At 40.7% G+C, this 72089-nt stretch overlaps 1 protein-coding gene and 1 pseudogene across 1 annotated transcript; both read left to right on the plus strand.

Moving 5' to 3' along the window:
* Positions 1 to 9912: 9912 nt before the first annotated feature.
* LOC140529943 (gem-associated protein 4-like) lies at positions 9913 to 13480 on the plus strand. The gene is given in 2 exon segments (XM_072648995.1): positions 9913 to 11278; positions 11281 to 13480. Coding segments are annotated over 2 exon segments (3183 nt in total). The 5' UTR covers positions 9913 to 10153; the 3' UTR covers positions 13339 to 13480.
* Positions 13481 to 20741: 7261 nt separating this feature from the next.
* On the plus strand, positions 20742 to 51035 carry LOC140523221 (guanylate-binding protein 3-like; annotated as a pseudogene).
* The last annotated feature ends 21054 nt before the right edge of the window (positions 51036 to 72089 follow it).

Raw genomic sequence — 72089 nt, forward strand, 5'->3', positions numbered from 1 at the left:
CATTTTCTTTTGTTTTATGTTTTTGTTTCTTATATGATTTCTCCCATTCATTTTAATTCTTCTATGCAACATGACTATAGTGAAAATGTATTTAATAGGAATGTATATATAGAACCTATATAAAATTGTATGCCATTTCAGGGAGTGATAGGGGAGAGAGGAAGGAGGGAGAGGAAAAAATAATCTAAGTTATATGGTAGTGATTGTAGAACACTGAAAATAAATAAAATTAATAAAAAAAAGAAAAGGGACAAGGGGGAAACCTGCATAACACATGTTTGATTGGTATTGATTCATCCAAACAGGTTTCTCTGGCATTAACTACCTATTCAGAAGTCTGACACTGGCCCCTGGCTTTGTGTTCTGGAGACACTGCAACTCATGCCTCTTATGACAATGAGAAGTGCTGACGTTGACAGGCCCATTCCACAGGTGTCATACCTCAGAAGACAGAACAAGACAATCGTAAAGGAAAATGGATGAAACCATGATATGGGAAACCTGGCTTCTGGCTCTATCCCTATTTCTCCTAGTTGTGTGAACCAGGCTAAATGCTTTAACCTCTGTGAGTCACAGTTTTCTCATCAGCAAAAGTAGAACTGAAATGATATGTGCGTACAGGCAGGTGATGGGACCACATGATTTCTTGGGGTTTCCTATAGATATGGAAGAGATAATTTTCAGCCTAGTAGAGAGGAAACCACAATGGAACTGGATTGTAAGCATGTAGATCCTGGTCTTCTGTCACCTAAACAATCTTAGCGGTAGGGGTGTTTGTTTTTACTGGGAGAAGAATCTATAAAGTTTGAAAAGGACCCTGCATCTACATCAACTAGGAATTATACTGCTCAGGAACAGGTCAGTGTGAGTTCCCGGACTACTCTGGGTACCCTTTAGTTATCAGCCTGAAGAAAGACACAGAGGGTGCACAACACATCCACTTTACCCTCAGTGGTGGAGGTACCTCTCTGAGGATGGCCCTGCTTCTTCCCAGGTGGAACCTGAGGCATGGGCAACAGGGTTGACCCTTGCTTTGGATCCCCTTGGGCTCCGTGGGTTTACTGTTGCTCAGCAGGCTGCTAGGAGAATTCTGGGAAGATTTCCAGGACTTAGTTCCTACCAAAGATTGGATTGTACAAGGGAAAATTGCTAGTTGAGCAAGAGTTGTTGGGGTCGTTCAGTCAATTGTTCCTGTCCAATTCTTCTTGACTCTACAGACTGGTTGTCCATAGGGTTTTGTTGGCAAACTGGAGTGGTTGACTACTTCCTTCTCCAGTGGATTATCTATTGTCAGACAGTGCTAACTACCACCACAACAAGATAGTGACACATTAGACAAAGAGTAAAAAGCAGAATTAGGCAAATGGAAGAGGAGGTCTAAAAGCTCACTCAAGAAAATAATATCTTAAAAATTGGAATGGACCAAAAGGAAGCTAGTGACTTTATGAGAAATCAGGAGATTATAAAACAAAACCAAAAGAATGAAAATAATAGAAGATGATGGGAAATATCTCCTTGGAAAAAAAAAACTGACCTGGAAAACAGATCCAGGAGAGATAATGTAAAACTTCTTGGACTACCTGAAAGCCATGATCAAAAAAAAAGAACATAAATGTTACCTTTCAAGAAATTATCAAGGAAAACTGTCCTGATATTCTACTACTATAGGGTAAAATTGAAATGGAAAGTATCCACTGATCACCTCCTGAAAGAGATCTTAGGAATATTGTAGCCAAATTCTAAGGTTCTCAGGTCAAGCAGATGATATTTGAAGCAGCCAACATGAAACAATTCATGTATTGTGGAAACACAATCAGGATAACATAAGACCTAGCAACTTCTACATTAAGGTATCTGAGGGCTTGGAATATGATATTCTAGAGGTCAATGAAGCTAGGATTAAAATAAGAATCACCTATCCAGCAAAACTGAGTGCAATTTTAAGGGGGTGGGGGGAGGGAAAGGCCATTCAACGAATTAGAGGACTTTCAAACATTCTTTAGGAAAAGACTAGAGCTGAATAGAAATTTTGACTTTCAAATACAAGAATCAAAAGAAGCATGGAATGTAGACAGGAAAGAGCAATCATAAGGGACTCACTGAAGTTGAACTGTTTATATTCCTACACAGAAAGATAATATTTGTAACTCATGAGACTTTAGTCAGTATTGAGGTAGTTGTAAGGAACATATATGTGTATGTACATGTGCATGTGTGTGTAGGAGTGTGTGTATGTATGTGTGTGTATATATGTGCATATATATGTGTGTTTATTCATATACACAAAGAGAGAGAGAGTGCACTGGGTGAATTGAACATGAAGACATGAAAACTAAAAATAAAATTAAGGGTTGAGAGAGGAATATATTGGGAGGAGAAAGGGAAAGATAAAATAGGGCAAATTATCTCATAAAAGAGCCAAGTAAAAGCTTTTTACAATGGAGGGGGAGATGGCAGAGGTGAGAGGGAATGAGTGAACTTAACTCTCATTGGGTTTGCCTTAAGGAAGGAATAACATACATACACTCAATTAGGCAAGAAAATCTGTCTTACAGTACAAGAAAATAGGGATGAAGGGAACAAGAGGGAGGAAATGATAGAAGGGAGGACAAAGGGGAGGAGGGGATAATCAGAAGCAAACATTTTCAGGAGGGAAAAGGTCAAAGGAAAGAACAGAATAAAAGAGGGAGTGGGATAGGATGGAGGATAATATAGTTCGTCTTTCTTGACTGGTATGGAAGTGTTTTGCATGAATACACCTGTATAACCTATATGGAATTGCTTCCTTTCTCAATGGGGGCAGTGGGAAGGCAGGAAGGAAGAGGAGTTGGAACTGAAGTTTAAAAATGAATGTTAAAAATTGTTTCTACATGCAACCAGCAAATAAGACACACAAGGCAATGGTGTATAGAAATCAATCTTACCCCACATGAAAATTGAGGGGAAAGGGATGTGTGATAGAAGGGGGGGCAGATTGGGGTAAGGGGTAATTAGAGTGCATGCCATCTTGGAGTAGGGGAGGGGGGAGATGGGGAGAAAATTTGGAACTCAAAATTTTGTGGAAGTGAATGTTGAAAACTAAAAATAAATTAATTAATAGGGAAAGAATTTCATTTAAGCCACACCACAACCCAGTGAAGTAGACTGTTGTGCCCATTGCATGTGGCAGTGGACATTGGGGCAGGAGATCCAAAAAATCAGAACAGTATAAGAAACTTCCATTGATCTGCACAAGCTGGAGTCTTCTTGTAGCCTTACTGGAAGCTGCCTGTTCATTTAAGGGAATGAACTTAGAAGGCCTTCCCTTCTCTGAAATCTATTTTATTTAATTTTGCTTGAGACTCTTCTGTGTGTCAAGATCCTCCCTAACATTCTCAAAGTTGCTCACCCCTCACTAAGAAGAACTAGCACCAGACGCTAATAAAAAAAACTATCTCAAAATATGTGCCCCACACACTGTTCCATATTACCCCTCCCTCAAATAAACTCATGGCCATGGGTACTGTGAACCTAGACCAACATAAGGCTAAGGGACATGATTATTATACCGGGGGGGAGTCTTAAAGCTTGGGAATATTTTTCATATGTGACAGCCCTAGGGATCAATAATGAAATGAAAGGACATCTGGTCAAGGCAGCTCAGTAGTACAGTAGATAGAGTGTAGAGACAGAAATCAGAAAACATGTGTTTAAACCCTGGAAACTGCCCCAGTTTCCTCATCTGTAAGAACCATGAGGCAATATCTGTAAAGTACTTTTTAACTCTTAAGACACTACAGAAAGGTAATTATTATCATTGCAATTACTATTATCAACATTATCTGCCACTGACAGTTCTGCCTTCCTAAAAACAGAATTCCTCAGGCACAGAGAATCCTCTCTTCTGTTGTTACTAATAACTGATTCACCTAGGCACTCTCAGTTGAGGATTATGTGAATTCTACTTGAATTCTACTTCTCAATTTCTGTCTAAGGGTTTCTTCTGCATTTGCAGGTGACCATGGCATCACCAGTGCCCATAGAAGCCCCCATATGTCTGGCAGAAAATAGGAATGGAGAGCTGATGGTAAACTAACAAGCCCTGTGGATTCTGACCTCCATTACCAAGTCAGTGGTGGTTGTAGTTGTTGTTGGTCTATACCATACTGGAAAATCCTACCTGATGAACAAGCTGGCTGGAAAGAACAAAAGAAAGTGGAGTTCTGACCTCCAGTAATCTGATTTTGGGGCATAATATGACAAAGGTGTAGAGCTGCTATGAGGAGTGTCTAAGATTAATGAAGGTTTAAAAGTTGGCCCTGGTTCACAGTTGCCTTCCAGTTGGTCAACAAGCATTTATTAAGTCCCTGCTATATGCTAGAAACTCTGCTAGGTGCTGAGAAGACAAAGAAAGGAAAATTCAGGCCCTGTTCTCAAGGAGCTCAAAGTCTAAAGGGGGAAAAACATGGAAATAATTGTGCAAATGAGATCTATACAAGATACACTGGAGATAATCATTAGAGGGAAGGCACTAGCATTAAAGGGAGTCAGCAAAGTTTCTCACTTAAATTTAATTGAGAATTGAAGGAAAACAGGGAAGCCAAAAGGCAGAGGTGAGGAGATATAATGCTAATGAGAAAGATTTTCCCCATCCATTAATGAAACTTCCCATTACAGAAAGCTAGTGTAGGGGAGGCCCACACCTTTTGTTAATTTTCTAATGAGGCCCTGGTTCTCAAGGTTTGTGATTCCCTCTTGCTCTGAAAAATGTGTAAGCATTCTGAGGTGAGGTTTTACTTTGGGATTTATTTTTTGGAAGAAGGTTCAATTGCCCCATGAGACTCTGGGAAGCCTCTAAGCATCCCCGCTGTTTTGAAAACCCAGATGTTGGTGCTTCTCTCTCTGGTAACTATGTATGTATGGTCAGGCAGTTGCATCTGTCTGCTGATCTGGGATGTATGTATTGCTTATATCAGACAGTTGGAAGAGCTGTCTGTTGATTAGTATTTTGTATTTTCTCTGAAGTTCAGGGTGCTGACATTTTTCCCTGAACTAAGTGAATGATGTATGTGTTTGATTAAAGTGATGGTTGACCCCTTGAAAGTTGCTTTCCTTTTAGAAAAGCAGATCTAAGAACCTGTAGAGTCGTTATGCATGTCAGGGTGCTTGCTGTTACAGGAAGGAGAGCATGCCAAGCAGGAGAGACTGAGTCAGGTGAAGGAGTGTCCACCAAAGGCTTAGATCTTATACTATAACACTTGTGAATTAAATTACCCCACATCAAATATCTGTGACATAAGGAATCAATCCTCTTGCATGCAAAATGTGTACATTTCTTTAAACTGAAGTTTCCTGTTCCTTGTTGCTGCCTCTTGGTAGCCTGTCTCCTAGTGACTGTCTATCTTAGCTACTGTTAGCCCTTAGTCTGTTCAGGATTATCACCTCTGCTGTGCATTATCTTGTTCTGAGAATGTGGTTGTCAGTTACTCCTGTGATTATTCAGAGCAGCCAGATCACAGGAGTGAAACATTTTCATCATACTTTTTGTTCTCATAGGTTCATCAACCAATGATGAGCTGAAGGAATCATAGAGGACATGCAATTCAACCTCTCTCTTTTCTAACAGTTGAGGAAAGCAAGACCCAGAGGGCTGTTGTTTGTTTCTCATCCTTCGTTTTTGAAGAGGACCAGTGAGAGGATGTGGTGAATTCTTCACTTGGGAATGAATTGGACTTAAGTGAGACAGAACTGTATAAAATCATCAGGCCCACGCTCTCTTCCTGAGTCATCCGTGTTCCATGGGGAAACAAGATGCAGGATGGCTGGCAATGACCAGGGGTGCAAGTCTTTGGTACTGCTGACTTTGATGTCAGCTGTAAGAACACAACGGCATCAGCTTCAGCAACGAATATTTTCAACTTACATACTTCATCAACCTAGGTAACGAAAAGATAATCATTACTAGGCTCTCCCCGGGCTAACCTTCTAGAAGCCTGCACAACCCCCCATACCCCCAGAGAGAAATTATGGCAGAGTCACAGCAGCCTGCTCTCTCCTTCCTGGATTTCTCTCTGGGAATCTGACAAAGTTGCCTGCTGTCAGGAAGCTCTCATAGAGTCCCAGATGCATTGTTTTCTTTCTAGAAAACTCTCCCAGTGCCTCACCCCTCTCTAAAATGTCTCATGATGTGTTTAAACACTTCTCAGGAGTGCCTCCACATAGCAACTATACATTCCCATACTAGCAGCTTTTGTTACTGTTCATACCTAAGATGCCTGGGCATGCTTGATGCTCACATTCAAATCTAACAAATAATTGTACAAGGCTCATTTAGGTTCACCTCTGTTTTTCTACAGGCAAAGATCAGGGTAAACTTGGTCATCCAATGAAAAAATGTAGGTTTACAGAAAATGTAGATTGAAAAAAACAATAATATGTAAAATGCCACAAATAATGGTAATAAAATAAATTCCAGTGACCTAATACCTACCAAGAATTAAAGGACGGAAAAAAAATAGTGGAAGGAAAGATGATTTTTCTCCAGGACAAAATCTGATCATAGGAAGTATTAAAAGTTCCCCTCCAAATCTGAAACATATGCCTACATCTTCATCATGTCTAACATTGATATATGGTTGCAAAGCATTTTAGGTAGATTATCTCATTCAGTCCTCACAACATCCCTGTGAGCAAAGGGTTCTTGTTATCCCCATTGTACAGATGAAGAAACTGAGGCTGAGGGAGCCTATATGACCGGCCCTGGGTCACACAATAAGTTGCCACCTGACTGTACACAGGGATAATATTAAATGGCACAAACCTCTGCACACAGTAGTTGCTCAATCAATATTCTTGATGCCTTCTAGAAGATGAGATGTTGTCTAAAAGACTCAATATTCTCAGTTACCTTTAAATAAAATTTAAAACAGAGAAAGAAAATTGGAAAATGTTACTTCCTCACAATTCAGTTTTAAAAAATAATTTAGACAATCTTCAGAATTTTGATGATAGAGAGTCAATAGGAGCCCAGAAGGGTGCCTGAGTGTCTGAAGCAGGATTTGAACTCAGGTCTTCCTGTTTCCAAGCTGAGGACTCTAGATAATCATTAGGTAACATAGCTATTTCAAAAATTATACAAATAAGTAACTGGAATAGAGTAAAAGATTTAGAACTATAGATATATATATATATATGTATATATGTATATATATATCAGAGGCATAATAATTATTGCTATGACAACAGCTAGCATTTACATAGCACTTTAAGGCTTAAAAAATGTAGAACATGTAGAAAAAGTTACTTGCCCAGGGTCACAAAGCCAGGTAACACTGAAATGAAATCAATTCCACACTCCAAGGCCAGCACTCTCACTCACTGTGCTACCCAAGTGCCTTTAGGATTAATATGTCCACTACATAAGGGGCAACAATGGAAAGAACACTGGGTTTAGACACAGAGGACCTGAATCCAAGTCTAGGCTCTGCCATCAGCTCTCTCTGAGACTTTAGCAGAATCACCTAACACTGTTTCTTTAACTTCTAACTGACAGAGGTGGTCAAGATGACCTCTGAGGTGTCTGAATGACTATATGATGAAACTATATGAAATGGGAGGAAAACGATGGGAAAAGAATGTTGCTCCACAAAATCTATTGAGAGAACTGGATGATTTGGTGATGGAGACAAGTCAGAACCTGTTCTATATATTACAACTATTTCCAAATGGATCGGTGATTTAAATACATTTTCAAGTGACACCATAAAAGAATTCATAGAAAACAGAAATTTATATGTTTCACAACTGTGCGTCGGGAAAAATTCTTAATCAACCATGTCTTAAAGGAAACTATAAGGTCATATGACAAACCAGAAAGAAGAGTGGATATTATCTCTGATATCCACAACCTCTGAAACTGCTCCAGAACAGAAACTATGGATCAAATGTAAAGCAACTTCCATTTTATTTATGTTCTAGGACCAAAAATCAGATAAGTTCAGAGAAAGGTTGATACAAATAAAACAAAAGAAAAATCCATGAACTAATACCTACTCTGAGTTCCCTTAGGCTCCCCTCCACCATGGCCCACTTGGGTGCCAACAGTGAGGCTGCATTAACTGACCTCAGGAACCTACAAAGGGTTTCACCAGAAAATACAGCCCCACATTCATTTCCCCTTCCCTCCATCCAGTGCCATGGAGATTCTGGCTCCACGTTTGTACAGGCTTTGAGAGGCAGCCAATACTAAGGAGCATTCTAGGCTAAAGAAGCTTTCTGGTCCCTTGCACACAGTCAGGCAGACAAACAAACAGAGAAGTATTCACTTTGAAGTGGACAAGAGCCAATAAGAACTTTTCTGTATTTTCTCTTTCAAAGCAGTTTCCTTATCTTCTGTACAGTCTCTCCTCCTTGTTTAAAAATCTTAGGTCAGAAGGAAGGAGAAGGTAGATAAGAACCAAGTTTAGCCCTGGAGAAGGATGGGGAAGGCAGGGAGAAGAGAGCTTGGATACGTGGGGAATGATTCAGATGCTGTCAGATTTGGTCCTTCCAAAAGTCAGTTTTGTGAAACTGCTTTTATTCCTTCTTTTTTAAGGATTTTCCAAGAAGTGTTGCCTCACCCTCCCAGAACAAGACCAGATGGATCTGTCCCTCAGGATTCTAGGTTCCCTCAGCCATTCTGATGCCACCACTGGCTAGCACTCCAGTTCCATCTAGTGCATTTTAAAAATTGCCTTTGACAAAGGGACATTCATATAAAAGATAAGGCAAAAATTAAAATACAAACATTTTCCACCCAGCCCCAACATTTCAGAGCCACAATCGTCCCTCTACCACCTTGATCTTTGAAGAGTTGGCTCAGACTTCACACCCTTTCTACATAGCATTGGGGCTACCAAGTTCACACCCAAATATGGCATGGCTACAAGGTGAGCCCTGGTCTCAGTTACTGCTGGGCTGTGTCCTGGAGACCACTCCTCATTCCAAGGGCTCTCAAAGCTGGACAAGCTAACTCCACACCCCAAGATGAACTATGTGTATATATACCTGGATACCCTAGTGGCTCAGTCTTCTGCCCTTTTGAAATTCACATCATAAGCTACAATCTCTTACGCCTGAGACAAAAGCATACATGTAAAAGGAAAGAACCATGGCCTACATTCATGGGCCACAGTAGGTTTATTGGCTAGATTTCTTTCTTCTCAGTCTTTTTCTTTTTTGGCTTTCTTTCTCTGTCTCTCTTTCTCTCTTCTCTTTCTTATCTTTCCTTATACCCAGTGCACTTTGAAGCCCACAGATTGAACAACAATGTGTCCCTGTTCAATCTCCACTCAATGGAAACAATCATGAGTCCCTGCCCAACCTCCACTCAATGGCTGTTTTTGGACCCTCCTGGCTTAGAGTGAATGCCAGTAGTAAGTATTTCCCTTTCAAGCAACAACCCTGAGGTTCCTGAGTCTCTTGGCCTCCCACCTTGATTCATTCATTTACTTTTTTTACTTTTTGATTGAAAGTTTCCATAACATATCTACTTCTTAAAAAAGGCCTATTCTCTGACAAGGCAACACCTTACTCTAAGGGAGTACCTGAAGGCCTTATGCTACAAGGTCAAAGTCTCCCATTGCATCCTGGGTTGTCTCAAGTCGTCCTGATAAATATCTGGTCACTGGATCCAGATGATTCAAGAGGGGAATGTGGGTCTGGTGACCTTGAGAAGCCCTCCCTCACTCAAAATAAAATCAAGTGCAATTCATGCCATCATTTCTCTAATGCCGTGGTCCTCTTAGAAAAAGAAAGATGGGGGCGCTGTGGGGACGGGGAGGGGAAGGGGAGGGGAGGGGAGGGGGGAGAGGGAGAGGAAGGGGGAGGGGAGCCCCTCTAGGCCGCAGTGGGTCTCGTTGGTCGGAGCAGGCGGGGGCAGGCGGGGGAGGGGAAGGGGAGGGGAGGTGGGGGAGCGGACGCGGCCGCAGCCGGGAGGACCGGAGGCTGAGCTGGGACTGCGGGCCGGCGGGCCGCGCGCGCGGGATAGCTGCACCGCCCATTGTGCGCTGGCGCCCGCGCCACAATCCTCGGGAGCGGGCCTCGGGCGGGCGCAGCGCGGGCCCGCGGGGGGGCGGGGAGCGGGTAGCCCCGCAGGGCAGCGCTGCCCCCGGAGATCGGAGCCGCCGCCACCGCCATGGACCTAGGACCCTTGAATATCTGTGAAGAAACAACCATTCTTCATGGGGGATTCCTGCTGGCTGAGCAGCTGTTCAGCCCTAAGGCTCTGGCAGAACTCAAGAAGTCTGACTGGAAGCAAGTTGGACAGCCCATCATTGAAGCCTTGCGAGAGATCTCCTCTGCAATTGCCCATTCTCATCCCCAGGCTTGGACCAAGAAAGCTTTGATCATCATCTGGGCCAAGGTCCTCCAGCCCTGCCCCATCACACCTTCAGACACAGATGCTAGGTGGCAAGAAGACATCTTCTTTTCAGTGGGGAACATGATCCCTGCCATCAACCATGCCGTTCTTTTTGAGTTGCTCAAGTCCCTCGAGGCATCGGGGCTGTTCATCCAGCTCTTGATGGCCCTGCCTTCCAACATCTGTCGTTCAGAACTGGAACGTTTTGTGGAGCATGTGGCCAGTGACACATCCCTACAGGACGTCACCTTCTTTTTGGATGTCTGGTGGGAAATGATGAAGCACAAAGTGGACCCAAAGGACCCCCTGCTCACCCAGTTTCGGACAATGGCACACAAGTACCTGTCATCTTCAGATGAGTTCTCTCATCCCCCAAAGAGGTTCAAGGCTGACCCAGACGCCTGCCCGATCATGTCTTTGTTGGAGGTACTGCTGGATGGCCTCAAGCAGATCCAGAACAACATCACAGCCCCCAGCCTGAAGTGCTGTGCTGTGGCTAACCTGGCTGACATGCTGACTGTCTTTGCCTTGGTGGAGGAGGACCCGCAGGAGCTGTCAATTACTGTGTACTTGGACAAGCTTGCAACTGTCATCTCCCTGTGGAATTCAGATGCCCAGAACCCTTACCACCAGCAGGGCCTGGCCGAGAAGGTGAAGGAGGCTGAGCGGGACGTGAGCCTGACCTCGCTGGCCAAACTGCCCAATGAGACACTCTTCATCGGCTTTGGGTACCTGCACAGCTTGCTGCAGCAGTGGGGGGAGGAGCTGCAGGCCATGCTCAACAGTGGCCAGAGGCTGAGCTATGGGAGTTATCGCCTGTGCGACAGCCTAACCTCCCTCAACCAGAACCTGAAAGGTTACCTGGACACCAGGGATCTTTCCAAGGATGAGGGGCAAATGGGGTCTCGGAGCTGGCAGAGTGCGTTAAGAACTTCCTGAGGAAGACTGACACACCTCTGAAGGGCAAGAGCTCAGAGGACATCACTGCCTCCATCGCCATGGCCATCATTGGGCAGAAGATGGACCGGCACATGGAGATGTGCTACATCTTTGCCTCTGAGAAGAAGTGGGCTTTCTCAGCTGAGTGGCTAGACTGCCTCATGAATAACAAAGCACTTTTCCGGGAGCCAGGCTTAGTACTGAAGCTGCTGGAGACAGTCACGACAATCAGTACATCAGGCCAAGAGGTCCCTGAAGCACAGGCAGAAGAAGTCACTAACTTGATTCTGGACTGTTACTCCGACCTCTCTTTGCTCGATAAAAACAAAGTGCTCTCAGGCATCTTGAGCTCTTGGGGATGGAAGGGCCTCTCTGAGAAGCTGGGCACTTACATGGAGGGTTTCCAGGAGGACCTGAACATGACTTTCAACCAGATCACCCAGAGTGCCTCTGAGCAAGGCCTTGCCAAAGCCATTGCATCCGTGGCCAGGCTGATCGTGCTCCACCCAGAGGCCACGGTGAAGAAGATGTGCAGCCTCGCCATGGTCAATCTTGGAGCTCACAAGTTCCTGGCTCAGATCTTGAGTGCCTTCCCTGCCCTCAGGTTCACTGAGGAAGAGCAAAATCCAAGCTCAGCCACCTCTCTGCTGGTGGCATGTCTCAAAGAAACCGTCTGGGGAAAGCTCTCATCAGCCAAGGAGGAGAAGCAGTTTTTGGAGTTTCTTGGCTACCTGATGAATCCCCCAGAGCAAGAGACCAGCACCATTCCCTTGACCCCTCTTCTGGCACCTGAGGAGGTAATTAAAGTGTTTGTCCTACCATACTTGATGCTGCATTTGGAAGAGGTGGACCTCTGTCTCAAGATCTTTGTTCAGGCTTTGGAAGCAAAGCCATGTTCTGATGGCTCCTGGCTTCTCTCCTGTTCCCCATTCCCCCTCCTCTTCACTCTGTGCCAGCTGCTGGACAGTTACACCAAGTACTGGCAGCACCCCAAGGCAAAGCGACACCTCTCATTGGACTCTAAAGATGTGGTGATTGGCATCCTTGAGCAACTCTGTGAGATGGTGCTGCCCAAGGAAGAGAACCCCAGTTCAGAGAACTGGACCAAGTCCTTGTCCTGGCTCCACCGGAAGACAGAGCAGCTTGACTGGACTGTGGGCCTGCGGCTGCGAACTGTCTTTAAGGGTCATTTTAAGTGTGAAGTGCCAGCCACACTCTTTGAAATCTGCAAGCTTTCTGAGGATGATTGGACCTCACAGAATCACCCAGCCTATGGGCCTGGCACAGGCCTTTTGGCCTGGATGGAGTGCTGCTGTATCTCTGTTGACACTTGTGAGCACATGCTCTCCCTCCTGGCTGTGGATACAGGCAACCCTGAGGAGGTCAGCTTCTTCAGCAAGGGCTTCCTCGTGGCCTTGGTGCAAGTCTTGCCTTGGTGCAGCCCCAATGAGTGGAAATGCCTGCACCAGCTGACCAAGAGTCTTTTACAAAAACAGCTGTTGCATGTCCCATACAGTCTTGAGTACGTCCAGTTCGTTCCACTGCTCAACCTGAAACCCTTTGCCCAAGAGCTGCAGCTTTCTGTGCTCTTCTTGAGAGGCTTCCAGTTCCTTTGCAGCCCTAGCTGTTCCAATTGGCTTCCTGCTGAAGGCTGGAGCCACGTGGTCAAGCATATTTGCAGCAGCCTGACCGATCTCCTTGACTCCATCAAGGTCCAATCCCTGTGCCCATGGGCCCAAGGACAGGAGAAAGACTTGACACAAGAAACCTTGTTTGTTTATACTCAACTCTTCTGTCACATCCTCCACATCATGGCCATGCTTCCTGAGGAGGTCTGTGAGCCCCTCTATGTTCTAGCCCTGGAGATCCTCTCTCAGTATGAAGTCCTGAGCAAGAGTGACACATCCACAAACGCCTTGCTCCGGAAGGCAAATGAGCAGCACTTCCTCAGATCCATTGCCGAAAACGTTGGCCCGAGGGAACAGCGGAAAACTTTGCTACAGAAGATCAACAACTTTTGATGACCCACACCAGGAAATGCTGGTCTTCATAGAAGTGAGGCAGATTCAGGGCTAGACGGGAATGCGAAAGCTTCCTTTCATAATCATAAGAAATAGGAGAGGCAAGAGACACCAAGGGTACAGTATGTAAAGAAGAAGAAAATACTTTCTTGGGCATTTGTAATAGTTATAATAAAATTTACCTTTTCTTTTGAAAAAAAAAAAAAAAAGAAAAAGAAAGATGAACACAACCTGTGAGTAGACTTTGCTGTCTGAATCGCGACCCAGCTATAACTCAGCTTGTGTTCTTTCTCACCTTCTCCCTCTCCCTGTCCCTGTCCTCTCCATAAGAATGTAAATTTTGATGGTCAGAACCTGCCCATTTAACTTGAGGTTCATTGACTAGATGTCTCCCTTCTCAATCTTTTTTCTTTTTTGTCTTTCTTTCTGTCTCTCTTTCTCTCCTTCTTTCTTTCTGGTATTTCCTTAAACCCAGCACACCCTGAAGATGATAGATTGAACAATATTGGGTCTTACACAATCTCCACTTAATGACTGCTTTTTGGACCTTCCTGGCTTAGAGGGAATGTTAATAGTAACTTTCTCTTTGATAGAACAACCCTGATGGTCCTCTCAGCTTTTTTCTTTCTTTATTCTTTCCTATTCAAAGGGTCCATCCCCTGACTACTTCCTATAGAGGACTATTCACTGAGTCAGCATCACCACATTCTAAGTGAGTACCTGAAAAAGGCTTGGCCTAAAAGGTCAAGGTCTCTCATTGAATCCTGGGCCCTTTCCAGTCATTCTGATGAATATCTAGTTACTAGCTCCAGAAGACTTACGAGAAGAAACTGAGACTGGTGATCCTGAACAGCCCTTCCTCCCTCAAAACAACTTCAAGTACAAGTCATTTCATCATTTCTCTGATGTCATGGTCCTCTTCCAGAACAAAAGATGAACACAACATATTGTTGTTCCAGGAGCTGGGCCTGAAACTTTCTCCTGATAGCATTATCTCTCTCCTCTTAAGGGATCACATAAAGAGAAAAGAAACCCCACCCCCACCACACACCCAAATAGAACCTGTTCTAGTAGATTGCTTCCTTGCATTCTGAAGGCTCTCCAGAGCCTTTCTTCTCTGAGCAGACAGGGCAGATGGGCATGGGTGAGATTCTCTTGAATCCAGGGAAGAAGGAAACAAGGAAGAGATGACCACACAAGAGGTGCCCTCCAGAACTGTAGCCCATTTTGGCAGGGCCAGTGTGGGATTTGTCTTCTTTGACTCTATATGTTTGTTACAAGAGTTGAAAGAGTTTTGTTTTTCTTTTTTTTCCCCATGGGAAGGAAGAAAAGAAGAAAGGAAATAAGCATTTATTAAGAGCCTACTATGTGCCAGGCACTGTGCTAGGCACTTTACAAATATTATCTCATTTAATCCTCCCTACAATCCTGGAAATTAGATACTACTGTTACCCAATTTTACAGATGAAAAAAACTGAGGCAAGCAGTCACTGGTCACCAATGTTTCTTTAAAATGAATTCCCAGTAAGGAAAATGTACTCATATTCATAGAATGCAAAAACTTTCAAAAGGTAAATAAAAAGAATGTGAATACTTTTGCTATATTTTATATCTATGTTCCTCAGCTCCTGGGCCCTGAGGATCTGCAGATCTTCCTAAGTCCAAAGATTAAAAGATAAACAGAAAAATTTTGTTGAGGAAGGAAGGACATACTGAAACTGAAAGTAAACCAAGTCATTTACTGAGCAAACCAGTAACTATACATTCAATCAGAATTGGTTGCAAGAAATGCATTGGGAAATGGCACACTATTTAACAGGGCAAGTGAGTTTTCCTGGATTTATACAGTTTTTAAAATTACTTTATTTTTAGTTCACAACATGCAGTTGCATAAACTTTTGAATTCCAAAATTTCAGCTCGTCCCTCCCCTCTCCCCAAGACTGCATGCAATCTGATATAGGATCTATATACACATTCACGATACACATATTTTCACATTAGTCATATTGCAAAGAAGAATTATAACCAGTGGAATGAACCACAAGAAAGAAGAAACAAAACAAAAAGAGAGAGCAAATAGTGTGCTTCGATCTGCATCCAGACTCCGGAATTCTTTCTCTGGATGTGAATAGCTTTTTCCATCATGAGCCTTTTGTATTTGTCTTAGAATCTTCCATTGCTTAGAATAGCCAAGTATATCAAAGTTAGTCATTGCACAATGTAGCTATAACTGTGCATAATGTTATCCTGGTTCAGCTCCCCTCACTCAGCATCAGTTCATATAAGTCTTTCCAGGTTTTCTAAAATCTGCCTGTCCATCCCTTCTTACAGTACATCATATTCCATTACATTCATTTACCACAACTTGTTCAGCCATTCCCCAGTTGATGGGCATTCCCCCAATTTCCAATTTTTGCCCACCACAAAAAAGCTGCTATAGATATTTATGTACATGTGGGTCCTTTTCCCACTTTTTTGATCATATTTTTTAAGAACTAACCACTCCCTAATCCCACCCTGAATCACCTAGTTAGCATATTTGGCACATGTTTTACTAGAGAATATCCTATATAAACTTTACCTGTACCCGTCTAAGGTTGCAGGTTTCTTAAGAACTCTTGCCCACCGAAAAGCATAGTGAATCTTTACCACTTTGATCTCAAGAATGCTTGAGTCCATGAATTCTTCTCCAGGTGGCCCATGCTGGGGCCTCCAGCCTTGGAGTACCTAGACTCCTATCTCTACAGCCCTCATCAGAACAAATATGCATAATGAAACACACATTTGGGGATATGGGCAATGAAAACTTCTTTTGCTTGATGGGACATTTGTTTCCTTTTGTCAGTTGGTGGAAAGGGAAGGGAAAGAAAATAAATTCTTGTCAACTGAAAAAAAAGGAGTTGAAATAAAGTATGAGCCAAATAATTCAGAGTCATAGGAAATACAGAAAACACTGTCACTGACTTCTCTTAAAGATTGGCTTGTGGATTTGAAGAGGTGGAGACTGTTTACTCCCAAATGTTTGGGTGTTTATTTTGATAAGAGCACCAAAGTTCTAAACAGAGAGGCAAGAGGCTGTTATCCTAGACCATAGGGAAAAGCACAAGTAAAGAGGGAGTGATCTTGTGACTGCTATACAATGCCTCAGTACGTGGAAATGCATACTATGCCTGGAGAGGCATCAGGTGGTCAAAGATAGAGAGCCAGCCTTAGACTCAGGAAGGCCTGTATTGAAGACCTTCATCAACACCTGCTAGTTACATGACATGGGCAGATCATATAGGCTCTCAGTGGCCCCAGGAGATCAAACAAATAATTTTTTGAGATAACACACCACCTCCAACATGGCCACTGATCTCTGACTGCCAGCCCCAATCTGCCTAATTGAGAACAATAAGGAGCAATTGACAGTGAAGCAAGAAACAATGCCAGTGCTTGCTACAATTCTCCAGCCTGTGGTAGTGGTGGTGACTGTGGGCCTCTGCTGTCCTGGCAAGTCCTAGCTGATGAACAAACTGGCAGGGCAAGAGTCAGGTAAGTGCATTAGAAAAGGCCAAGACACAATCCTTCTACATGCCGTGAACATTATCCATTAACATGGGGCCTGTACTTTAGAGGTGGTGATGGTGATGAGGAGGAGGATAATAACACAAAACTAGCCTTTCTATAGCTATATGGCTACTTCAAAGTTTGTGAAGCACTTACCACATGTTATCTCATTGGGGATTCTCAAAATAACTCTGGGAGGTAGGTAATATTATCCCCATTTTACCGGTGAGGAAGTTGAGGCAGAGAGTGGTGAGGTGTCTTTCAAAAGTGTCTGAAATGGGATTTGAACTCTAGTTTTCCTGGACTTGAAAAGCAAGGCTTCATTTTCAGCTTTCCTTCCACGCCTCAGAGTGTTGTGGGGGAACAAAGCACAGTTTCCCTCCTTGCTGACACCTCTACCTCAGTTGTTTCCCTAGAAGACTCCTCTTACCCTATAGCAGGAGCATAGAGTCATAGAACTGAATGGGACTGCAAAGGTCACCTGGCCCTAACTCATAACTAAAAAATAGTTCTTTCTCTAAAATAAGCCAGGATCATAGAATTTTAGAATTCGAAGGAATGTCAGCAGCATCTAGTCCTCTCTGCATCCGAAGAGGAATCCCTATACAACCTAACCAACAAATAACCATCAGGCTTCTCAGCTGAGAGGGCAAGAACTAGGAACAGTGAGTAGAAGCACCAGGGGAAAGACTGTCTATTTCCTACAAGGAAAGACTCTCACAATTAGAGCCATCTTTAAGTGAAAAAAGACTAACTCTAAAAGGAAAAGGTTCACGGCAAAAGCATATATATGTATATATGCGCCCAGGCACCATGCTACACACTTTTCAATCATTATCTTTTTTGATCCTCAGCACCATTCTTGGAGGTAGGAATCATTATTATGCCATTTTTACAGCGGAAGAAACTGAGGCACACATGGATTAACTGACTTGCCCAGGGTTACACAACTAGTAAATATCTGAAGTTATATTTGAACTGAGGTCATCCTGACTCAAGGCACAACCAGAAACGTCAATCAAGGACATTGAAAAACCACAGAGTTGACTTCAGCAGCCCTCTTCAACTATAAACGTCAAAAAAAGGGGAATTGGAGTAGATATAGAATAACTACTGTATTCCACGAAAAAGAGGTTTTCACCTGGAATGACTGAACTTTTTCAATAAATAACTAGATAGGTAGATGTCAATACAGTCAGTTTCCTTTCTAACCCTATGTATTTTATTTGATGCCTTTCAACATATTATACTGAGAAGGGATTCCAAGGTTTCACTCGATTCCTTCACCAACAGCACCCAAAATATTAACAGAAGAACTTCTGCTATAAAGAGCCAGAGAAGAAACAAATACAGAATAATTAAATATGAATCCATAAGAGAGGAACACTACACAAGATAGAAAACCTCAAAAAATAACATAGATCTTAAATATTGGGATACTGCCCTGGCCCTCACCCAACCCATACCACAAGCAGTGTGTAGGTAGCACAAGCAGTCTCGAAGGTATTACTTCCAGACCTGGCTATGGCTATTCTTATCTGGATCTCTCATGGCAGTAATGTACCCGGAATCTAATACTAGCTATGAACTAAAGCCTGATGCTATCAGATGTGGTCCTTCTATTAATCAGTTTTGTGGAACTGCTTTTTTCCCTTCTTTTTCAAGGTTTTCCAAAAAGACTAGCCTCACCCTCCCAGAACAAAGCCAGCTGAATCTCCCCCTTAGGATTCTAGGGGTTCCCTCAGCCATTCTGATATGGTCCCTCCACTGCTAGACACCACTGACTAGCATTCCATTTCCATATAGCCCATATTATAAACTGACTTGAGAAAGGGACATTCATATCAAAGATAAGGCAGAAGCTGAAATGTAAATATTTCCCATGCACCCCCAATATTTCAGGGTCACAATCACCCTTCTACCACCTCCATCTCCGAAGAATGTGCTGACATTTCACACTCTTTTTATACAGCATTGGGCCTACCAAGTTCAAGCCCAAATATAGCATGACTACAAGGTGAGCCCTGGTCTCAGCTACTGGTGGGCTGTGTCCTGATGACCACTCCTCACTCCAAGGGCTCTCAAAACTGGACAAGTTGGCTCCAAAACCCACAGGGGACGATATATACCTAGATATTCTGGTGGTACAGTATCCTGCCCTTTTGAAATTCACAACATCATAAGATACAATCTCTTATACTTGAGCCAAAAGCAAAGAACCATGGCCTACGTTCATGGGTTACATGTTGATCTCCACTGGGATGGCCCTGAGTCTTTCTCCTGATAACATTATTTCTCTCCTCTTTAAGGAATCACCACCCAGCAGAAAGAAACCCCATCCCTACCACACATCCAAATAGAACCTGTTCTGGTAGATTACTTCCTTGCCTTCTGAGGGCTCCCCAGAGCCTTCCTTCTCTCAGCAGACAGGGGAGCTGGAAATGGCTGAGATTATCTTGAATGCAGGGAAGAAGGAAACAAGGAAGGGATGACCACACAAGAGGTGCCCTTCAGAGCTGTAGCCCAGTTTGGCAGAGCCAATGTGGGATTTTGTCTTCTTTGACTCTATAGGTCTGTTACGTAAGTTTTGTTTTTCTTTTTTTTCCCCATGGGAAGGAAGAAAAGAAGAAAGGAAATAAGCATTTATTAAGGGCCTACTATGTGCCAGGCATTGTGCCAAGTACTTTACAAATATTATCTCATTTCATTCTCATTACAACCCTGGAAGGTAGATGTTACTGTTGCACCCACTTTACAGATGAAAAAAACTGAGGCAAGCAGAGGAGAAGTGACTTGGACAGGGTCTCAAAGCTACTAAGTATATCGGGCCAGGTTTGAACTCAGTCCTTCTACCAATGTAGGCCTACAATTGTTCTGCAATTTATAATTTTTGAGAGACCCATCAGTCATTGGTAGATTAAGTGATTTTCCTAGGGTCACAAATTCAGGTTGTGTCAGGCACAGTATTCAATCTATGTCATCTTGACTCCCAAACAAATTCTCTCTCTGCTCTTCCACGATGCTAATGATTAAAGACAGTGCAATGCCACAGTCAAATCAAAGTGCTCCTTAGTGTCCACAAATTCAGTGCAAGAGCAGGAGTCAGGAAACAGTAATTGAAGCAGTAATGAGAAATTTCAGGGTGGGGTGGGGGAAGGGAAAGATGGACAGAAACCATCCTAAAGTCACTCAGGCATGACTAAGAAGGGACTGGAACCATAGATTAATAAAAACACCATTTATCTCAAAGTATTTGTGCCAAACAGTTCCCAATATTATCCCTCCTTTACATCAATGCACAGCCATGGCAACTATGAACCTGGACCAATATGATGCAAAGAGATATGATTATTATACGAGGCAGGAACCTGCAAGGAGGGATTTTCAAATATTGGGAATGTTTTCCCTAGGTGACAGCCCTAGGAATCAAGAATGAACTGACAGAACATCTGATCAAGATGACTCAGTGGTGCAGTGGATAGAGAGTTGGGCCAGGAGTCAGGAAATTTGGGTTTATACCCTGGAAACTGCCCCAGTTTCCTCATCTGTAACAATGGGTACAGTAATTGTACATAGCTTTCAGACTTATCACAAGGCAATATTTATAAAGTGCTTCTTAACATTTAAGACACTACACAAAGGAAATTATCATCATTGCCATTACTATTATCAACATTATCTGCCACTGGCATTTCTGTGTTCCTAAAAATAGAATTTCTCAAGCACAAAGCATCTTCCCTTCTTCTATTACTAATATCTGACTCACTGAGGCAATCTCAGTTGAGGATTCTGTGAATTCTGCTTCTCAATTTCTGTCTAAGGGGCTCCTCTTCATTTGCAGGTGACCGTGGCATCAGCAGTGCCCATGGAGGCCCCCATATATCTGGAAGAAAACAGTAATGGAGAGCTGATGGTAAACCAGCAAGCCCTACAGATTCTTACTTCCATTACCAAACCAGTGGTGGTGGTAGTAATAGTTGGCCTGTGCCATACTGGCAAAGCATACCTGAAGAACAAACTGGCAGGAAAGAACAAAAGTAAGTGCAGTTCTGGACCCCTGGAATCTAAATTTCAGGGAAATTGTGCCAAAGGATTAGAGTTACTACAAGAAATGTCTAGGACTTAATGAAGGTTTAAAAGTTGGCTTCTGGTTTACTGTTGCCTTCCAGTTGGTCAACAAGCATTTATTAAGTGCCTACTGTATGCTAGAAAGTGCTGAGGAGACAAAGAAAGGAAAATTCAGTCCATACTGTCAAGAACCACACAGTCTCAAGGGGGAGAGAACATGCGAGTAACTGTGCAAATGAGATCTATACAAGATATATTGGAGATAATCATTAGAGGAAAGGCACTAGCACTAAAAGGAGCTAGAAAAGTTTCTCACTTAAGTTCAACTGAGAATTGAAGGAATACAGAGAAGTCAAAAGGCAGAGGGGAGGAGGGGAGCAATCCAGGCAGGAGAGACTGAGTCAGGTGATGGAGTGTTCATCAAAGACTTAGATCATAGGCTGTAATACTTGTGAATTAAATTACCCCACAACAAACATCTGCATGAAATAAAGACCCCAATGTTGTAGTGTTAAAAGTGTTTGCATTTCTTTAAAAATGGAAACATGTCCTGTCCCTGGTTGCTGTCCCTTGGCTGCTTGTCTCCTAATGGCTGTCTATCTTACCTGCTGCTAGCCTGAGTCTGCTCAGGGTTATCACCGCTACATTAAGTTAGTCTGAGAATGCAGTTGTCAGTTACTTCTGTGATTAATCAGAGCAGCCAAATCACAGGATCGAAACATTTTCATCAAACTGATGGTTCTCATGGGATCAAGACAGAGCTGGAAGGGACATAGAGGACATCTAATTCAACCCCCACGTTTTATCATTGAGGAAACTGAGCCCCAGAGAGGACTACTTATTTGTCTAGTGTCACACAGATAGTAAACAAGAGAGGCAAGATTTGAACCCAGGTCAGGGCTCCAGTCAGGGCTTTCTGCACTGTACCACATTGTTTGTGGCTTATGTTCTGAAATGTATTTAGAACTTAGTTTGTTGCATATTCAAACTGAGCCCTGGAGAGTGTCAACATGTTTACCTTTAGAATCTTCCCCCCTCCCCTTTCTTCCACTAATGAAGGAATGAATTTATTAAGCACTACAAGCCATCTACTGCTTTAAGTACTGACAATACCATTATGAAATCAAGATAGCTCCTATTCTCAAGAAACTCATTATAGTGAGGAGATAATACACAGAAGGATTCAGCTTGAAGTCATGGAAAGACCCGCTGATACTAGGGGTTCAGCAGGAAACCAGAGAGTAACATATCTCCTCCATTGTCTCTTCTCTTGATTAAAACCACACTTGCAAAGGATTGTTTTGGGGGTCCTGACTTGCTGCTGTGGCTACTGAACAAATAGAGGCCTGAGTTAATGTCCCCCTGGACGACAGCTGCCTGAAATGGGCTGGATTCAGGACTGCCAGTCAGGGTGAAGGGGATACTGTTTTCAGGCCTCTGAGACTTACCTGTTGCCAAAAGGTGAAGCCAATAAGTCATCTTACTGATGTTGGTCAGCTGGTGGTGGTGGCAGAGACAGATTCCCCTGTCTCAAAGGTACTGTTCCCTAGGGCAATGATTGTAGTGGCCAGGCTAGAAGCAAGGCAGATGATCAGGGTTAGAGGTTAAAGGGGCTCCTCTTCTTACGGGTTTTGGAAGAAGGGATCTGAGCTATCTCTTCAAGGTCTGAGGGGAGGGGATGATCAAGATGGGGGCAATCATTTGATCCTCCTGCTGTATGTTGATTTTAGCTCAGAATGCCTAACAAATTCATTGAGGCTGAATTTCCAGTCCTATGAGGGCCAGTTGGTCAGCAGTTTTGTTCATAGCAGGAAGGATGGAGGGCCTCTTCTCCATAGTCTGAGAGTTGCATTCCTAGATTTTGTATTTGTGGGCCTGTCTGCCAGGAGAGGTAATGGTCTGAGGCACACTGCTGTTCATACGCCTCCTGGGCTTGGCAGTTGGTTAGCAATGGTGGTGGTGGTTACTAGGACTAAAGGTCCCTTCATTTCATCCTGACACAGGACAAAGTCCCAGAGTTCCAGGAACTTCCATATAAATTAAGACATATATGGGTAGCCCTTGATCCAGGGAGACAATTCTGAGTCTAAACGGACTGGTTTTGAACTCTGCAAAAGCTTATTAATCATTCTCCTTGACTTTGGTTGAATGACTCCTTACTTTTATGTGTTTTTATATTTTGCCTCATAATTTTCTCCAAGACATGGGAGCTGTCAACAGTTGTGAATATATAACCTTCTGGCCACTATTAATTCTTTTATGATGCAAGTTTTTAAAATGTTTAAATCATTGATGTATTTGGAAACATGTCATCTATAATAAGCTGTAATATGTCTCCATTTCTTGCTGAATCAGTATCCCTCTCTGGTGAGACTCTATTTCTACCAAGGCTCCCCATGAAAAGAAAAAGCACTCAGGACTACTGGGTGATCAAGTAGGACTCCCTATTGAGGGAGCCCCATCAGACTATCACAACACATCAAGTCAAGCTGCCTTTCTTTAGCACTAAATATCTTCAGTTCAAAAAAGGCCTCAATTTACCGCTTCATCAACCTAGGTACCAAGAAGATAATCATTACCAGAGTCCTCCCAGGCTAACCTTCTATAAGCCTCCACAAACCACTCCCCAAATACAAATGCATAGCCCTAGGAAATTATGGCAGGGTGTCATCAGTCACATCAGCCTGCTTTCACCTTCCTGAATTTCTCTCTTGGAATCTGATAAAGATCCCTGTTGTCAGAAAACTTTCATAGAGCCCCAGATGCATTGTTTTCTTTCCAGAACACTCTGTCTGTGCCTCACATCCTTCATGGTGTCTGTAAAGACCTTTCAGGGATACTTCCACTTAGCAACTAAGCATTCCCACCCCAGCATCCTCTGTCAGGATTCAAACAGTAGCTGAGTACCTCTCGTGCTCACTCTGAAGTCTAACCAATAACTGTACAAGGCTCCAAGTAGGCTCAGCCTGGCTTTGCTACAGGCAAAGGTCAGGGGAAACTTGGCCACCCAATGAAATAAAAAATGGAGACCTCAAATAATAACAATATTTGAAATCAATACAAATGATGGTAATAAGATAAATACTAACAAACCAACACCTACTAAAAATTAAATGACTGAAAACAGCAAAAAGAAAGGAAAGAGGAAAACCTTTAGAGTGATAAAGGAGTCAAGGAGAAGTACTTTCTTTCTGCAGACTCGTGGTTTATGTGAATTCTGGACAGTCCCTCAAAGTGGATAGAATGCTGGATCTAGAGTCAAACCTAAGTTCACTTGTAGACGCAGACACCGACTGACACAGCGTGATACTGGACAGGTCGTTGATCTTGGTTTCTCATTTTCCTCAACTGTAAAAAGTGTGTAACAAGAGCATGTATTCTGTAGGGTTGTTGTCAAAAATCAAATGAGGTTTTTGTGAATTCCTTAGCACGGTCCATGGTACACTGTGGCATTTATAAATGCCTGTTTCCTTTGCTTCCATCTCCCCATTAGAGAAAGATACTGTTAGTTCAGGCAAGGACAGTTTTTTGATAACAATTTACTAAATCAGAGTCAAAGTGAAGCTGGCTTGATTGTAGAAAATCACTTCATTGCAATGTGTCTATGTGCTTGTATGTGTGTGTGCATGTGTGTGCGTGTGCGTGTGTGTGCATGTGTATATTGTGTGTATGTGTGTGTGTGTGTGACTGACCTGCTGTTCCTTCAGAGTAGACACTTTCCCTTGTCATGTAGATCAGCTCTTTCCCTGTCACTTCAGGTCTTAGAAAGTTTGCTGAGGGCTGCATGAGGGAGGGGTATGCAGAGATTCAGTGACTTCCCAGGTTTCGACAGTTGTCCTGTGTCCTTCCTTGTTCTCTACCAACACTCCCATGATGCTTTCCTCTCAGCTGCTTTTCCTTCCCTAAGCTCAGGTTTCTGGAGCTGGTCTTTTTGCAGCCTTGGGTGTGTTTGATCATGTTAAGAAAGTGATTTCTCCAGGCCACCTCATCCACCTTGTTTGCTACCTTTACTATAAATCTTACCCCATAAGTCTAATCTCACAGTGCTCTTGGTGAACTGAATGCATGCATTCCTCTGTTCCAAGCTGCTGATGTTGAATGATGAGGGACTGGGAATCAGAAAGACCTGAGTGTGAAAGCTGCCTAAGCTGCTCACTGACTATGTGAGCCAGGCCTCCCTCATTTACCTCCCTCAATCTCAGTTGCCTCCTCTGTGAAATAGAGATAAAAGAAACACCTACTTCACAGCATTACTGTGAAGACAGAAAGAGCGAACACAAACAAAATGTGCTAGATAAATGCTAACTTTAATCCTTGTTCCTATTCTTTCCCCAGAGAAGAGCTTCCCATCCTCTCCCTTTAGGACCAAGGAGTTTGGCTGTTGCAGCCTCTGGGCTTCCTGCTTCCACCGGGCCCTCATGTCTCACCCTTCCCTTGCAGGCTTCTCGCTTGGCTCTGTGTGGAATGGCTTAGGTCCCTACTTAAATCACTTACTCAGAGGCCTCTCAAAGTGATGACAGAAAGTTTATTTATTCAATTCTCGAGAAGCGGGACAATCCTGTACCAGTTCACCTGGAGTAGGAAAGCCGAAGACAAAGAAAAGGCAGTGATTTATATAGACCCTTAAGCAAGTCCCTCCTCCCCCACTGACCATTATCCTCATTAGCTGAGAATATGATCTTACATTCTAGACATGAAATCTAACCAGTCCCTTTTGAAATGAAGACATCGAGGAATTATGTAAGTTTTATCCAATCATTGAGACCCTAATACACTACACAGTTTTATATCCTTATATGGAACTATTCTATTCTAAAAATATTGTAATCTTGAGCCTCTAGGTCTTACCTCACCCCTGGGAGAAGAAATACAATCTGAGAAGTCTTCACTAAACCTATTCCACTCAATCCTTCCTCTTATTTGTTAACCTGAAGACTTCTCAGGGATATTTCAACCAAAGTTCTGTAACATGATCTCCTCATCCCAATCAGGATCATTCCTGTCTTTTGTCTCCACAGGTGCCCATCCTTCCTTCTTTAGTATTATCAACCGAATGGCTCCTTCGGTCCTCTCCTCTACTCTAGCAAGTTTTAGAGAAGTTTAGAGAATTTCTAACTATTTTAGTAATAAGTGAAATCAAACAAGGTAAACAAATAGGAAGTAATATGATACCACTAATTGCTATGAGGCCAAACCACAGTAATCTCTTCTACTAGCTCCCTTCAAACCAGGACCACCAAGACTTATTGAAAAGGGAGTTCCAAGTCTGTACAGGAACGTGGGCAACTTTCCTGATATTCTTGGTGATCTCTTTCACTATCCTTCCATTATCATCAATTTTTAAGCAACATGTAGATAAATTGAGTTTCCCACAAACTCCCCCTTCTTCTGCAAGTAAATAATCTAAGATCAATCTCTTCATACAGAGATTCAAAGGGAAAGGTAAATTAATGAACTGTCCATTTAGAGGTTCCATCTCATACAGCAGTCTGGGGAGAAGTATCATCTTATGCAGTTTTCTGATCTGGATGCTCCTTTGAACAGTCTTCAGCACAGTGTCTCAGCATCTTCTTCTCTTTATCTTCTTGTAGAAATCCAGATGTCCACTCTCCTACAAAACTGAACTTAATACCATATTAGATTACCATTCCTATCACTCTTACAAAAATCAAAATTGAAACTTTGACAAATAGTCATTTTTTAAAAAAAAAAGTAAATTCACATTAAAATGCGGCTTCATTTCACAGTAATTCATTATTCATTCCCTCATTAGGAAGACGAAATTTCACTACGAAGTCAATACCAGGCTCCAGTACTTACATAAATACAATAAATAATCATTTTTAACACAGTGCATATCACATCATAAAACAATTCCAACTTCTGATCATATGATGCTTCTTTTAAAGCATTTACAATATAGTCCACAAACCATTTTTTTTTTGTTTCCAACATTGACCAACTAAGACAAAATAATAACTATGCATGCTAGCCTCACAAGCTCTTGACCTAATCATCTCCACACTATTACTAAGAATTAAAGGACCCTAACTTATTGTTGTTCATCTAAAGTCCTAAACCTGTTAGCTTAATTTTAGACTTAACCTCAGATGTTCCCCTACAGATGACCTATCATTCAGCAGATCTGGTATTATTACTTACAAAACTTCTGATTTTAGGAATTTGCCATTAAGTGTAGGGACATTGCAGGGAAACAACATCTCCCTTACTTCATGTCAATTCCAGGCAGGAGTAGATTGTCAATGGGCATTAAGCCAGGCTGAAAGTCTACCAGGTGTCAGTGGGGAAATTGAGTCAGGAGAATCCTACCTCAACCCAGGCTGAACAGCCACTCTCCTGACCTTCCCATGAGATCACCTTTTTATAGTTCATACCAGCATCTCACAGGCTTACTGGCATCATGGATCAGTGGCTCAGACGGCCTCTCTTGCTATCCACACCTGGAGTTAGACTCAGAAGAACAGTCAGTTAATAGTCCCACAAAAATCTTAAAATAGCAAGCTCCAATAATCAGTTTCAGACATGACTAATTTCACATTGGCCAAGGAACACCTTTTGAAGCAAGTCTTAAGCAGCTTACATGTCTTCCTATAAATATTCTAGTTCCTGATTGAATAACACTCCTAAGTCATTGCTCTAGCAGATTTATATCTGTTTCCCAAACTACTTTATGCCTTTCTAACCCTGCTCAATCTAAAAGAATGAGCTACACATGTGGTAAGTTCAAACACTAACTTGAATTTTTATGTTCATATAATCAATTCAAATCAAAACAATCATTTAACTTTCAATGCCAAATATTACCAGAGACTACCTACCTCTAAGAAAATTAGACTGAAATTCTTTTTCCCAAACTGAAGATGTCTCTGATTTAGTCTCAGTAATTATTTCAGTCAATTGTTTTAATACTAATTGCTTTTACATCATTTTGTAACCTGTAAAGATCTCATTCCAAGTTGAGACCTTTGTCCATTACCCCAAAAGAGTTTTAATCTCATTTGTCTAAAGGCCCTGGAAAACCTCACCTTGAAAACTCCTTGTTTTTTGTTTTTCTTTTTTTTTCCTCTTGAGCTGGCTCTCCTAAGGTCCACTCTATCACTATGCCCAAGTCTATTCTACTTTCCGCTCTTAATTCTATCAGTCCAAATCTCCAGTTTACTGGCCACTCACATCAAGACCATTCCTGGAGCTCCCAGACCACCTGGGGCCACCTTTTTTTTTTTGTAAGGGGTTCCTTTCCCTGAATCCTTCTGTAAATAAAATACAATCACAGTTAACTTTAAATCCCAATCTTGTTCAATGGAACAATGATACAACATCTATTTATTCCCATTAAATTTTAGAAAGAATGTTCCCAAGGATTTTATTTATATCTTAGATCTTAAATTCGATCTAAAATCCAATCACTGAAGATCATTTCTTATACATTTTCAAATTCTCACCAAAGCAAGTTCTATATACAATCTCCTCAGCTGCTGGGGCTGCACTTATTACTAGCCTGAGCACTGCTTCTTTTCCCATATATACACACAGTGTACCAGCTTTAGGTTTTAGCATTAGAATTACAAATGGCAAATATAATTTTCATAAGTGATAACAAATTGTTTTAGCTATGAACCTGAACAATAAATTTCAGATGACATCAACTGCATTTTCATATCCTATTAGAGAAACTAAATTCTTCCCACTTTTGTAACTTACAAATACAAATTGGATAGATAGGCCTTCCAAAAACCATACAAAAGATTTTACAAAGTATTTCTTAATACAACAAATATTTCCTCTCTTATGAACAGTTTACAATTTATCACAATCCCCTTGAAACTAATTGACAGAAATCACAAGAAAAGACCTAAACCCAAAGCCTTTTCACATTGCCCATACACTTTCTTTTACAAACATAAATTTAGAGTAAATGCTTGATTCATGGCAAAAATAATTTTACCTAAAATTTCCTTTCCAGCAGTAGAAATAAACTTTTAACATAATACATCCTCAGATGGAACAGACTTGAAAATCACATCCATATACATATGTACATTTTTAAAGTGTTCTCATTTTCTTAATAAGAATGCTACAAGAAGGAAACTCTTACAAAAAAATTCATAACAGTTCTTTTTAACCAATTCATTAATTAACTTAACAATGCAATTCCTCATACAATATTTAGATGGATTACCTAAAAATTTAAACTTAATTTAAGTTTACTTAAAACTTAAAAGAAGCCATTAACCTATTCAGCTCTTTTTTTATAACCAAGTGTAAGTTTCAAATTATCAAATTTCTATCACATCCTTTTAAAACCCCGATCCATATGTAATAAATTACAAATTTAAAATTGTGTAACAATTACATTAGATTAATGTTGCATCTAACAAATACCTATCCTTTTGTTATTGGATGTAACATTTTTGGCAGAAATGCCACTGGGTGTCTCTGCCCTCCTCTTATTTGTGCCAGGATTCCCAAGGCCACCCCCTTCTGGCCCTCCCACTCTGCAAAGAAAAAGAAAAACCTAAACTTATTATTTTTTTTTTACTTTAAATACATTGTCTGGCATCAAATATATTGATCTAATTAAACCTAAATTCAAAACTCTCAGCTCTAAGTTGCTTACTTGAGATTTTTTTACTTTCTAATCTTCTGCTTACTTCCACCAAACTTTAATAAATTCTTACCTATCTTAAACATTAAATTAAGAATGACACACTTCACCTATTCATAATTCCAAATACGACCAGAATGAATTCAATTAACTTTCTGTTATTTCCCATCACACTAGAATTTCTTCTTTTGGGTGAGGCAGGAAATTGTTAAATGCTTGCTAGCATGCCTCTTTGGTCTGAGGGAAAAAGATAAATTCCCTCCCTCCCTTTCGTACTTCTTCCAGGCCTTCTGGTTACACAGTACCCCTGCTCCTCTCATCATCTCTACCTGCTTAAATTCTCTTGCCTTTCTCTCAAGCCAATTTGAAACTGCACATAACTTATTTCTTTCTACTCCTAACCTGACACTTCTCCTACATTGTTTTACTTGCAGTTGCCAACCATATAAACTGAACAGTAAAATAATTTTTCTCTCCCTTTCTCTCCGTCCTTGTCCCTCCGCCCCTCTGAAACTAATCTGGAGGGGTTGAACAGAGGAGTAACAGGAATTTCAAGGACAGTTCAGCTCAGCCTTTCTGCTCCTGCTGGCTGGCTGGCTAAATTTACAACCTTATCAGATAAAAACAGAGACACGCAGACTTTCATTCACACAGAAGTACCAACACAACATATACAGACAAAAAATTTAACAGAATAGAATAGTACATATAGGTTTAAATTTTTGGCAAACCCAGTCCTCGGAGGAACCATATTTGGGCCAGATTGTACCTCCTCCTCTGATATCTTTTCACCCCATATGAAACAACAATACTTAATCATCTTCTTCTTGTCCTTCCCTCTATAATTTGGTAATTCGTGCCAATTTTGTAATCGGCTTCCCAAGGGACTATTTACCGGTATTTCTTCCTGACTCCACTCTGAAGCTCTGTTCTTGGACTGTCACCAACACCTCCAAGTCTAAGACTCAACGAATTATTCTAGCTGTCCTGCTAGTTCTCTTGCTAGCTCCTTGCTACCTCCCTTGCTGGCTCTCCTGCAAGCTCTCCTGATAGCTCCCTTGCCAGCTCTCAGTGGGGGTTGCCCACCCACCAGCAGTCACCTGGCGAATGTTTCTTGGGGCGGCCCTTCACCCTGGGGTCCTGCAGTCCACTAATTTGGTTGGGAGTCATCACCTTCTTCCCGAATCTATCTAAGACTCAACGAATTGACCCCCAGACCTCCCCCCAGCTGCCCCGTGCTTACCACCGGGTCATATACACATACAAGTTGCCTGACTGCAACCTTCAAAACCAACTGGTTGGCATTTTCACACACTTTGCAGCTTCAGGAGTCTTTGGCGTCCTTATCTTTATTCTTTCTGTTCTCACTGAGTTCCTCTGCTTCGGGTCATTACGTTGCAGAGAGGCAGGCCCGGCAGCCCATTTCAAGGACCATGAGGGAATTTCCCCCATAGGCTTGCCAGTCTTTGAACTGAGCTGCCAGTCATCTTTCTGAAAAGTCACAGATCCCGGAATGTGCCCCCAAACTGTGTGGGATGGCTCAGGTCCCTACTTAAATCAAATACTCAGAGGCCTCTCAAAGTGATGACAGAAAGTTTATTTATTCAATTCTCGAGAAGCGGGACAATCCTGTACCAGTTCATCTGGAGTAGGAAAGCCGAAGACAAAGAAAAGACAGTGATTTATATAGACCCTAACGCAAGTCCCTCCTCCCACACTGACCATTGTCCTCATTAGCTGAGAATATGATCTTACATTCTAGACATGAAATCTAACCAATCCCTTTTGAAATGAAGACATTGAGGAATTATGTAAGTTTTATCCAATCATTGAGACCCTAATACACTACACAGTTTTATATCCTTATTTGGAACTATTCTACTCTAAAAATATTGTAACCTTGAGCCTCTAGGTCTTACCTCACCCCTGGGAGAAGAATTACAGTCTGAGAAGTCTTCACTAAACCTATTCCACTCAGCTCCACTGTGCACACTCACACAAAGGGCATCTGGATGTGGGGTGTCCCTCATTCTAGCAAACTTGACCACATCTTAATTCTGCTTAATACTGAGGGTCTTGGAGACATGGAAAAGATAGATGTATCAGTGACATTCTGCTCACTCAGTTTCCCTCCTTAGCTCTGCCTGACCTAAGAAGGAATGACCTCTTATATCTGGCAGGCCTGTGAGGGGGGTACAACAAACTATTGCCAAGAGATTCTTGTGCAATGTATCTGTGGGGTGATCAAGCTGGATGGGCCCTGGGATGCTGCCATCATATTGAATAAGAAGACCAGGCCATGTAAACATAAAGGACCCATCACAGGGTCCTATTACTCTCCTTGTATCAAGGACTTCCCAAAAGTTCCAGCTGAAGAATAAGATAGGCCAAAAGAGGAAGTGACCAAAATCCTGAGATGAGATTGGTGCTGACCGCAGGTCAGACTGACTGTCTGGGAATCCCATTTCTTTCAGATGGTTCCCATTTCTTTAAAAGGTCTCTGAAAATCTACTTCTGAACTTGTTCTTCCAGGCTATACATTCACCAGTGAATAAAAAAGATCAGTCTACCTAGTAGATGGGCTCAGGGGACAAAAATATCAGTCACATAATCCCCTCCTTCAAGGAGCACCCAGGGAACATACTGGCTAGAGTTCTGTGATTGGGGTCAGAAAGATCTGACTTGAAATTCTATCTCAGAAAGTCATGCACTGTGTGACCCTCGGAAAGTTACTTGAACCCTCTCTAACTCAGTTTCCCCATTTGTAAAATAGGGATAATAATAACAACTATATCCTAAACTTATTGATTGGATCAAATGAGATAATTTGTGCAAAATCCTTTGCAAAGCTTATAAACAAATGCAAAGCAATGCACAGCTATGAGGTATTGGCAGGCTGTATATAAAAGCCAAGGAAACTGATGATCCCACAATGCATCCTATAACATCTGATTAGTGGTTGCTTTATTTCACGTAGAAATTCTTGTTCTTTAGGGTTTTTGCAACTGCTCAGGCCCCACACTACTTCTGTCAGTGTAAAGGGCTGAAATTACTGGCTAGAGTGGGGGCACCTGAATAGAGCCATCACTATATGTGGCTATGCAGGCCTGCTGAAGCCCCATATTCTTTAGCATTAGATTCCTTCCCAAGTTTGCCTTATCCCCATCAAGGTACACATTCATGGGTACAATCTCAAGGGGAAATTGTGAAGTCTTAAGAGCAAAAATCCTATTGCCCTCCCCAAGAAGACTATGACCATGCCAAGTCAGTTAAAAAATATAGGTAATTGGTATGTGTCAGGCACCATGCTAAGTGATGAGGATACAAAACAAGAAAAGGAAAGAAAGAAAAAGGAGCTTGGAAACTAATGGAGGAAGACAAAAGGAAGCTGAAAATGGGGAAGGGGGAAAGGGGAAATCTTGTGCAGGGACATGATATTGCATGGAATCAATGCATGGAAAGTTCTGATCCGAGCCCCCTCTAAAAGAAGGATTTGGGAGGCATTTACTGCTGTACCCTCCACCCATCAGTCAGAGGAGAGAGGCAATGGAGGGAACTGAAAAGGTGCTGAGAATCAAAATTTCAGTCAACTAGCATGGTGATGAGATTTCATGTGATCACCTGATCCTTGGGGAGACATGATGGGCATGATGGTCCCTGGAGTACTAAGCACTGCTGGAAAATGGAAACACAAATTACCAAGATGCATTCCCTCAGCAATGAAAAAAATGCTTTTAGAAAATTTTAAAAAAATTCCCTCAGCATCCCAAGACTGCTTTGATGTCAGTTGTGCTTTTCAATTTTTTGCCCATCACTCTTTCTCCTTATATCTCTAACATGCCAAGATTTCTCCACGTTTCCAAAATTCAAGGATGACTAAATGAATTTGTACCACCCAAAGTTCTTTATCTAATAAGATCCACATCTTAATAACAGATAGAACAATGAGCCTTTCCACCCTATATCTCTTACATCACCTTGCCTATCATGACTCTAAAATACATAGAAATTAGGAAAAAAATGAACATTACAGATATGCATCATCATGGGACCTTTCCCATACAAAAATAGAAGCAAGGTAGCCCTCTTTTGATGGTGGTACATATCATGAGTGCCGCCAGGAAATCTTTGTTGCTATAAAACTCAAGCTGCCCACCTGGGAGCCTCAAACCCCAACACACACACACACACACACACACACACACACACACACACATACACAGAGTAATCTATAACCCAAGGAACTATTCTAGTTCATTTCAGGTGCTTTAATACCACCTTCACCTCTCCCCAGTAGCTGATCTGGAATTTCAGGCTACAATGCTATTCAGATAGGAAAGACCTAACATGTTCACAGACACATGTGGAGGACAGCAAATTAAACACAAAGTGATTTAACTAGTGCGCTTGGGAAAACATGAAAAGCCCTCTTGAAGGAGCTGGCACATAGGCTCTGCCTTGAAGGAAACTAAGGGCTCATGGTAGCCCAAATGAGAGAAAGAGAGAGAGAGAGAGAGAGAGAGAGAGAGAGAGAGAGAGAGAGAGAGAGAGAGAGAGAGAGAGAGAGAGAGAGAGACAAAGAGAGACTGAAAGAGACTAAGAGAGGGGAAGAGAGAAAGAGAGAGAGAGAGGGGGGGGGGGGAGAGAGGGAGAGAGAGAGAGCATTTAAGGCATGGCAAATAGTCTGTGACAAAGCGTAAAATACTGAGTATATAAATATCCTGTGAATATAAATTAAGCCACACTGGGAAAAAGGAATTTGTATTTTATCCTGTAGATAATGGGCAGTCACTAAAGTTTCTCGAGCACAGGAGTGACATGGTTCAACCTATACTTTAACATAAAGTTTGTCTCCTTTCACCCACTATTGGGCAGGACTTAACACTGTTTGTTATGAGGCTCAACCCTTCAATTGGCTATGGAATTCTTGAACTAGATCTGGAAAGGACCTCACAGGGATATAAACTAATCACTTCTTCTTACAGAAAAAGGAAAGGAGATTGTGAAATGCATATAGTATTTGACCTTGTACTGAACAAAAGCCTTTCACAGTCTGTTAATTACAGTTTCTACAAGGACTTTTTGCTTACTTGTGTCCTCGTCTGTTCAGACACAGGCTAGGCCCGTTCTGGACCTATGAAGAATATCATACTCTACTCTGGAGTCCCCAACCTTTCCTTCCTTCCTCTCTTTGCCTAGAGGAAAGTCACCACTCTGTGTGTCTTCACCATTTTTCTACATGAGGTTGAGATCAATTTTTCTCCTCTAGGCCTTAAAATCTGTATAATTGATCAAGCTAAGATGAATGAATAAATACTGAAATCTAGAGATAAAAAAAAGTGGGATGGTTCACGCTCCCCAGGAGGTCCCATTGTAATGGGTGAGACAACATAGAGGAGACTTCAGCTCCAAGTCAGATAGGGAGGCCTCAGGACCCTTTATTTATGGTGCAGAGGTAATGCAGTTGGTAATGCCTTTTCATCATTGTCATTTCCACTAATAAGATCACATCAATTTTGGCTACTGAGCTGCTTGAGAATGCCAAGGATTTGGGTAGCAAAAACATTCTTTCCTTAATCTTCAGTAGTTGTGGCTTCAGTACCAAAAGAGGCATTTATAGAGAGGTACCTCTATTGAGGTTTCCACCCAGGTGTAATGGGAGGAGGGATTGAGCTACCAGTAGAATTGGGTATTTGCCCTTCCCAGGCCTCTTGGATCTGTTTGCTTATTGGTAGAAGTTGGTGATGGTGGTGGCAAAGAAGGAATGTCCTTTATCTGCATATGATTTCTCACCTCAGCATGAACTTTCCCCAAAAATGGCTCTGGGGCTCAGGATGAAAAGTGGTTGGATTGTTGAGGTGGCACCGTTATTCCAAGAAGCAGAAGAACCTTGGGTTCAGAGCCTCCCCTATCTCCAAGTCTTAGGGGAGTTGGGTACGAGTTGGTGGTGAGAGATTTATTGCCTGATGCAGGCTACTTCCTGACTCTCCCTCCAGTGACTTGCTTGCTTAGCGCAACTGAATGACCACATAGGATTTATATCAGGGACTCAAGGCTGGTTCAATTTAAGAAAAATTATCAGTATAACTGACCATCTCAATAACAAAAACAACAGAAATCATATGATTGTCTCAATAAATGCAGAAAAAGTCACTCACAAAATACAACCTCTGTTCCTATTAAAACCCTAGAGAGCATAGGAATATATGGACTTTATCTTAAAGATGATAAGTAGTTTCTATCTAAAATCATCAATACATGTTATCTGAAATGGGAACAAGGTAGAAGCCTTCCCAGTACAGTTAGGGTTAAAGCAAAGATGCCTATTATCGCCACTATTATCCAATATTGTACTTGAAATGCCAGCTATAGCAAGAAGAGGAGAAAAAGAAATTGAAGGAATTAGAATAAGCAATGAATAAAGTACCATTCTTTGCAGATGATATGACAGTATACTCAGAGAATCAACTAAAAACTAGTTGAAATAATTAACAATTTTAGCAAAGTTGAAGGATATAAAAACAAACCCACATAAATGTTCGTCATTTCCATATGTAAACAACAAAGCCCAGCAGCAAGAGATAGAGAAATTTTATTTCAAAACTGTAGACAAAACAAAGTATGTGCCTCCACTTGCCAAGGCAATCTCAGCAACTATAAGAACACAATTATAAAACACTTCTCATACAAATAAAGTTAGATCTAAACAACTGGGAAAATATTCATTGTTCATGAGCCATTATAATTTTAAAAACTTACCTAAATTAGTCTATTTATTCAATGTCATACCAATCCAACTACCAAAAAGTTATTTTATAGAGCTAGAAAAAATAATAACAAAATTCATCTGGAAGAATGAAAGGTCAAGAATATTAAGGAAGTCAATGAAGGAAAATGTGAAAGAAGATGATCAGGCCTCACCAGATCTCATACTGTATTATAAAGCAGTAATTATCAAAGCAATCTGGTTCTGGCTGAGATATAGAGTGGAGGATAAGTAGAATACATCAGGTACACAACATATTGTAGCAAATGACCATAGTAATCTAGGATATGATAAAACCAAAAATTCAAGTTTTGGGGTAAAAAAGTCATTATTTTGACAAAAACTGGATGCAGGGGAAACTAGAAAACAGTATGGCAGAAACTAGGTATACACTGACTCATACTGAATGCTAAGATAAGGTCAAAGTGGGTACATGATTTACATAAAAAGTGATACCATAAGCAAATTGGGAGACCCTGGAATAGTTTACCAGTCAGATGTATGGTTAAGGGAAGAATTTAAGACCAAACAAGGTATAGAAAGCCTCACAGAAGGTAAAATAGGTAATTTTGATTATACAAAATTAAAAAGTTTTACACAAACAAAACCAATGCAACCAAAATGAGAAAGAAAGCAGAAAACGGGGGGAAACTTTGCAGCAAGTATCTCTGATGAAAGCATTATTTCTCAAATATATAGAGAACTGAGTCACATCTATATGAATACAAGTCATCTTCCAATTGATAAGTAATCAAAGGGTATGAACAGGCAGTTTTCATACGAAAAGATCAAAGCTATCTGTAGTCATACGAAAAAATTTTCTAAATCACTATTGGTTAGTGAAATACAATTCAAAATAGCTCTGAGGTACAACCTAACACCTATAGGATTGGCTAATATGACAAAAAAAGGAAAATGATAAGTGTTGGAAAGGATGTGGGACAATTGGGACACTAAGGCACTGTTGGTGGAATTGTGAAGTGATCCAACCATTCTGGAAAACACTTAGGAACTATGCCCAAAGGGCAATCATACTGCTCATGCTAGGTCTGTATCCCAAAGAGATCATAAGAAAGGGAAAAGGACCTAAATATACAAAAAAATATTTATAGCAGTTCATTTTGTGGAGGCAAAGAATTGGAAATTGAGAGGCGGCTTATCAATGGGATATGGCTAAACAAGTTGTGGTATAATGTTGTGATGGAATACTATTGCACTATAAGAAATGATGAGCAGGCTTATTTCTGAAAAACCTGGAGAAAATTATATGAACTGATACAAAGGGAAATGAACAGAACCAGGAGAACAGTGTGCACAGTAAAATAAGTATTGTATGATGAAGAATTATGAATGACATGGCAAACCTCAGTAATACAATTATCTAAGATAATCCCAAAGGACTCATGATGAAATATGTTATCTGCCTCCAGAGAAAGAACTGATCTGAATACAGACTGAAGCATAGCATTTTTCTTTTCTTTCTTTCTTTCTTCTTTCCCTTCTTTCTTTTATTCTATTTTTTATTCAAGTTTGCTCGTACAAAGTGACTAAAATGGAAATATTTTACATGATTGCACACTATATCAGACTGCTTACCATCTCAGGAAAGGGGATGTGGGGAGGAAGGAATAGGATTTGGAACTCAAAACTTAAACAAGTATTTAAGATGTAATTGAGGAAAAAATAAAATATTACTTTTTAAAAAGAGAAACTGAATGTAAAAATAGGTTCCAGCTTTGCCAGCCTTAATCTTTCTCTAATTGGTTAGATTAGAAAGTTTGCCAAATAAAATACAGACTGACTGACAGATAGAAAGATTAGACAGACAGACAGACTGATAGATAGATAGACAGACAGACGGACAAACAGGTAGATAGATAGATAGATAGATAGATAGATAGATAGATAGATAGATAGATAGATAGATAGATAGATAGATAGATAGACAGATAAATAGATAATCTTTTAGGCAGAGATTCCAAGTAACGACTTAGACTACAGTCTCTAGCCCCAACCCTAAGGCATCAAATCTTTAACAGATCAGTGTTCCCTGATTCCAGTGAAACTGAACACTGACTTTAAGGTTAAAAGTGTCATGAATAAAGAGCTGAATAATAGGTTCACTGACATGATCTGTTTTGTAGGGTGACTCCAAGAATGACTCCTAGATCTTTGCCCTGGCTATCCTGCTCACCAGCACTTTTGTCTACAACAGCATGAACACCAGCAACCACCAGGCCTTGGAACAGATGCAGTATCCTTTCAGAACTTCAGAACATTCATAAAATCTTCAATGATAACGTTCCCTCACTAGGATAGAAGATAAGCTATCCACACTTTAGGAATTGTCATAATGAGTTACTTTGCTCAGAAATATCTGTCACTAGGTGGCCAACCTTTTGGGGTCAGTGTCCCCAAATCAGACTGACTGATCATCACATGACAGCCTGGCACCAGATCCACAAATGAAGCTAGGGTGGAACTTGTTTGAGCTTGCCATTAGACATCAGTATTCCACTTCCATGCTCAAGAATTCTGAAATGTCTCAACCATTCCATCTTTCCCTCTGCCTGATCCCTCTTTCAAGGCTATTCTTCTCCCCTCTTCCTCATCTCACATAATTTATTTGTCTTCTTCTATATCCAATCCTTCACCCCTGTCTCACATGAAGAGGTGACTCCTCTCCTTGCCAAAGTCAACTCCTTGACTACTCCCTAGATTGCATCTCATTCCATTTTTTCTAACAAGTTTTCCTTTCTATCATCCTTACCCTTTTGCTAATCTTTCACTAATCTATAGGTTGCATCCTTGTCACCTATAAAATCAAATGTCTCCTCCATCATTAAAAAAAAAAAACCTTAACTCAATTCTACTATCTCAAAATACCTACAGTCTTGTATCTCTTGCTTTTATATTGAAACTTACTGAGAAGGATGTCTAGAATCAGTGCCTCTGCTTCCCTTCCTCTGACTTTCTTCTAACCCCTCTGCAATCTGAATTCTGACTTCATCATTAAATTGAAGCTCCCCTATTCAAAGTTGAAAATAAACTTTAAATCCTCACTCTTCTTGGCTTCTCTGAAGCCTTTGCCATTGTGGATCAAGCTCTTCTCCTAGATACCCTCCCTAGATTTTCATGACATGATTTCTCCTCCTTCTCCTCCTACTTGTCTGACCCTTCAGTTCCTTATGCTGGACTTTCATTCAGGTAATGGTCACTGTCCTTTGGCGTCCTGGAAGATTCTTCCCTGAGTTGTCTTCTCTTCTTCCATTCTACATTCTTCCTTGGTAATCTCATTGGATCCAATGGATTCAGTTATCATATCTATGCTGATGATATTCACATCTACTTATCCAGCTCTGATCTCTCTACTGAGCTCTAGGTTCTCAGTTCTAGTAGCTTATTGAATGACTTCTCTTACTGGACGTCCTGTGGACACCTCAAACTCAACATGTCCAAAACAAAAAATCTTTTCCCCAAAACCTTTCTCTCTTCACAACATATTAATGTCATGAACACTTCCATCCCACCCCCCAAGTTCTCTAAGCTCTTGACCTAGGTGTCATCCTCAACTCTTCACTCTCTCTAATTCTCTGGATCCAATATGTTATCATGAGTTTTCATTTCTATCTTCATGATATGTCTCCCACTTACCCCTTTCTTTCCTCAGATATTGCTACAATTCTGGTGCAGGTCCTTATCACCTCACACCTGGACTATTTCAAAAGACTGCTGGTTGATCTCGTTGGCTGAAGTCTCTTTCCACTCCAGTCCCTCCTTTATTCAGTTAGGAATGTAATTTTCATAATGCACAGATTTGACAGTACTACCCCATCATCAACTTAATAAACTCTGGTAAATCCTATTGCCCCAGGGACCAAATAGAAAACTTGCTTTTCAAGCCCAACATACCCTTTTTCACATTTTCAGTCCTCTTACACATTTCCTCCTCATACTCTAGCATCAAACCACACTGGCCTTTTGGTTCTTCCTCTCATTCGACATTCCATCTTTTCACTCAGTGCTTTTTTACTGACTGTCCTTCATGCCTGCAATTCTCTTCCTTTTCCCTCCCAATTTCTATGTTCCCTTGTTTCCTCCAAGATTTAATTCAAATCCTGACTTCAGCACTGGATCTTTCCTAAACTTCACATACTACCGGCATTCCTCTGTGTATCTCTGACATTTCTATAATGTGTATCAATATATACATATACATGTGTATACATACACATAGGTATATATACACACATACATATAAACATTGATATCAATATAGGTATATATATACACAGATATATTCATATATGTATATATGCATGTATATAGCAAGTGTCAACTGCTTGCATATTATCTCCCCCAATAGAACTTGAGCTCCTAGAGAACATACATAGCATTTAGAACACTGTGATGCATAGTAAACATTTAATAAATGTTTCTTAACTCATTGGTTCAGAACAAGAACTTGTATTCTAATATCATAGCAAGCATGAATCATAATGAGACCTGGGGTCTCACCAAGTTGATTGAAGAAATCTCAAGTTGATCACTGAAAAGCTCTTTCTTTCCCTTTTTATATATGTGATTAAAATTCCCTGAGTACAGAAGGGAAGGTGGAGGAGAGAATTTGTAGGACTCAATGGAGGGAAGGGAAGATCCCATGAGTAGAAATGGGAACTGATGAAGTTGGTGGGTGTTTCCTTTTCCTTATCTATAATTTTAGATGTGTAACTAAGCTGACAGAGCAAATCAAGGTCAAAGCCTCACCTAATGCTACTGGAGAAGACTCAGCAGAGTTTGTGGGCTTCTTCCCAGACTTTGTATGGACTGTGCAGGATGTCATCCTGGAGCTTGAGCTAGATAATCACCCCATCACCCCAGATGAATACCTGGAGAATGCCTTGAAACTCATTAAAAATAAGTTATTAAGAATCAAGATTGGGTATATGGGTGGCCCTGAGCACCGAGGGGGAATAGACACCAAATAGTTTTCAGTTTCTTTGGAGCTTAGCTGTTTATTCCTGGGTTTTTCTTTTGAATCTCATGGACTATAGGAAGGGAGGCTGAAAGCTATCAAATTCCTCATGACTTTATTGAGGGCCAATTAATCTCTTTTTTGTAGTTCTAGAATTTTCATAACTTAGTAAACTATTCCAATGGGGGATAGTTTCTGAGATAACTGATTTTTGCTAACTTCTGTGATAGGTCTGTATCTTATGAACTTCCAAAAGGAAGTAGATGTTTCCATATGTCCTGTATTTGGTTTGTGAGCATGGGATTTAAATAAAAGGGATTTACTTGATATTACAGGTTATTTCATTCAGTCCAGGGCACAGCCTGAGCAATTCTTCCTCTCTAGTAACAGTATAGACCTTGTTCATAATGAGAGATAGATAGCCATGTCTTTGAAAAAGCATGTTGTACATCAAAATTAGAATGACATTTGGAGTTCAAATTAAACCACTGGTGCTTACTGCTCATGAAACGCTGGGCAATTTGGGCATTTAATGTCTCTGAGCCTCAATTTCTAAATCTGTAAAATGAAGTGTTTGTACCCCAAGATCTCAAAAATCTCTAGCTATAGATCCATTACCTAATGAGAACAAAGGGTTTCTCCTCTTGAGAATTCTAGAGAAGTACTGGCTATGTCTCTCTCAAATATATCTTGCTTATCCTAAAGATTCCTGACTGACCATCAGATGCTCACATTCAGCTCTGTCACTGCTCCAGTAATCTTTCTTCTAACACTTCACAAGGGGATATAAATCTAAGTGTACAAATCTCTAATCATGCACAATTTTCATTGTAGACTGATTACTAACAAATCTCTGGTCACACATAATTCTCATTGTAGGCTCTAACTCCAGCATACAGGCAGGGATGCTGATCTCACTGGAATTATCTAAATCATGTTTGGCAATGAGTTCCTTCAATTCCAGTCAAAAGGCATTCATTAAATATCTATTCTACCCAAGGGACTATGCTAGGTGCTCAGCATATAGAGACAAACATGTCCATCCTCAAAAAGGTTACATGCTGGTGGAGGAAAAAATGTGCAAATGAGGAAAATATATATACAGAATAAATGTGGGGAACAAAACAGGTAGAAAGGACTAAAGAACCATAAGAATCATCAAAGGCCCTCTGTAAGAAGTACTATCTAAAGAGATGGCTGCAGAGAGTTAAAGGTTGCAGGAGGAAAAGGGGACAGGGAGAAAAGTCCAGGCATTGGAACTCCCTAGGCAGAAATACACAAATGGGTGAAGGAATATCATATCCAGAGAACCAGGAGGCCAGTGTGATTGAAATAGAGAATGGAAGGAGAATAATATGAATCCAATCTAGAAAGATTAGAATGAAGTTGGGAAAGGTTTAATAGCAAACCGTCAGGTTTATATTTGGCTCCAGAGGCTTTGAGGAAGCACTGTAGCTAGCTTCTTGAACCAGACAGTACCATAATCAGGCTTGTTCATCAGGTATATCCCTTTGGTAAAGTATGTGCAATAAGTGGGAGAGAGGAGGAAGTAGAGGCTGGAAGACGAGTTAGGAGGCTACTGCAAGAGTGCAGGTGAGAGGTAATGAAGACCTCAGCTCAGGGGAATGGGGGGTGTAAGTGGATAGAAGGTGTGAATTCAAGAGATGTCCTGGGGGTAGAATGCAACTAACTGTTTATAAAGCATATAGGTGAAACAGAACTGTTGGAAATGATTTCTGAGACAGTTTCTTCTCAATGGCTAATTCTGTTTGTAGTGACAGAATTGTTATTGACTTCACACAAGAACTATATTCATTTATTAATCTGGAGTCTGTCTTCTTCTTGATATTAGCCTTCAGCTCTTGAGTCTTTTTTTTTATTTTAGGGAGCCACAATTCTCTTTCTATATTTTCTATAATTAGTCAAGTAATTTGCCAAATTCTATCTAAACATAGCTCAACTATGAAACTGTGAGAGGTTCCTTTCAGATCTGGGGCAAATCCATTTTCTCTGCATGTTTTTAGGTGTCTCCTCTCAATACCACAATACATTAACCTTATAAGAAGTGAACTGTTGTTTAATTTCTGATAATCTCTCCCTAATCACTTCTAGTTTTAAAAATTCTGTGTCTATCATTCTTATTTCAGATCAGATACATGAAGACTTGAATACAGCAATGACCTGTCTTAAGCATTTCATCAACCTTTTGTCCCAGGCCTGTACCTTACCATGTTCTTTCTCTCCCTATCCTTCAGGCAAGGATCACAAAGTTCAAGAGGCCAACACTACAAGAGAGTGTATCAGAAAATTCTTTTCAGAAAGGAAGTGTTTTACATTTGACTGCCCAACAAGCGATAAGTCACTCTTAGACCATCTTAAAGATACCCAAGAAAGCAAGCTAGAGCCTTCATTCAAGAAGCGGGCAGACAACTTCTGTTCTCATATATTTTCAGTGAAAAATCCAAGACCCTTAATGGGGGAATCATGGTCGATGGGTATCGTAAGTTTTCTTTGCTCCAGTGAATACTTGATTGGGATTGGATATGTGTCCTTTGTTTCTTTGTATGTGCACAGGTATTTTAAAATTTTTGAATGATTGTCCTTATGGACTTGGTTTTCATTGTTCTTGTTTCCTCAACTTTCTGCTTAAAAATCCCTAGGAATATGTACTCTGAGACAATGTCAGTGATCTTTGATGGAGACTAAATTGAATTAGAGAGGTGCCACAGGTGCAGAGAAAGGCAATTGCCTTAATTCTTCAAAAGTGAAATGACTGAATTTAGTAAAATATAAGCCCTCCATGACTTTCACTTCTGTTTCTGACAATATTCTAAAGCATATTATTAAGGGGATGGTTTATATGCACTAAGAAAGTGAAGCAGTGGTCACTAAAATCCAGCAGATTTAGCAAATTTCCTTGTTTGATGCTATAACTGGATTGATGAAAACAGTGTCAACTATTGTTAACTATTTGTCAGAGAAATGGTGTCAACTTAGCATAGTTAAATTTCATTCAACAGAATATTAAATAGTGCCTCATGCTACAATGATGAACAAGACAGAGATATAAAATAGATGGTAGTGTTATCAGGTATTAAATGACCACACCTCAAAAATAGCCTGTAATTACTTGAGGTCAGGGGCATCTAGGTGGTGTAGTGGATGGAGTACCTGCCCTAAAGTCAGACGGACCTGAGTTCAACACTTGACACTTAATAGTTGTGTAACCCTGAGAAAGTTACTTAGCCCCAAGTATCTCACTAATAATAACAATAATAAAAACGAGTTCAGATTGAAGGGAAATCTATAATGCCATGCCTTGAGGTTTCTGAACATTCTCAATAATATTGACAAAGATAAAGATGAGGGAAACAGAATGGTGATCCAATGTGCAGATGGCATAAAACTCAGAAGAAAAGCTAATTCACTGAATGAAAGAAATGAGATACAATGTTATCCTGGTGGAATAAAATAATGACTCTAAATGAATGACAGAATTTGATAAGAATAAATGCAAAGTTCTCCATTTGGGTATAAAAATCAACTTAACTAGAGAAGACGGGAGATAAAGATAGAAAATAGTTCTTGGGTAAAAGATTTAAAGAATTACATAATTAACAATTCAGTTAGGGAGAGTAATCGCAAATACAAAGTTACTTTGTTGCAAAGAATGAGCCAAATATTTGGATCCACTTAGGCCACATCTGGTATTCTGTGTTCAGTTCTAGGCACCTCACTTTAGGAAAGACATAGACAAAGTCAAACATTTCCAGAACCAGATAACTAAAATCTGTAAAAGGGCTGAGGTTCACACAAGAACAACCCTACAGGAGGAGGCTTAGATCCATTTCCTTTCACCCTAGAGGTCAAAATTAGAAGAAATGGGAAGAATTTTCTAAGAGGAATAATTAGGCGTTATAAATAATTGAGACTTGCTAACCATTTAAGTAGTTAAAATGTAGAAGAGGCTGCCTGGAGTCATGACGCTCTCCCCTGCAGTCAAAGTTATCTAGTTGTAATTGGAAGCCACTTGCTAAGAACACTGTCAAAGAAATCCTCAGCCAGACCTGGGTTCTCCTAGATAATTAACACTTGGAACAATTTGAATGAAGGTTGCCCCTTGCCTGATCTTCTATTTCATCTTATCAGGGTTGGGAAAGCTGCGGAAGACCTATGTGAAGATAATCTCTAGTGGAAACATTCACTGCCTGGAGAATGCAGTGTTGGCATTGGCTCAGACTGAAAACTTAGCTGCTGTGCAAAATGCTACCAACCATTATGTAAAACAGATGACCCTAAGGGTGGACTTCCCCACAGAAATCCTCTAGGACCTGCTAAACTTGCATAGAGACTGTGAGAAAGAAACCATCTCAGTTTTCATGAAGCATTCATTCAAGGATGACACATACAAGTTCCAGGGGAAACTGGTGGAATATTCTTCCAGCTATTTATCCTCCCTCTTGATTCTCTTTTCTGAATGAAGTCTAGAGACTGTTCAAAATCTTCTCACCTTTTTTACCTTTGGATCTCTATTCCCAGTTGATAAGAGAAGAGCCTGTTTTCTCTAGAAAGCTAGAGGCATGAAAACCTAAATCTCACTTGTCATGAAAAGATGCTCTCTCCTTGTGACACACTAGCATCAGTGACTTCTTACAAAACAAAATACCATTGTCTCACATTACTGCTGAATACATGAAGTCATGCTCCCTCAGATGATACTGCAGTTTTTCTCAAGCTCACAGACACATTCATGTCTGCACATCTTCCCACCAGCACTCTTGGATTCCTTCTAGCAACATCTCCTGCCAGTCCAAATGTGTGCTCAGTATCACATAGCCTGGTAGCACTCACTTGGCTCACACCACAGAGAGAATCAATATTATAGGTTTTCAGGACTGACAATGACATAGAAGCTCATTTGATGGAATCACTTCATTTAAAGAGTGAGGAATTTGGGCCCCAAAGAGGATAGGTGACTTGTCCAGGGTGACCTAAATAAAGAGTAGTAGATGTAAAACCAGAGCCCAAATATCTCAGCTCCCAAGCCAGAATTTTAAATTGTATTCTACCTCACTATACATTTTTGAAGAAAAACAAAAGCAGGTAGCCCTTCTCTCAACAGTTTCGTTAGAATCTCATTTACTCCACAGTAAAAGGGGCACTTTGGTAGCCTTTGAGGCACCATGATAATCATTATCTGTTATTATTGTTACTGTTACATTTCTCCTTTTCCTTGATTGTCTTTCTCTCCATCTCACTGGTAGCAAATCTTAGAATCCAAGAAGTATGATTTCATACCCCAAAATGAGGAAGAATCAATTAAATACTGTCAAACTAAGCTTGAGTTCCTCTCACAAACATTAATGGAAGCCACTTCTCAAGGAACCTTCCCTGTGCCAGGGGGTTTCCAGCTCTATAGGAAAGAAAGAGAAAAAATTTTGAACAATTTCCATCAGGTTCCCAAGAAAGGGATAAAGGTGAGGAAAGACCTGGAGGCTGGCAGTAGTGAAACTGCGAGGAGGCCTCCATTGATCCCACTGGGCATGTGAGCATTGACTTTCTCCAAACAATAACCACCTAAGAGGAGAAGGTCTAGACACTGCTAACTTTTTAGTTTGCACCTCAGTTGAAAGTCCTTGACAGAAATCTTTTCTTCCTGCCTAGAGAACACGCTGTGCAATTTAGGTAGCTTGTCATATGTGGTTCATAATAGGCCAGGTCTAATGCAGGCTGATATAGTACCTCAGGTTCAAACTTGGAATGAAATGAGATGCTCTTAGCTGTACATCCTTGTGCATTGGCCTTTTGGTACTCATTGACAAGCAGTCACATCAATGGCCTCTGTGTTTAATCTCATGTCCCCAAAATGTCAATACCTTCTACAAAAAGGAACATTCTAGCCTATATAGCAGATATTTCTCCTGCCACAGAGGGTTTACCCTTCTCAGCCTCTAACTCAGTCTGGGGAAAATTATGTGTCTGTCTTACGTGTTTGTCCAGGCAGATGAGGTCCTCCGAAGGTTTCTGCAGTCACTGGCAATGACAGAAGAAGCCATCCTGCAGACGGATCAAGCTCTCACTGAACAAGAGAAGGCCTTGGAAGGTCCAGGGAGCTAGGGTGTGATGATTCTAGTCATGGAGGGGATTTGGTGGGTTTGGAATAAAATTCTCCTTAAGGGCCTCAGTGTGACAAGAAGATTTTCCTGAAATATTTGAGATTCCTTCTTCTCTACTATTCCAGACCTTGCTGAATTTGTAAACAGCAACTGTGACCATAACCAACAGGACAGAGAAGCTGCTCCCCCAGACTTTCTCAGCTTTGCTTCTCTTGGTCTAATAAAGGAAAAAGAAATTTAAGAATTCCCAGTCTCTTTCTAATAGACAATGTGTTCTGAGTTTGGACATCCGATGACTTGCCTATTACTTCCAGGATCGTATATAAACTCCACCATTCAGCACTTGGAGCCATTCAAAAATTGATCTTTTCCTACCTTTACTGCTTGTTATACCTTACTGCCCTCTACACATGCTGTTTCAGCCACACTGATTACTTGCACTTCCTCAGACACAAACCATCTCTGATCTCCAGGCCTTTCCCCTGTCTGATTCCATCAAAGCTCTGCCCCCTACTTCCTACTGATGATAAAATTCCACTTTCTTCAAAACACCTTTCCTGTCCCTCCAGCTTTTAGTGATGCTTTCCTCATTGATATTGCATCCCAATAACTCTCTATAGCTCTTGCATCTGAATAACAAGATGAATGTTGTTTCTTTCCTTAGAATGACAGTTCCTTGAGGGCAGAAATTGTTTTTAACGTCCTTTTTTTTTTTTTTTTTTTTTTTTTTTTTTTTTTCGGTCTCTCAAGTGCTTAGCACACTGCCTGGCTCCTAGTAAGCACTTACTAAATGTTTGTTGACGAACTGACTAGAGATGAGAAGTAGCCTCACCTGATTTAATCTTCTACATTTTCTATTCAATCAAACAGTTGAACAAGTGGGAAAAAAAGCAGCCAAAAAGGAAAAGAAGTGGTTGGAACAACAACAAATGGAAATGCAGCAGAAGATGGAAGCTCAGCAGAGAATTTATGAAGAAAACCTCAAACAAGTGGAAGAGAAGATGGAGGAAGATAAGATCCAAATCCTGAGAGAATAGGGGACAATTCTGGATCATAAGCTAAAGGTACATGGAGATTAGAATTAGTGGCTGAGTTTAGGAAGCAACATCCCCACCAAGGCAGGAAAGGGATGGGCAGATGCACAAGGAAGGGAAATTTACCTTCATGTGAGTTAGCGTGGTGAAGAGCAAAGGACCCTGCACTTTTCCTCAGATGTATGTTTGAGGCCTTTCCTCTTCCTCCTCATCAATTGTTCTTACCTGTAATACAGGGTCAATCATATCTGCCTCACTGAGTGCGCAGAATTGTTGGTCAGTTCAAATGGTTTTTGCATCACTCATAGAACATCCCCTCACCCCAAGTTCTCACACTGAGCTGCCCAAACAAGTCTATAACCAGTTCAGGTTATTCTTCAGATCCTCACCCTATGAGATTCAAATTTCACAAGCCTCTGCCAAAGTCTGTGTTTTTCTAGTGAACCAGTAGACATACTTAGTTCAAAGCAAAGACCTAATGCCCAGAAGCTTTTCTACTATATCCCTTTTATACAAGGCAGATAACTTAACATACAGTCGTCAGTCTAAAGAACATCCCTCAGTGGTTTTTCTCTCATAGGGTATCCATGAGATCTGAACCTCTGAGTCTCAGTTGGAATGGGCTTTTTCTCTCAAGACGGAGGTTCTAGAACCCAGAAACCAAGCTCTTTGCAAACAAGATCCAGGGCCTTCCCAACTAACTTGTACATTCAGACTTAAGCCTATTTTTGAATTCTAATTCCTATTCAGCAGTCTCTGGCATTATCTCTGCCAGGATCCTGTCTGTCTTGAGGTCAGTAAGTTCTGGCTTTCATTGCTAAACTTGTCATAGATAGCATTTGATAAGGGATACCCTTTCTAAAAATTGTAGATGACTAAGTTCAAGGTCCCCCAGTGTGCTGATCCCCAAATCCTTGGCTGTTTCCTACAAATGTAAGAGGGAGTGAGCTGGCCCTGTGACCTCACTAATGGAAGTAACCGTAGTGAACGTATTTCCTCTACCAGTACAATTAGCACCACCGCGTAGGGATTGTCCTAGAGAATTCCTAGGGGCCCTGAAAAAACTAAATGGGTCACACAGTCACAATGTATCAGAGGTAGTACTTGCATCCAGGTCTTCTTGACTCTAAGGCCATGCTGCCTCATACAAATGAGAGGAGGCCAAGAGCAAATGTGATCCCAGGGGACAAGTCCATAGGTTCTATACCAGTCACATTCCTGGCCTTTTGGACATAATTATGGTAGGAAAAAGTTTCCATGGCACCTATTTTATTAAAAAAGACTTAAAAATCACAAAGTGCTATGATCCTTTCATGACCTGTAATTAGTCATTCCAACTCAATAGTACATAGTAGGAAATACCAAAGGGATTAATACTGGATTGGATCTATCTCCCCTCCATCTGCTTCTAACTGAATCCTCTTAATTCCCATCAAAGCCTCTTTGTCCTCAACAAAGACCCTAAAGAAATCCAAACTGTCTGTGGAGACATTTGTAATCATAAGAAGCATGGACAGTCCTAGTTAATTCTAGAGTCCCCTGGGGCTTGGGGGCTGCTATCATGATGCCAAGTATCCCAGGTTGAGTCAATTGTACCCTCCTACCTGAGCCCACAACTACTGGGTCCTGGAGCAACAGCATATCCAGGGACTGACCAGGTTCCCTTAAGACCATTTTCAATTAGTCCCTACTCAAGTTCCTACCCATGGGATAGCTTAGGGCCTGTCTAAGCTCCTGGAATTTAGCTAGAGTCATACCAGCCTAGTAATACAGACAACAGATACTGATTCACATTTGTTTCAGTGTTGATCAGAGGGCCAAGTCACTTTGAAGCTGATTTAGGCCCAACGTGAGTCACTCTATATAGCATTTATGAACTTTTTAAAAAAAAAAACAAAACATGTGGACACATGGGCCACTCAATTATGAATTGAGAATATTTCTGGAGAGGCTAGCATTTTACATATCACGTTAAGGTTTACAAAACAAACAATATCTCATTTTCATCTTCACAACAATCTGAAGAGTTAGGTGCTATTATGAGTTAAGGAACATGACTCCAGTCTTACCCAGTGAGTATCAGAGGCAGGATTCAAACTCAGGTCTTCTTGACTCCAAGTCCAGCACTATACCACCCACCACAACCCCTGTAGAAACATGATTCCAACCCAACTGACCTTGTATTCAGCTGTTACAGATTTCACCACTGGCCTTGAGGTTTCACTTCTTGTCTCCAGCAGTAATGAGTCATTGCAGGAAGGCCTAAACTCTAGATCATTTATCTCACTGCCCTGGAATGTCCCCTGAAGAGAAATCCTCTGTGCCCTTTTCCCCTCTTCTAATCTGCTTAAGGCTCACACCTTATGCAGAAGAAATTCTTGGTGGTTCTTGGTGGAATGGAAACTAATCAATGCGCAATGCTGATGTGCTTTTGTCTTCTCTTAGGAACAACAGAAACTGATGGAGGAAGGATTTCATGAGAAAGCTAAAAAGATGAGAAGAGAGGCAGAGAAAGCACAAAAAGAGATTAAGGATACTGAGAGTAAAAAGTCCTTCTGTTGACCTGTAATATTAGATGTTGCTGGCACTGCGCTGATGGTCAAGTTATGTGGTGCAAGAAAATTCATTGGTGCAGGGTTATCCATATGAGGCAAATCAATGGAATAACCAAATGGGTTTCAGTTTCTCAAAAAAAGTTAGAGAATATATTATAAAACATGGCACTGAGACCTACTTACATATATGTTTGAATACGTGAGTACTTGTATGTTTCCTGCTTCTAATTCATCCAAGTATTAAAAAGTAAAGCTGATGCTCACCAGACAGGATAAAGAGCACTGGGGGAAATTCACATGAAGACCATCCATTTCCTCAGTGTTGGTGAGATGAGGCTTCATTCCACTAAGTGAAAGACTTCCTTTATTTAAGGCAAATGGTATAGAACACAGAATGCTTCAGGTCACCCCCTTCCTTTTGATGACTCAGAACATTCAGAGCTAGGAGCCTGGACAATCATGGAATCTAACGGCCTTATTTTACACATGGATACTTGGTGGTTCAGTGGATTGGGCAAGAACTCAGGAAGACCTAAGATCAAATTTGACATCAGACACTTACAAGCTGTAGGACTCTAAGAAAATCTCTGAACCTTTCTGTGTCTCGGTTTCCTCATCCATGAAATGGGGATGATAAGAGCATCTATTTCACATGCTTGGTGTGAGGATCAAATGAACTTTGGAAACCTCAAAGTGCAATGTAAGTGTTAGTTATTAATATTATGAACACTGAGGCATAGAGATACACAGATAGAGGGAGGTACTCAAGACACAGTAGTCAATGAATATAGCAATCTACTGTTTGATAAACCCAAGGACCCCAGCTTCTGGGATAAGAACTCACTGTTCAACAAAAATTGCTGTGAAAACTGGATAACAGTGTGGCAGAAACTAAGCATAGACCAATTCCTGGCACTGTACACAAGAATAAAGTCCAAATGGGTACATGATCTACGTGTAAAGATTGATACTACAAAAAAATTAGTGGATCAAGGAATAGTGTATTTATCAAATTTATGAAGAACGGAAGAATTTTTGACTAAACAAGAGATAGAAAGCATTATGAAGTTCAAAATGGATAATTTTGCTTACACTAAACTGAAAAGTTTTTGCAGAACCAAAACCAATGGAACCAAGATTAGGAGGGAAGCAGAAAACTAGAAAAGAATTTTTGCAGCTAGTGTCTGTGAAAAAGGCCTCATTTCAAAAATATATAGAGAACTGAGTCAAATGTACAAAAATACCAGACATTCCCCAATTGATAAATGGTCAAAGGATATGAATGGGCAGTTTTCAGAAGAAGAAATTAAAGCTATCTATAGTCATATGAAAAAAATGCTCCAAATCACTATTGATTAGAGAGATGCAAATCAAAACAACTCTGAGATACGACATCAGATTGGCTAACATAACAAAACAGGAAGATGATTAATATTGGAGAAGATGTGGGCAAGTTGGAACACTAATGCATTGTTGGTGGAGCTGTGAGCTGATCCAACCATTCTGGAGAGCAATTTGGAACTATGCCCATAGGGCTACAGAAATGTGCATACCCTTTGACCTAGCAATGCTGCTTCTAGGACTGTATCCCTAAGAGATCATAAAAATGGGAAAGGGTCCCACACATACAAAAGTATTTGTAGCAGCTCTCTTTGTGGTGGCCAAAAACTGGAAATCAAGGAGATACCCATCAACTGGGAAATTGCTGAATGAATTATGGTACATGAATGTAATGAAATACTATTGTGCTATAAGAAATGATGAACAGGAAGACTTCAGAAAGGCATGGAAAGACTGAAGGGAGCAGAACCAGGAGAACATTGTACGCAGCAACAACCACAGTGTGCAAGGAATTTTTCTGGTAGACTTAGAATTTCTTTGCAATGCAAGGACTTTAATAATTCCTAATAGTCACTTAAGGTAAAATGCCTTCCATATGCAGGGAAAGAACTATGGAATTTGATCACAGAATTAAGCAGATCATTTTCTTTTGTATTATATTTTGATTTGTTTTATGATTTCCCCCATTCATTTTAATTCTTCTATGCAACATGACTAAGGTGAAAATGTGTTTAATAGGAATGTATGTGTAGAACCTGCATAAAACTGTATGCCATCTCAGGGAGGAAGCAAGGAAGTAGGGGGGAAGTGGGGGAGGGAAGGAAAAAATCTAAGATACATGGAAGTGATTGTAGAACACTGAAAACAAATAAAATTAAAAAAAAACAAAATAAAACTTCCTTCTGTACTACTGAGAACTGGGTCTTTATATAGGTCAAATACAGAGCTCCTGCATGTTTTATGTACCATACATGCAAGAAGTGTAAAATATGAACGTTAGTCCCCATGTGTATTTAAAGAGTATAGAAGACTTTCTTTAGAGCAAAGAAAACCTGAGTTCAAGTCCTACCCATGCTGGCTCTGGACAACTCATTTCACTTCTCAATGTCTTAAACAACTCTCTATAATCATAAATTACAGGGAGGGTACTGGCCCACGTTTGTAAGGGAACTTTCTCATACAAATGATCCTTTTACTGATTAAATCTTAGTCCGAGAGAGCGAGAGAGAGAGAGAGAGAGAGAGAGAGAGAGAGAGAGAGAGAGAGAGAGAGAGAGAGAGAGAGAGAGAGAAAGAGCAGACTTTGATTTCCAACATAATGAACAGCTTGGATGATCTCCTCCCCCTTTAATATGCACACACATAATGGGATTGCTCATGTAAAATAATAATAACGGTCCCAGGTAAAGCCTCACTTCTCCAGTTTGATGGGAAATAGTATTTGTTGCTAGACATCTTCCAGGCACCAGGGAAGCTGAAAGTGGCCCCACCATTAGCCATCTCAAATTCCTGCAGCCTCAGTGCTCCAGGACCTCAAAAATAAACCAGTGGGAAGCTCCAACCATTTCAATATTCAGTTCCTTAAGCTTCATTTCACCTGGTCTTTTATCTTCGTGGATGCTTTCTGAACTTACTAGATCTCAGAGATAAAGATGATCCCTGGACTTTTTCTCTGGTCAAAATAGATTCAGGGGCATATCCCATCAGACCTCACCTTCTGATGAATGGGTTCAGGGTTTCCTATGTTTCCAGAGGGAAAATCCTCCCTGTTCTCTTACCATCAACTTGAGCCAGAAAATAAAATACTTCAACCTAAGTGGATTTCAAGGGACACTGGTTTATATTAGGATGAAAAGAAAAAAATAATTCCAAAGGGAAATAATAAGGCAACAAAATGTAGGGAGTGACCAGTCTAGTAAGCCCAGGAGAAACAAACAACTTGTCTCTCATTCTTTCTTTTCTCCTCCTCGCCATCACACAAAAGAAACCAGGAAGTAATTGTCCCATGTTTCATCTAGAGGAGGAAAAGAGAAAGCATAAATCACCTGGCTACCTCAATTTCTTCATTTATGCCAGGAGGAGAATATTAGCACATGCTTCTCAGGGTTGTCGTGTAGACAAAAAGAAATAATATGTAGGCCATAGAAGGATACAGAAAGGAGGAAAAAGAGGAAGAGATAAAAAAGGAGGAGAAAGAGAAAGAGTAAAAGGAGAAAAAGGAGAACAAGATGAAGAAGAGGAGGAGGAGGAGAAAGATTAGTTTGGCAATCAGGCAATTGGCTAGAGTCTCTAAATAGCATAAGGACTAAAGAGCATAGTGACATTTACTTCAGATCACACTACCACAACTCATTTCCATTTCCTCTCATTCTTTACTTCTAGTAATCGCAAGATAGACATTCCCTCCCTGTGAATGATTATTTCATAGCTCTCCTGACTTTTGTGACTAAATTTCATCTCCAGTAGGTGCCTCCACTGCCTCTCCTCACTATCTTCTCAGTTCTCTAGTCTGCCTTCCAATTTCATCTTTCAACTAAAAATGTTTTCTCCAAAGTTACAGTGATCTCTTGTCAAATCTGATCACCTTTCTCAGTCCTCAACCCTCTACATTTGTCTTCAGCCTAGATGTAGATCACTCTCCTCTTTTTGATACTCTCTACATTTTCCTGTTCCTTCTCCTATATATCTGACCACTCTTTCTCAGTCTCCTTTGCTGGTTCTTCATCCAGGCTATGCCCACTAAGCATGAATGTCCCACTCTGTCGTGACTCCTCTCTTTCCTCTCTATAATCTTTCACTTGGCAATCTCATCAACTCCCATGGATTTAGTAATCATGTCTAACTGATGTATCAAATACAAATGACCTTATCTAGCCTAAGTTCTCTATTGACTTCTACTCTCACACCTCCAAATGCCAACTAGACATCTTGATCTAAATGTAGATATGTTCAAATAAATCTATTCAAACTGAAATCGTTATCTTTTCCTCAAAACTCTCTCCCTTCGAAACTTGCCAATTAATTTCCTAGCCAATACCTTAACAATCCCACAGACTCTCAAACTAAGTGTCATCATCAATGCTTCACTCTTTTACACTCCCCCCTAGCCAATCTACTGCCAAAGCCTGTCAATTTTACCTTTGTAACATCTCTCCCATGCACATCCATGTCTCTTCTGATCCTTCTGCATCCCTCATGCAGGCTCTCATCACATCATGCTTTGACTGTTGCAACAGCCTTCTGATGGGTGTGCCTGCCACAAGTCTCTCCCTACTCCAGTCCATCCTATACATGTTTCACAAAGTAATTTTCCTAAAGCGCAAGTCTAATCATGCCACCCCACACTCACTCAGTAAACTGCAGTGTTTTCCTATGATCTTCAGGATCAAATATAAAATCCTCCCTTTGGTGGTTAAAGTTCTTTGTAACCTGCTTAACTAGAGGCAGCCAAGTGGATCAAAAGTGGATAGAAAGCTGGTCCTGGAATCAATCAATCAAATCAATTAATAAACAATAATGAAGCATCTACTCTCTGCCAGGCACTGTGCTAAGTGGTAGGCAGAACATAGTCACTGAGGCCCAGGAGCTTAAAATTTCAGTGGGGGTGTGAGAACGTAAACATGCAAGCAAATATATAGAGAGCAAGCAACATGCAAGATAAACAGGAAATAATTAAGAAAGGGAAGGCACTGAAATTAAGAGGGGTTACATAAGACTTTCAGTAAAAGAAGGGATTGTATTTGGTACTTAAAGTAAAGGTGTCTATAGGCAGAGAAGAGGAGGGAGAGAATTTTAGGCAGAGAAAAACTGCCTGGAACTGAGAGATGGAATGTCACATATATGGAATGGCAAAGAGGCCAGTGTCACCGGATGGAAGAGTACATGTCAGGGAGTAAAGTGTAAGATGACTGGAAAGGTAAGAGAGGGATAGGTTAGGAAGGGCTTGGAATGCCAAACAGAGCATTTTGTATTTGATGCCAGAGGGAACAGGGAAGAAAAGGAGGTCCAGTCACCAGGCTCAACCTGTCTGACAAACCAGCCAATCAGACTCTGAAAGAGAGGTCAGAGAGGTAGGAGGAGAGTCAGGAGAGGGTAGCGTCACAAAAACTTAGAAAGAAGAAAGGATCAAGTTAAAGAGTTGATCTCTAACTGAAGCAACAAGGCACCCTTAGGTAGAGACAGGAGGTAGCATGTGCCAGGCAGAACAAACCAGTAGCACCACCTTGAACTCATCTGTCCTCAACCTCAGAAGGGACAGGCCAGAATCTGAACATGGCATCCTTGTGAACATCAGTGCCCCTCAGACTGCCAGACCTGCTTCCAGCCCAGGCCTCATGCCACCATTGAAAAGAAAAGCTGTGGTGGAGATGGAGATCACCTGCCTCATGAACAGCATCAGGAACTGGTGACTCCCTATTACCAAGAGGCAGATAAGATAGGAATCCCCAGAGTGGCTACCCCTCACTCTTACTGCTTTTAGCCCAGCCCTCATAGCCACCAGATGATGGCATCCACCACACTAATTCATTATGGTGGGGTTCTTTTCCTTGTTGGCCCACTCTTCTAAACTACTTCCTTTCTAACCTCTGCCACCCTTCTGGAGGGAAGGTCTGGGATGGTCGTGTTGCTGCTTTCCTGGAGTGTTGAGTGTGTGTTATTCCAGGATCTCATGCACTGTCTGGGGACCTGAAAGCTTCCAGTGCTTCCAAAGTGATGTGATTCAGAGCAAAGTCTCTTTGCTAGCTGCTTCCTGCCCTGTTATATTTCCCCCACCCCACTTTCCTCTCCTAAGGTCTTTAAGTTCCAGACATTCCTGACCTATTTATCATCTGCAAAAAATGAAGAAAAGTTAAGTTTATCAAAGTTGGTCATCGCACAATGTTGCTGTACTGTGCACAATATTCTCCTGGTTCTGCTTACTTCACTCAGCATCAGTTTAACTGAGTCTTTCCAGGTTTTCCTGAAGTCCACCTATTCATCATTTCTTATGGAACAATAATATTCTCTTATATTCATGTACCACAACTTGTTCAGCCATTTCCCAACTGATGGGCGTCCCCTCAATTTCCAGTTCTTTGCCACCACAAACAGAGGTGCTATTTTTATACATTTGAGTCCTTTTCCCTTTTTTATGATCTTTTTGGAATACTGACCTAGTAGTGATATTGCTGGATCAAAGGGTATGCACAGTTTTATAGCCCTTTGGGTATAGTTCCAGATTGCTCTCCAGAATGGTTGGATCAGTTCACCATTGCACCAACAATGCATCAGTGTTTCAATTTTCCCATATCCTCTCCAAAATTTATCATTTTCCTGTTTTCTCACATTAGCTAATCTGATCAGTGCGATGTGGTACTTCAGAGTTGTTTTAAATTGTACTTCTCTAACCAATAATGATGGAGTATTTTTTCATGACTATAAATAGTTTTAATTTCTTCATCTGAAACCTGCCTGTTTATATCCTTTAACCATTTATCAATTGGGGAGTGATTTGTAGTCTTTTAATTTTATTCAGTTCTCTACATATTTTGAAAATGAAGCCTTGATCAGAGAGACTGGCTGTAAAAACTGTATTCCAGCTTACTGCTTTCCCTCTGATCTTGGGTGCATTGGCTTTGTTCTTGTAAAAAAAAAATGTTTGATTTAATATAATCAAAATTATTCATGTAGCATTTCATAATGTTCTCTAACTCTTGTTTGGTCATAAGTTTGTCCATTCTACATAAATCTGACAGGTAAACTATTCCTTCCTCTCCTAATTTGCTTGTAGTATTATCCTTTATGTTTAAATCATGTACCCATTTTGACCTTATCTTGGTCTAAAATGCAAGATGTTGTTCTGTGCCTAGTTTCTGCCATACTATTTTCTAGTTTTCCCAGAAGATTTGTAAAATAGTGAGCTCTTACCCAAGAAGCTAGATTTATCAAACAGTAGGTTCCTGTAGTCATTGACTACTCTGTCTTGTGTACCTAACGTGTCTCACTGATTCACCACTCTTTCTTTCCAGTACCAAATAATTTTGATGATTGCTACTTTGTAGTAAAGTTTTGGATCTGGTACAGCTAAGTCACCTTCCCTTGCATTTATTTTCATTAATTCCCTTGGTATTCTGTACTTTTTGCTTTTCCAGATGAATTCTATTATTTTTTTCTAGATCTACAAAATAAAATTTGGTACTTTGATTGGCATGATGTTGAATAAGTAAATTAATTTGGACGTAATTGCCATTTTTATTATATCAACATAGCCTACCCATGAGCAACTGATATTTTTCCAATTACTTAGATCTGTCTTTGTGTGAAAAGTGTTTTGTAATTGTGTTCAGATAGTTCCCAGGTTTCTTTTGGCAGGTAGATTACCAAATATTTTATATTGTTTACAGTTACTTGAAATGGAATTTCTCTTTCTAACCCCTGCTGCTGGATTTTGTTAATAATATGTAGAAATGCTTATGATTTATGTGGTTTTTTTATTTCCTGCCACTTTGCTAAAGTTGTTAATTATTTCACATAGTTTTTTAGCTGATTCTCTAGGATTCTCTAAGTATATCATCATATCATATGTAAAGAGTGAGAGCTTTGTTTCTTCTTTGCCTATTCTAATTCCTTCCATTTCTCTTTCTTCTCTTATTGCTAACATTTCTAGCAGAATACTGAATAATAGTGGAGGTAGTTGAAATCTCTTGTTTCACCCCCAATCTTGTTGGAAATGTTTCTAGCATTATGCCCATGATGCTTGGTGATGGTTTTTGATAGATGTTACTTATCATTTTAAGGAAAACTCTACTTATTCCTATGCTCTCCAGTGTTTTTAATGGGAATGTGTATTGCATTTTGTCAAAAGTTCTTTCTACATCCATTGAGATAATCATATGATTTCAGTTTTGTTACTGATATGGTCAATTATGCTGATAGTTTTCCTAATATTGAAGAAGTCCTGCATTTGTTGTATAAATCCCACTTGATCATAGTACATATCCTTGTGATAAATTGCTCTGATGTCTGTGCTAACATTTTATTTACAATTTTGCATCATTATTCATTAGGAAAATTGGTTTATAATTTTCTTTCTCTTTTTTTCCTTCCTGATTTAGGTATCAGCGCCATACTTGTATCACAAAAAGGATTTGGTAGTACTCCTTCTTTGCCTATTTTTCCAAACAGTTTGTGTACTATGGGAATTGATTGTTCTTTAAATGTTTGATAGAATTCGCTTGTAAATTATCTGGCCCTGGCAATTTTTTCTTAGGGAGTTCATTCATGACTTTTTCAATTTTTTTTCTGAAATAGGGTTATTTAAGTATTTTATTTCTTCTATTAATGTTCGATTAATCTGGGTAATTTATATTTTTGTAAATATTTATCCATTTGACTTAGATTGTCGGATTTATTGGCATATAGTTGGGTGAAATAGCTCGTAATTATTGTTTAAATTTTCTCTTCATTGACAGTGAGCTCACCGTTCTCATTTTTTGGTGCTGGTAATTTGATTTTCTTCTTTCTTTTTTTAATCAAGTTAACCAAAGTTACATCTATTTTATTGTTTTCATAAAACCTACTCTTGGTTTTATTTATTAGTTCAATAGTTTTCTTAATTTCAATTTTATCAATCTCTCCCTTGATTTTCAGAATTTCTAAGTTGGTACTTAATTGAGCATTTTTAATTTGTACTTTTTCTAGATTTTTTAGTTGCATGAGATTCCATAATTTTTTCTCTGTTTTATTCATGTAAGCATTGACATAAAATGTCCCCAAAGGACTGCTTTGGCTGCACCCATAAGTTTGGTTATGTCTCTCATCATTGTTGTTCTCCTTGATGAAGTTATTGATTCTTTCTATAATTTGTTTTTTCTCATTTTTAAAATGTTTTTAGTTTCCTATTAATTTTTTCTATCTTTCCATGTTCCTTTATTACATATAATTTTTACTGTATCTTGATCTGAAAAGAATGCATTTAATATTCTTGTGTTTCTGCATTGGATTGTGGGATTTTTATGACCTAGTACATGGTCAATTTTTATATAGGTGCCATGTACCCCTGATAAAAATATATATTCCTCTCTATCCCCATTCAGTTTTCTCAATAAGTCTACCCTATCTAACTTTTCTCAAATTCTATTTATCTCCTTAATTTCTTTTTTATTTTATGGTTAGATTTATCTAGTGCTGAGAGGGGGAGGTAGTATAGTTTTGCTATTTCTTCTTGTAAATCATTTCACTTTTCTTCTAAGAATATGGATGCTACATCACTTGGTCCATATATATTTATTATTGATATTATTTCATTGTCTGTGGTACCTTTTAGCAAGATGTAGTTTCCTTTCGTATATCTTTTTAATGCATCTATTTTTGCTTTTGTTTTGTCTGAGATCAGGATTACTACCTTTCTGCTCCAACCTCTTACCTTTACTCTGTGTGTATCTCCCTGCTTTAAATGGGTTTCTCCTCCTTCCCTCTTCACCCAGTGCAATACTATTTTTTACCAATTAATCTTTTTTAGAAAGTAGACATATACCCATATTCTCTGTCTATGTACCCACCTTCTAAATGCTGTGAGAAAGAAACAGTTCTCAAGAATTACAAGTATCATCTGCTTATCTAGTTTAACCTTATTGAATAATATGGTTTTTTTTTCTTGTTTGCCTCTTTATGCTTCTCTTGAATATTATATTTGAAGACCAAATTTTCTGTCCAGCTCTGCTTTTTTTATCAGGAATAACTGAAAGCCCCCTATTTCATTGAATATTCATCTTTTTCACTGAAAGATTATGTTTAATTTTTCTGGGTAGTTGATTCTTAGTTGTAATCCAAATGCCTTTACCCCCTGGAAAATTATATTCAAAGTCATCCTAGGTTCTCCATATTCTTAGCTGTGGTTCCACAATATCTAAATTATTTCTTTCTGGCTGGTTGCAGTATTTTCTCTTTGACCTCATAATTCTGGAATTTGACTACAATATTCCTCAGACTTTTCATTTTGGGATCTCTTTCAGGAGGTGATGGGTCGATTCCTTCAATTACTATTTTGCCCTCTGGTACTAGAATATCAGGACAACAATTTCTTGCTGCCTAGGCTCTTTTTTTCATCATGGCTTTCAGATAGACTAAAAAATCTTAAATTATTTGTCCTAGATCTATTTTCCATGTCACTTGTTTTTCCACTGAGGTATTTTACATTTTCTTCTACTTTTTTTTCATTCTTTTAATTGTATTTTACTGATTCTCAATGTCTCGTAAAGCCATTAGCTTCCACTTGTCCAATTCTAATTTTTCAGGAATTGTTTTCTTCAGTTAGCTTTTGCACTTCCTTTTGCACTTGGCCAGATCTACTTTCTAAGGAGTTTTTCTCTTCAGCGAATTTTTGTGCCTCATTTTCCATTTTGCCAATTGCATTTCTTAAGGATTTGTTGTTTTCAGTCAATTTTTGTCTTCCCTTTTCCAAGCTGTTGACTGTCTTGTGCACCTCTCATTTCTTTTCACAATTATTCTCCTATCTCTCTCATTTGACTTTTAAAATCTTTCCTGAGCTCTTCAAAGAAGACTTTTAGGTTAGAAACCAACTCATGTTCCCCTTTGAGTGTTCAGATGTAGGCATACTGATGATGTTGTCCTCTTCTAAGTTTGTGTTTTGACCTTCCCTGTCACCATAATCATTTTCTATAGTCAATGTTCATTTTTGTTTGTTGCTCATCTTGTTTGCCTATTTCTTGGCTTTTAAAATTGAGTTCTCACCTGGAGCATAGGGGGCACTCTCTCAAGCTTCTTGTGATGGGGGCCAGTTTATAACAGAAACAACAACAATAATAATGACAATAAATAGCATGTATATAGTGCTTTAAGCTCTGGAAGGCATTTTGACAAATTTTATCTCATTTTATCCTCACAACAATCCTAAGGTTAGGTGCAATTATTGTCCGTATTTTGCAGATAAGTAAACTGACACAGAAAGAGGGGACATGACTTGTCCAGGGTCATACAACTCATAAATGTCTGAGTATGGATTTGAATTCAGTCCTTTCTGACTCCAGTTCTTATACTCTAGAATATTCCTTTTGAACACCAATTTCCCTGCCTCCTAGAACTGAATAGGCATCCCCAGAGTCCAGCCATTAGGAGGAAAAGAGGAAGTCAGGTGGCTATTCAAATTTTTTTCTAATTTATTACTCTTCAGCTATGTACAGAGCACTTACTGTGCTAGTGGTCTGATGTTATATTCTATATTCAGTACCTACACACAGACACATGAGACCCACAGATATTAGGGCAGCAAGTTTACTCAAAGACTCAAATAGGTCTGTGATCTCATTGATTGATAAATCTCTCCAGGTATGTAGGTTCTGGAGTTCCTTCCACTGATTCAGACTGCAGTTCATCCCTGTTTGCCCATCCTGTGTGACTCTCATCCATTCTTTCCCAAGTGTTCACCACAGGCTGAATGCCCAATATACTTGAGGCTTTCTATATTTTCTCCAACATCTTGAGGGCACCAGCAGAGCACTGTGGTCACCCAACTGTTAATTTACAGATCCTCAGATTCATTCTTGACCAGCACCCACATGGCTACCTTCACTCTGGCAACACACTCTTCTTCAGTGTCCTCCTTTGATTCCATCCCAAAACTCCTTTGGAGGAAGCATCGATGCTACTCATGCTCACTCCAAACCTGGGGCAGCCCATGACTCTTTCTGAACTTGCTCCCATTCAGGTTCCTGCCCTGCCCCCCTTTTCAGCATCCTTTTATTTCTTGCTTTCCCCCTGTAAGCCTCAGAGGTGTAAGGTTCACAGTTTATGCTCATTACATGTTTTCAGGTTTTTTAATTGAATTAATCAGTATGCTGATTTTTTTTCCCCTTCTTTATTTTGGCATTAAAAAACACAATTTATTATATGAGTGGCTCTGTAGGAGGGGAAGGAGAGATAATGGGAGTAAACTATTATGACATAAAAAAACAAGTCAGTAAAAATTCATTTAAAAAAAAGAGATGTAAGCTCCCTGAGGTCAGGGACTATGTTGCTTTTTTGCATGTATTTTTATTCTCAGTTCTTAGCAGAGTACCTGGCACATAATAAGTGCTGTGAGCATCCAATTTTCTCTTCCTGCCATACAATTCTTTCAGTTACATCCTTTACAGTTGTTTTTCTTCAGGTTTCCTCATTGATTATACGCTGCAGGTTCTGAAACCCCTCATCCACATAGTTCTCCTTTGCCCACCATGTGATGATGACCTTTAGTTTATGGAAGCAGTAGCATTTTGAGTCTCTCTGTCATGTAGTAACATCAGTGAAGTGCTAGCATTGAAAATAATGCTCCCTTGTTGTTCCGGGAGGTTTGGAGGCAATAAACTTCTTTCTCAATTTCTCAAAAGCTATCTAGACCCCTCTACCCTTTCTTTTGAATTCTTGGCCCAGGTCACTGTCCATACTGCCTGTTCCAAATCTACATACTGTGGAATAAGCACAATAGGATGTCCATTCAGGTGCTTGTTGAAATCTGTGCGATAGATATACTTCAGTTACTTGGTCTCTTTTGTGTGGGTGCCTAGGTCAAACAAAGGTTACAAATCTTGTCCACATAGCTATGGAAAGCTTTGAAACTGAATGCAATCAACACAGCATTATTAGCAAATAGGAGCTTGTGAAGGACTTCACCATGCACAAAGCATCCCACCTAAATCTGGAATCTACACTGAATCCCTTCCCATCAAAGTACAAATATTTTTTGGAAGGCATAAAGCCTGACCTGATGTTTGTTTTCAGGGGGTCATTGAAATCCCTGGCCTAATTCTGTGAGTTTGTAAGTACAAATATTTGTGTATGTGTGTGTACACAGAAATATATGCATATATATGCAAATATATACACACATACATATATGTATATGTGTACATATGTGTATATATATATATATTTCATTCAGTTGTGTCTGACTCTTCATGATACTTCCTGGGGTTTTCTTGGTAAAGATACTGGAGTGGATTGACATTTCTTTCTCCAGGGAATTAAGACAAACAGAGTGGTTAAGTGAATTGCTCTGGATCACACAGCTAGTGAGTGTCTAAGGTGACATTTGAACTCATGTCTTCCCAACTCCAGATCCAGCATTCTATCGATTGAGTCACCGAGTTTACACACACACACACATACACACACATACACATACACACTATGTATATTTCATATATATGCATAAATATACATATACATATTACCTTGAATGGTATTGAGATATAACAGGAGACACCTTGTTATAAAAAATCCTGTAAGACATCCTTACATTCTACCAAGCTGAATGTTGTTGGGGTTTTTTCAAACAACCAACCAGCAGCACAATGATAATTCATATTCTCTACATCTTTCAATCAGTTGTGAGACAGTACAGAGATGGTGCATTATGAAATATTTTTGGGAAACCTTGCTTCTTCCCTATTAAAACCATCTCTGCCTGTGTACAGATGAGCCTCACAAACATTTTGGATAGCTATGACATGAGGTATAGAGGTCAGTGTTGCCTTAGTCATCTCTTTTGATATCATCAGGTCTTAAGGTTTTTTTTTTTTCCAAAATCTTTGGTATTTTCCCATGATGACAGTACTGGAGAGCCCTGGACATAGAATCAGGAAGATCTGCGTTTGAGATCCATCTCTCTGTGTGTCCCTAACAGAATCCCGTAACCTGCCTAGGTCTCTTTTTCCTCATAGACTCAATGGCCTTTAAGGCCCCTTCCACGTCTGCACCTCTGATCCTGTGACCCCACAGGTCTCTCCCTTCCTTCATGCACCATGCCCCAGGACTGGCTCCATCTCCAATGTGCCCTTGATCTGGCCCAGCAGACTTTCTGGGCTGTGTTCTCTTTAGTGCTATTTCTGCTTCTTTTGCAAATACTTCAAGGCCTGGACTACTGGGGTCCTTGCAGCTGGAAACCAGGAACAACTTCGTTTGCTGTCTGCATTTGCACCCCACCCATCAGCTTTTGCTCTGGAAATGGAGCTCAAATTCTTATCTCCTTTGTTACGGAAAAACATGACAATCAATTGCTCTGTGGCTAATCTCCCCATCTCTGCAGATCTCTCCTTTTCTACTTGGCTTCAGATGGTGAGATTGCAAATAAAGTAATGGGTGGAAGTTGCCAAGAGCAGATTTTGGCTCAATGTAAAAGAAAATGTCCTAATAATTTGAACCACCTCAAAGTGGAGTTAGATGTTTCCACCAGAGGTAGTGAGTTCTCTCCTCAAAAACTAGGTTATCATTTTCAGGTGTATTGGAGGAGGTGGGGATGGATTCATCTGATTAGAGTTATACTATCTAGTCTTCTGTGGTTCAGTCATGTCCAACTCTTCAAGACCCTGGGGACCATGGGGTTTTCTTGACCAAGATCCTGGAGTGATTTGACTTTTCTTTCTGCAGTGGATGAAGTAAAACACAGGGTAAGTCGCTTGTCCAGGGTCACCCAGACAGTAAGTATTTGAAGTCACATTTGAACCCAAGTCTTCTGATTGGACCCAGCACTCTATTCCCTACTGCAGCAGATGCTTTCTGAGATCTCTTTAAATTGTGACCAGGCTGTGATACTCTAGTACCCTTTAGCTCTGCCTTTTTCTCAATTCCTTTTCTCTAATAGCGCTCAAGCCTTCCACCTCTTGTCCTTTCAAGCCATCTTTCACGCCCTATCTCCACCAAAATACATTCCCCAGTAGTCTCTTCTGCTCTATTAGCTTCCCAGTTTGCTCTTTCCTTGTCCCACATTACCAAGACTCAGTTCTCAGGTCACATTATCCCTCCCCACCACCCTCAAACCATGCCCCTTCCTGATCTAGAATGAACCCTCCTACCCCCTCAATCCAAGTCCCTCTCCTCTGGTCCCATCTTAAACCCTCCATCCTCTTCCTCCTCATCCAAATTCAGGCCAGACACCTACCTTTGCAGCCACAGCCTCTCTTCCTTCAAACTATCACTCAGACTAGACTATCCTCTCTCAGGTGTAACCCCAGTCCTTTCCTCACCTTTAACCCCAATGTTATTAGTCCAGAAATCACAGCCTCTTGACTTACCCTGATGCAAAATGCCGGGAAACAACCCAGTCAAAAATATCCCTTAAAACTCAAAATTTTAAGAGTAGACGCTGGAGTACTTTGATAGTGCAGTGATGTTTTTTGTTCCCAGAAAAGAGTAAGAGAGTAACGGATCCAGATGGTGTAAATGGACAATATCCTTCAACTGTGTTGTCTTTTGGTAGAAATTAATTCCAAAAAGCACAAATTTTAAAATCACAAAAATTCCAAGTTATGTGTGAATTTGTTTTAGACCAGCCTATGTTCTATCCTTCCTGAAATTTTGTAAGGCAGGAAGAATCCTGGCCGGCAATCAGCATCCCTCTCCCGACCGCACCCCAAATCCCTCCCCCAACACCTTATACAGCTTCTCAGGTCACTGAGTGACTCAAAAGAAAAGCTCTTTTTCTTTAACTTCTTATTTGCTTCCGTTTTGGACGGTCTTTTTCGTTTTTTGTTTTTTTTTTTTTTTTTTTTTTTTTAATTTTTAACTATTGTGAAAGCCCAGAAACGCCCAGGGCTCAGAAGCTGAGACATCAGAATAAAAACCGACAGTCACGAAGCAGAGGAGGAAAACGAGAGCAGAGGAAATAGGAGTTCCTCCCTCAGACTCAGCGGGACAGGTAAGGCTTTGTCCTGTCTTTCCTCTTCCATGGGGGCTTTCTTCTAGTGCCCCTTTATTCCCTGTTCGAGAGCCGCGGAGCAGGGAGCCCCATTGTCTCTCCATTCAGTACCTTTGCGCTTCTTGGCTCTGTAGCTGGAGTGTCCTCTCTCACGTCCGGCGGGCAGAGGACTCCCCAGTCTCCTGCCAGCGAGGCTCGAGCATCACCTCCTACAGGACGCCTTGGCTGCCCTCCTAGGGGCCACTGCCTGCTCTCCAAAGCCTCCGCTTCTGTGTTATCTTCCCCCCAAACCTCTACTAAGCTGCAAGGTGCTCCAGGGAAGGCTGTTTTCCCTGCTCTCCGTATCCCTAGCTCTCATCCAGGTGGTCTGAATGACAAACGTTGGCTGATTAAAGGGTGTCAGAGATTCCGGGAAAATGACCAGCACCAAGAAAAGGCTGGACACTCTAATGGAGAACATTAGGGATGAGCCAAGTTTAAATCCTGAAGGAGTGCCCTCTGCGGGCTGAGCGCTCATTAGCTCTTCTCTCTGTTTCACGGGCTGTTTCTGATCTCCGCTCCTCTCCCCTGCTTTTTTACAACCTGGGTGATCGAAGCGATCTTTCCTCCCTTCCATCTCATTTTCGTGCGCACGCTCACCTATTCACATCGTTCCTATACCCTTGAACTTTAGGGTTCTAACGAGAGAGGTTCTTAACTTGGGGTCTACAGGCATCCATGGGGTTCACCGAGAGTTTTTAGGGGGTCTGTGATCTTGGATGGGAAAAATTTCATTTTTATTTCAATAGAATTAGTTTCCTTTCAAATCCCATTCTATTTTGCACAATAGAAAACATTATGTGAAAGGATTCATAGGCTTTCCCAGTGTCCAAGGGGTCCAGGACACAAAAACGTTAAGAACTCCTGTTCTGTTAGTCAAAAAGTCGTCAATATTTAAGCACCTACTGTGTGCCAGCAGTGCCCTAAGAGATGTAGACACAAAAAGATCTTTGAATGGCAGAAAAGCCTCAGCTGGTGAAGAGGAGCTAGAGAAGTTGTGGTAGGAAAATGTGGCCAAACCCAATGCAACTCTCCCAAGGCTGTTGAGGATGAAACTGCTTTAGATAACTGTAGTCAGAGAATTTAACACTGAACAATCTCATGCTTTTCAGAACTAGCATGTCTATAAAAGTGTTAGCATTCCTATAGCACTTTAAGGATTGTAAAACATTTCAAAATATCTCATTTTTTCTCACAACTCAGGGAGGTAGGTGCTATTTATTGTCCCCATTTTTACAGATGGGGAAATTAAGGCAAATAGAGGTGAAAGGACATACCCAGGATAAGTGTCTGAGATTGCATTTGAACTCAGGTCTTCCTGACTTCCAGGCCCAGCACTCTCTCTCCATTACATCTCCTAGCTGCTTTTCAGAACAGAAAGGGAAGAGGATGAGGCAATCAGACCAAGAACATTGACAAGGTACTACTAACTTTACTTTAAAATCTGTGTGACTTATGTTGTGGAGGCAGCAGTGTCACAGTCCAGAGAATAGTGGACTGGGAGTCAGAAGACATTAGTTTGAGCCCTCCTGCAGAACCCCTTACTAGCTACAGGTTCCTTCTTGTCCTCCATTTACTTATCTGTAAAATGGGTGTTGTGGAAGCATCATTGCGAGGACGCAGTGACATAATACATTAAAGCTCTTTGCATGCCTTAAAGCCTGTAGAAACCCTAACTACTGTGCTCAAAAATACTATTTAATTTGCACCCCAAAACTCACTCTGACAAATAATTAGACATCATCCTCGTTTTATAAACAGGGAAACTGAGAACTGAGCAGTCCAAGAGTTTTGCCCAAAGTCACCGTGGGAAGTAAGCTGCAGAAGTCAAACTCAAAACATGACTAGGGGTTTTCTTTCCCTCCATAGTGCTGTCTCTTCTTTGCCGCTAGACGAAGCTAGAGAGCAACTCAAATGTCAGAGTCAGAGTACTCCCTCTCAGTTAGGAATTAACCAATAGGAGCAGGGAGGGAGAGAATCTACATAGGAAAACTAGGGGACACCGCAGGGCAAGATGCCCTGGACCTAGAGTCAGAGAGACTTGAATTCAAGTGTAGCTCCAGACATTCACTAACTGTGGGATCCTGGGCAAGTCAGTGAACCTCTGCCTACCTCAGTTTCCTCCCCCATAAAGTGAAGCTAATAGCACCTCCCTCTCAGAGTTGCTGTAAAGACCAAATGAGATTTAGAAAGCTCTGAGCTCAGTGCCTGGCACAAAGTATTAAATAAGTCAAAAAGAGCAACCTTCTCATTACTAACATCAAGGAATAAAAACAGATCTAGGCTCACTGAAGGGGTCCTGGAGGATGCCCAGCACAGAGGTTGAATCCAGGCTTCTTAACCTGGGATCCATCACTCCCCTCAAGGGAGCTCAGAGGACCCTGTGAACCCCAAAGGGGAAAATATTTTGATAACTGTATCTCACAGATTCGGCTTCTTTTGTAACATCTGTATTTTATTTTATGCATCTAAGGAGCATTATCTGAGCAATGGTTCATAGACTTCATCAGACTGTTACCAGGAGTCCAGACACACAAAAGAGCATTCCTGTTCTAAAGGGAAGAGGGACCCCCTGCAGAGGAGGAGACTTACTTCAGTTTGCCTCAACCCCACCCAACTGTAGGGCCAGCAGAAAGAGACTTAAAATCACTCAAGGATTTGACCTAAATAGCCACACAGGAAAAATTGAGTAGATGAAAGACATCTAGTGATTACTAGATAAATGTATCTTGAGTAGATGATGTCAGTAGACATTGAGCTGGTCTTGAAAGGAATAGGAAAAGGAGCATGGTTTGTATGGCTTTAGGACAAAAGCAAAATTCTTGTTGTTATTTCAAGGTCCTCCCTGAAAGAATCATGCTTTTAACATCAAGATTTTTCTGGTGATTTATAACTGACTACAAATCAAGGGACAGTACAAGTTTTGGAAGAATGGGAGTTAAGCATCATCTGCAGGGTAATAACGAACTACATAGTAGATGTACAGGCTGCAAACCAGTACAAATGAGGATCTCTGTGGGAGAGGCAATTTAAGGCATTTATTCAGAGAAAGTTACAGCTGAAAACAAACTGACAGTTTGACCACAGGAGCTCCAAACTGAGCAGGTGTTGTAACAGCACGTAGAAGTACAGAAAGGAGATGGAGCTGCCTCAGAGCCAGGGAGACCTGGGTTCAGGTCCTACCCTGACACATACTGGCAGACCTCTTAAGCCTCAAGTATCCCAGAAAGCTCTTTAAGGCTATGAGTTATGGAGAGGGTGCCTGTCTGCACCAAGAGAGGGAGATTCTGTGTTGAGAGTTCTCACATCAAGGAAATTACAGGTCTAGTTCCTACGTTCTCTTTCACCTCTCCCCCACCAAAGAACAAACAAATACACACCTGGGCTTACCTCCTGACCATGAGAAGCAGCTTTGGAGTCAGAGGCCCTGAATTTAAATCATGTCTCTGTCATTCGTCACCTGTGTGGTGTTGGAGAATCACTTGCCCTGTCTGAGCCTCATTTAATTATCTATGAAATGAAAGGGTTGGACAAGTCTAAGGTCCTTCTAGTTCCAAAGCTAAGATTCCAGGATCTGATGACAACTTATCTCAATTATGCCTCTTTTTTTAACTCTCAACATATACAGCACATTCATAACCCCAGCCAGGCAGCTCCCTTCCAAACACAAATAAAATTGACTGAAAAGCTCTTTCAGCCATCTTCTATGACAGTTACTTTGTACTGCTGAGGCTTAGGCTTGTCCAGGTTTTCATAAGTCTACTAAAAAAACAGTTTTGTGTGGAAGGAAAAGACACTGAAAATGAAAGCTAAGTTGAACTCTTTACTGGGTAAACAGACATGTGTGACATGCACACAGAAGTGGTGGCTGCATAATTACAAGATCCTCAATTTTGAGCTGGGAAGAAGCTAAGTTGTCATTGAGTCCAAGCCCACCTCTCCCCATTTTTCAGGTGAGATCACTGAAGCAGGAAGGGAAGGAATGCCCAAGGTCACAGTGCCAGTAACCATATGAGGTGGGATTTCAAGTCAAATCTTTTTGTCTCTGAGTCTAGCACTGTATTCACTATGGAACTGTATTCCATACAGAAATATCAGCAACATCCAGTTACTGTTCTTATGTCTTCTTTAGTGGAACACTTCTTCCATTCTAAGCAGAGCTTTTCTATTAAAAAAAAATCCATATTCAAAGAAAGAGAAGCTGCCTTGAGCCCCTTCATCTGGCTAGATTCCCAATCAGTTTACCAGTGACCTTATTTTGCCTTTTTGTAATCAGCTTCTTACTTCCTTACCCTCCTTGCTCCATTCCTCTGTTCTCTGTACTGTCTTTTTGGCCCCTCATTCCACTCAACAGATGACAATATCTTCATATTGAAAGGGGCATCAGGGTCCTATGAAGCTGGGTTCAGATAGAAAGGGGAGAAGGATCAAACATTTGCAGTTTAGTTAAGTGTATCAGTAAGCACCCCAACATATATAGGAGGGCCTGCTATCACAGGTTCTCTGCATTCATAAAAGGAAAGGGAATTTTTGAGGGCTTAACAATCACTTTAACCAAGCACATATATAATTCACCTAATTCAGGGGAGTCAGCACCCTAAACTTTAAAGAAAATACAGAGAAATTAAAGATGAACAGACATGGCTTCCTCTGCCTGAATTCAACAGACAGTTGGACCCCAACAGTCTGATCATAACTACCAGAGAAGGAAGCACCTATATCTGGTTTTTCAAAACCCCAGTTTCCCAAAGTCCTCATCTGGCCAAACAAACACTTCCAGTCAGTAAGCCCCAAAGTAATCAACAGGCATGGCTTCCTCTGTCTGACCATAATTTAACAGACTGGTACAGCTGCTGTTTGACCATAGTTACCAGAGAGGGAAGCACTGACATCTGGGTTTTCAAAGTCAAAGGGCTCTTTAAAGCAGCTTCCCAGAGCCCTCATCTGGCATTCAAACTTTCTTAGGAAAACTAAGCCAAAGTAAAATCTCAATGTTGAGTATTTATACACT

The sequence above is a fragment of the Notamacropus eugenii genome, chromosome 2, assembly GCF_028372415.1.
Source record: "Notamacropus eugenii isolate mMacEug1 chromosome 2, mMacEug1.pri_v2, whole genome shotgun sequence".
NCBI lineage: Eukaryota > Metazoa > Chordata > Mammalia > Diprotodontia > Macropodidae > Notamacropus > Notamacropus eugenii.